General features: G+C 35.6%; 1 protein-coding gene across 1 annotated transcript; it reads right to left on the bottom strand.

Annotated features, from left to right (window-relative positions):
• Positions 1-23860: 23860 nt before the first annotated feature.
• On the bottom strand, positions 23861-55424 carry LOC133329384 (solute carrier family 53 member 1). Its single transcript, XM_061537858.1, has 6 exons — positions 55340-55424; positions 51738-52926; positions 51341-51538; positions 33009-33178; positions 29619-29861; positions 23861-23995 (listed from the first exon to the last, which is right to left on the bottom strand). The coding sequence occupies exons 1-6, from the start codon at positions 55406-55408 to the stop codon at positions 23861-23863; spliced, it is 2004 nt and encodes a 667-aa protein (XP_061393842.1). The 5' UTR covers positions 55409-55424.
• Positions 55425-55857: the final 433 nt, after the last annotated feature.

Raw genomic sequence — 55857 nt, 5'->3', positions numbered from 1 at the left:
GGAACCGATATATCACATTTGATATTGATCATTTTGGTAGTGAGATTTGACACCCAATGTGAATCCAAAATATATAACTACAATCAATTTGGCCGAAAAATGTACCCAAAAATCTCGAAATTGTTAATGTAGTCCCCACTTTAAAAAGTTTTAATAGTTTTGGGTCGAAAGACTTACTATCCAATTAGGACCCAAAATGCAAAATTACAGAAAATTTGGTTGAAAACGTTTACCGTTATATTAGGGCTAACCGCATATTCCTTCAGGAACATTAAAGTTCATCGCGCCTTAACTCAACAATTTGACCTATGGCGAATTTGTTCTTCTGGATTTTTAATACACTGACCAGAGTGTTATTAGCTGTACGTTTTTCATCAGGGTCCCTCAATATAAATTTCAGATTTATAGGACTATCCCTAACTCGAGCTTTAGATGTAAAACCTTTGGACACAAGTTAGAATGCGAAAAAAAATCATTGCGAAATAGTGTTCGGAATAAGTTATATGCCACATAAATCCTCATACAGTACGTTAACCCGTTAAAAAGTTATAATATAAAGCCGTTTAAAGTTTCGGACCGATTATAGGTATTTTGCATTGCGGAATGACGTAGGTATACGAAGTGTTGCAGTCGGCTCGAAGATACTCGATTAGCTGATTTCGGCTCATTGCTAACCGAAGATAATCGTTTAGCAGATGTCGGCTCGTTAGTGATCGGCTGGTTAGGGTTCGGTTAGTAGTTAGAGGTTATGAGTATGGAGCTGGCTATGAGCGTGGCAAAAAGCGTTGTGCTGGCTATGAACAAGGTGCTGTCGAAGAGCGAGGCCGAATTGTTGTTAAGATTTACCAGTATACGAGACTGTGGACGTCACTCAAAGTTCGTTAACTCGGACGGCAATGAGCTACCCCTTCGGCATGGAAAAGTGAAACATATATATTCGTATGGTACTACGAAATGAATGAGAATTATTGTATGCTTCACGAAAAGTGTTTTCCGATAAATGCATTGAAGATGAAGAAGACAGGTAGTGATGCCGAGTTTAGTTCTACTGTGAGACGTTACTCATCGATATTAATTTGGGTAGGGCACAATTCATGAAACGGTCACAAAAAAGATTCCCTTTAGTTATCAGATCTGTCTACGAAAAATTAACAATATTGGCCAATATTTCGGGGTAGCCCCATATAACGATACACCTAGTATTCCATATTTCGATGGTTTTTGGCACATATTGCTACCTAAGGGGTTGTTGTATGGTAGTAAATGTTCCTAGTAAAAATTGTTCCAGCATTTAGGAAAGCCCCCATGAAACGCTACAATTTAATATTTTGGATTTTCATTTTAAAAAATTATCAATATTGGCCAATGGATAGTAGCCATATAATGGTAACCCCATTAATTGGTATTTTTAGGTTTTGGGCACGTTTTTTAATCTAATTTGATTTTTCAGTTTCTCTTCGTACTAAAAATGACTATATAATACCCTCCACCACTTTGAGTATATTCTATATATGTCTCCTAACAGACTCCGCCTTTTCGAAAGAACATTGGCATTTCATTCAACCAATGTTCACGGACGAAATGATGTGTTCAAATTTAGATAGAGTTCCCATATATATTTTTGTTCGATTTTACATATATTTTGCACAGAAGTCCATATATATCATTCGATTTGCAGGAAATTTGCCATAGCTTAGAATGATGTGCGATAAGCTTTGTGAAAATCGTTGCAGATTTAGAAATATCTCTCATATATCTAAATTGGTGTACCATTGGAAAATTGCACAGCACGCTGTGCCAAATTTCGTGTAAGTCGAAAATCGGACCAAATATATATGGGAGCTATATCGAAATCTGAACGGATTTCAGGAAACTTTGCACACATCATTCTGGACCTATTTCAGTACTCTATGCCAAATTTCGTGGAAATCCAATGATATATGGGGACATGGGTGCACCATTTACATAAAATCGGACGAAAATATATATGGGAGCTATATCTAAATCCAGACTGATTTTCATGAAACTTAGCACACATCATTCTGGACCTAATTTTGTACTCTCTGCCAAATTTCATGCAAATCTAAAGATATGTAGGGATTTTGGTGCCTATATAGGACGAAAATATATATGAGAGCTTATCTAAATCCAGACTGATTTTCTCCAATTTCAATTGGGTTCGTCCTTGGACCCAATAGGTGACTTGTGCCAAATTTCATCCAATTCGGATCATAAATGTGACCTGTACTTTGTTTACAATTTAGCATCTACAGACGGACGGACATTCATAAATCGACTCAGAAAGTGATTCTATGCATATTCTCAAAAGGAACAATGTGTCTATCTCGTTTACATTTGACTTTTACAAGCATATGCACAAAGACATAATACCCTGTACCACAGTGTGGTGGCTCAGTGTGGCTCGGCAGAACCTAACGATGTTTTTACTTGTTCTATCCTAATTATTTCCTAGATATTCAATCAGTGTATACGATTTTTCTTCAACTTTGAATTAAGGGTTCATGGAATTTAGGGTTCATAGAAACAGGTTCTCTATATAAAAGTCCTGGTCATTTTCATTATTCTGGAACTCTTAGGCGCAGTTCTAAACTGAATTGTCTTCAATTAGACATTTCGGATTTAGGGTGATTATGCATTTTATTCCCACAAAATGGTCTATACAGGTCAATGTTAATTTATTGATTAAAGTTCCTATTCCAAAATGAGTGTTTTCACTTAGTTTTTAATAAATCATTTTATATTTATTCATTTTTTCCGTTTTTTTTTCTTTTTTGTTTTATACAGTTTGTCTCTTTTATCATGCAAAGTTGATGAAAATTTGGAGAAGTAAGTTTAATAAATTACAATAATATTGTTCATATAATTTCTAAGGATTAATAATTTAAAGCATTATTAAATTGTCCTGCTACTTGGGAACACTAATCATCTACAGATTATGCCTGCAGTATTATGTACACATTGTTCGCCTTTCTTTTTCGATTGGAATTTCATTATGTCTCGCGTATTAAAAAATATTGAGAAAATTCAGTTTGTTGTATATACATTTTACTATGTACATTCTAAATAGGCGGATAATTAAAATCATAATTAAGTCCTGTTGATAATTTATAAACAGTATAAGGGATATTGTGGAACATTTATCAACGCTTTAGAAAAAATCCCAGGAACAAGTAAAGCACGTTTCTGCAGACGGCAATGATGATAGGAGCTACTTGCTATACCCTTCACCGCACTGTGGTACAGGGTATTATATCTTTGTGCATATGTTTGTAACAGACAAAAGGAAACGAGATAGACACATGGTTCCATTTGAGCATATGCATAGAATCATTTTTATGCATAGAATCAAAGTACAGGTCGCATTTTTGATTCGAATTGGACGAAATTTGGCACAGCTCATTTATTTGGCCCAAACCCTATTGAAATTGTGAAAAATCGGTTCAGATTTAGATATAGCTCCCATATAAATTTTCGTCCTATTTAAGGTAAATGGTGCACCAATGAACCTATATATATTTCAATTTCCACGAACTTTGGCATATAGTACTAAATTAAGTCTAGAGTGATGTGTGTTAAGTTTCGTGAAAATCGGTACAGATTTAAATATAGCTCCCATGTATATTTTCGTCCGATTTAAGGTAAATAGTGCACCAAAGTCCCTACATATCCTTCGATTTGCACCACATTTAACACAGTATACTTAATTAAGTCTAGAATGATATGTATTAAATTTCGTGAAAATCGGTCACATTTAGATATAGCTCCCATATATATTTTCGTCCGATTTTATGCAAATAGTGGACCAAATCCCCTTAGTAGCCTTTGACTTGCACGATATTTAGCATATCGTAATGAATTGAGTCTAGAATGATGAGTAGTAAGTTTCGGAAAATCGGTTCAGATTTAGATATAGCTCCCATATATATTTTCGAACGATTTAATGATTTCCACGAAAGATATATAGGGATTTAGCGTACTGAATTGAGACTAGAATGATGTGTGTGAATTTTCTTGAAAATCGGTAAAGATTTAAATATAGCTCACATATATATTTTCGTCCGATTTTATTTAAATGGAGCACCATAGTCCCAATGTATTCTTCGATTTGCACGTAATTTGGTATAGCGCACTGAATTTAATCTAGAATGATGTGTGGTAGGTTTCGAAAAAATACAACTTTTTAAAACATAACTCTTCACATTTGATATGTCCAAAGTACTTGCCTAATCTGATTGACTTTGGTATCTATTTCGTTTTCTCCTGAAAGTCCTGATTTTTTTTCGTTTTTTCTTGTTCCATTTTTCTTTTATGCACACAAAAATACTGAAAATACAAAAAACAGATTGTTTTTACAAATATGAAAAATATTTATTCAAAGAAAATTTGATTGTGATTACCATACTTTATTTCAACATTTCATATGTGTCACTGAAATACCTACCACCCACCACAAGGAATTTACCGCAATTATGTAAATGATATTTTTTAAAAATCCAAACACACACACACCGAAACATTTCAAGTGGGCTGAACAATGCTGCCATGTCATTGCTCTACACATAACCTGCTCATTGACACCAATTGCAGTATTAAATCATCCATTATGCCAATGTAATAGAACCACTGGTACCTAAGCCACAAATTCGTAATAACAGAATGATGCAAAGCATTCATGCGAAATTGTATTAAAATAAAACCATTTATTCTGTATGAGAGTTGTAAGTGTTCTTCCATTTGCGTATTCACGAAATCTGAAATATAAGAGTATCATATTCACGACAGATGGGCTATGTATAAGCCTATTGGTGAGCCTTAAATTGTGTTGCAAAATTTAATGATGACAAATAAAATTTCATGGGGCAATGATTTTTTGAAACGTGCAGGAGAAATTGTTATTTACTACGTCGCTTATGCGGTAATTAATTTTAACACACCACACACCGGATATAAGAATTTTTAATTTTAGTTCAAAGTACAACATGGACCTTAGCTGGATATATGGACCTTATCTTTAATTATAAACTTTTTAAGTGGAATAAAGAGATTCGTAATTTGAATTCCTACGAGAAAGTTTAAAGTCATTAAAATATATTAAATTAGAATCAATGTTTTAGGATTATTTTGAAAATTATAGTCCATTCAGTATTTTGATTGTCTAGACCAATGAGAACAGAAAATATCAAATCAAAGTCAATGCTGTTGAATAACGTACACAAAATATCGATTAATGAGGCATCGTTACATGGGACATACCCCGAAACTTAAGCCAATGTTGATTGTAGGGAGATTTTCTACCCACAAATTTGAAATTTTGCATAAGGGGTTGTCTTTTGTCTGCCAGCAGGTCAAGTTCAAAGATGAGCTATATCGGTCCACGTTTAGGTATAGCCCCCATATAAGGTACGATGAAATTTGGTAATTTGGGTTCTTATTGGGTACCAAATCTTTCCACCCGTTTATACCCAATAAAGTATGTAATTCTAATTCGATTTAGTCAATTTAGCTATCTGTTGCAATCATTCTACCTTTGGAGAATAATATATATATATATATATACTAGCGGGAACGGCAAACTTTGTCTTGCCTAGAAATATTTATACCCTACACCATAAGTTGGGATGTGCTGATCTTTGTAATACCGTGGCATTTAATACGAAGGATTCGCCTAATACAAAGGGTACCATATTTAGTACATTTTAGTACTTTTCGTACCCTTCTAGTTCGAATTTCCAAAAACCCAGCCTTATCTCACGCCTAACGAAAACAACCAACACTGAAAATTTCAAGCTTCTAGCTATAGCCGTTTCGTCTGGGCGATGGTCTGTCAGTCACTCACTCACTTGCTTAACACTAAGCTCTTATATATATATATATATATATATATAGAGATGATTATTGAGTAAAAAATTGCCTCACCAAAATTGTCAATATTTGTCCAAGTTTTAGGATTGCTCCCATATAATGGTATCCCTCATTACCAAAAGTTAATATATCTCCATTCCCTGTAATTCGTCATTTCGGGATATTGGGGATCAAAGTTTTGATATAGCTTCTATATACAGATCGAGTCCCATTTTCGGTATTATAAAGACTTTGGCCGAATTTTCTCATATAGTTGGCTATAATTTGTCATAATGAATTACTGTAAATAAAAAACGTATTCCCAACTTTAAACATATAGTTTACATATTTTCCGTTTAATTTTCGGTATGTTGAAGTTCTTAAGGCGAGTTTGCATTCTAAACTCACATGATTTAAAACGTAAATTCCATACCATATACGTGACGTTAATCCTGTTCACAAATCCTGTGGAATAAATTTCTTAAATCTAAACGCAGTTCAATCCCCTACACATGAGTGTCTGTAATTTTGAATTTTTTTTCAGAGTCTACATATTGGAAGTTAAATAAAATTTCGATCCTAACGATGTCCTCATTTAATATATCGGTAGTTGACATATTGCGGTATTTGAGGTATATGCAACATCAGGAAACTCTTTGTTATAATAAATGTGGATAGCAACATTTTAGGTACTTTGAGGAACAACATGTTCCTACGGAACTATTATTTTCAAAAGAAATTATCTAAGACATGTATCTTAGAATAAAAATGCCCTGAATGGTAACGAACTCGATTCAGAATGTCTTATGATTCCATGCTGGCATTTGTCCCAAAATGTAGGTACATTCCACTCAATGATCGCGATTAGATTCAATGGTATACTTCTCAATTAATTTTTGTATTCTCACACAAAATGGTTTGAATACAATGTCAGTCCAATAAAAAAAAATAAAATAAAATATTTTGAATTGACAAATAACGGCTTAAAGGAATGATACGCTACCAATTCGAACCCAAAATATCTCAAAATTACAACTACGACGTGGTGCAATCTAAATAGCTCGATACCAAATTCGTGGAAATGCAAATATGCTTCATATTACATTTTTGCAAAATTTTCGCGGGTTTCGATTTTTTTCTCACCTTCTTCCCTGAAGCTCCACGAACACTTCAAGACTAAGATTATAAAAATCCGCTCAGCCGTTCTCGAGTTTTAGCGAGACTAACGAACAGCAATTCATTTATATATATATATATATATATATATATATATGTATATATCGGTCCGCATTTAGGCCTAGACCCTATATATAAATACATACCGATTTAATAATTAGTGTGAAGGAAGGTATTGTAATAGAAAAGGAAAATGTTAAGTTCGAAATTGAGCTATATCGGTCCTGAATTAGGCATAGCCCCTCATATAATGATAACTCTAAATGTTCGGTAATTCCTATACAATGTAATCAATATTGATCACCCTTTAGATATAGCCCTACATATAACTTTGTGCTGTAGATTGCACTGTTTTGATAATTTTATACGCATTCTCCACCCTAATTCTAATATAATATTCGATATCAATATCGGTCCACGTTTTGGGGTTTTTACAGTTTATTAAAAATCATCATTAAACATTGGTGAAATATCTATTTAGTGTACATTATGGTTTACAAAAATCGATGGGCAGAGTTGTCGTTATATGCCCACATTTTGATATTTTTTAATTTCACGTAACTAACTGTTGGTGCTTATGGTGGAGGGTATCAAACACTTTAAGGCCTTTTTCACCTGTTTCATTTAAACTCAAACTTTTTCCGAAATCGATTTCAAAATAACTGGAACATGTATTAGAAACCTTTCCTACACTTTTTTCGATATCAATCATCACAAACCAATAAAGTAGAAACCAATAATTGAAAAAAGGCGGAATCGTCTTTATCAATTTACCGATACCGAAAGACCCAACACCGAATAAATCACTTCAAGTGCTCACCGTTTTCTTCGACTGCAATGACGTGGTGCAACAAACCTTGTAAATAAACCTTGCTATTAAATCAAAAATATTTCTCCTATTTGAATTAGAAAATATTAAAATTTAATTATAGAAAAACTGAAATTTGAGTATTTCAGCTCTGGCATCACAAGGAATTATTATGGGTTGCGACAAAAAATATTTATACAATTTAACCCGTTAAACCCTAACATTGTCCACCGATAACAGAAATGTTTAGGAGCATATACATATATGATGCCATAAATTAGTAATACATGCATACATACGTTGATTTTATGTATGAGAATATTGGTCGACGCACATTCCAATAATAATAATTTTTTTTTCAAAATTTATGATTTCTACAAATTTCTACAATGAGCAATGAGCATTTCTACAATCGGCTAACAAAGGATTAATATTGTTACCATATGCAACACTAACAAACTCAAAATGTTTTAAATAGTTCAATGCTTCAGTTGGGGTGTGGGAAATTCCTTTTGAGGTTAAAAGTCCTAGAGGCCACAGAAAAAAATTATTTACGCATAACAAAAAATACCTTGACCTATGGTAAATTTGAATCTCTGCTTTACACATGCCAAGGGTTTTCATAATCTCTGGAAACCCATATAAAAACCTCATTGTCAATGAATTCCAAATTCATTAACTAAAAAAAAATCACCTATGACGAATTTGCCCTTCTGTTTTCGTAATAAACTCACCAAAAGCTTTCATCTCCAAAAGATATTTTGCACCCCACAAAATGTCTGTTGTACAATGTAATGAGCAAATAAATATTCTTGTCTATGCAGATACATTTGTTGATAGCTCTTTAGCATTTTTTTTTTTTTTTTTTTTTTGGAAAATATCTCTGTACAAACAGTTTTTTATTATGAATCTACGTAATCGGCAACCAGAAATTTAACAAAAATCAACTGAAAAATATCTTGATATCTTTTGCTTGCATCAAAGTCAAATAAAACAATTTATAAATTAATTAATATAGGTTTATCCATTCGTTTCGTAAAAAACACATACACTGGTGGGCAAAACTAAAACCACTGGAATTGTTGTGAAAATTTTTTTTTCAGAAATATATAGACTATATATTCATTAAAAAAAGCAAACTAGGTGAAATGAAAATATAGGGAACATTCCAAAATGAGGACATATAACGACAATTCTACCAATCGGCATTCTTCAACCTGACGTTCTAGATTATTATAACGAAGTTAGCATAATTATAACAAGATGTCTAAATTGACTAATTCGTCATAGAAATCCACATTTTGTAGGGTATGAACTGAAAATTTCGATTATAGAATAACCCCCATACCATGTTGGAATGCAGCTATACGGATAAAGCCCAAAACGCGGTAAAAATCAGTTAACAATTTAAATATAAAAAGGGGATTATATATGGACTGCCCCTAAAAAGAGGCGAATATAAATAATTTGTGAAAGGGAGATATGTTATCAAATACGACTATAAAATGCGAAATTACAGCGAATTCGGTTGAAAAACACGCTGAAAACCTTGCCGATATCTATAGTTGTTGAGGGAAAGATTTGGTACCCAAAGTGCCGAATTTCAGAGAATTCAGTTTAAAACCAGTAAGGAAAGTAGTAAAGTCGGACGGGGCCGACTATATGATACCCTTCACCACTATGGGTATATTAAACAGGACTATTAACATGTAATTGGATGAAAAAAAGTAATATTTATCTAAATGTGAATCTACCTAGATCTATCCATAAAGTATGTTAATCGACTTCAAACAAATATAAATAAGTCCGTTGGGCTATGTCTGTACTTCTAGAAAACGCAACTACGTAATTGTATGCTCAATTTTGTGCGTTGTGCACAATTTGATGTCAATCTGACTAACATGAGGAGTCTGATGCCCAATTTACTTGAAATCGGTCGAAAATATATATGGAAGCTCTATCCAAATATTAAGCGATTTCAAACAAACTTGTCACAGGTTAGGTTATACTAATTTCAGAACGTTTTGTTTCTATTGGTTCCTTAGTACGTCAATTACTTAAAATCAATCTATAATAAAAGGGAGCTATATCTAAATCTGGACCGATTTTCACGAAACTTGGCAGACATCATTCTAGGCTCAATTCAGTACGTTATGACAAATTTCGTGCAAATCGAAAGTTATGTAGGGACTTTGGGGCACCATTTACATGAAATCGTACGAAACTATATGTGGGAGCTATATCTAAATCTGGGCCGATTTTCTCGAAACTTGGTAGACATCATTCTAGGCTCAATTCAGTGCGTTATGCCAAATTTCGTGCAAATCGAAAGTTATATAGGGACTTTGAGGCACCATTTACATGAAATCGGACGAAACTATATATGGGAGCTATATCTAAATCTGGACCGATTTTCTCCAAACTTGGCAGACATCACTCTAGGCTTAATTCAGTACGTTATGCCAAATTTCGTGCAAATCAAAAGATATATACGGACTTTGGGGCACCATTTACATGAAATCGTACGAAACTATATATGGGAGCTATATCTAAATCTGGACCGATTTTCTCGAAACTTGGTAGACATCATTCCAGGCTCAATTCAGTACGTTATGCCAAATTTCGTGCAAATCGAAAGTTATATAGGGACTTTGAGGCACCATTTACATGAAATCGGACGAAACTATATATGGGAGCTATATCTAAATTTGGACCGATTTTCTCCAAACTTGGCAGACATCACTCTAGGCTTAATTCAGTACGTTATGCCAAATTTCGTGCAAATCGAAAGTTATATAGGGACTTTGAGGCACCATTTACATGAAATCGGACGAAACTATATATGGGAGCTATATCTAAATCTGGACCGATTTTCTCCAAACTTGGCAGACATCACTCTAGGCTTGATTCAGTACGTTATGCAAAATTTCGTGCAAATCAAAAGATATATACGGACTTTGGGGCACCATTTACATGAAATCGTACGAAACTATATATGGGAGCTAAATCTAAATCTGGACCGATTTTCTCCAAACTTGTTAGACATCATTCTAAGCTCAATTCAGTACGTTATGCCAAATTTCGCGCAAATCGAAAGATATATAGGGACTTTGGGGCACCTTTTACATGAAATCGGACGAAACTATATATGGGAGCTATATCTAAATCTGGACCGATTTTCTCCAAACTTGGCAGACATCACTCTAGGCTTAATTCAGTACGTTATACCAAATTTCGTGCAAATCAAAAGATATATAGGAACTTTGGGGCACCATATACATGAAATCGGACGAAACTATATATGGGAGCTATATCTAAATCTGGACCGATTTTCACGAAACTTGGCAGACATCATTCTAGACCTAAATGATTAAGCTGTACCAAATTTCGTGCAAATCGAAAGATATATAGGGGCCGTTTACATTAAATCGGTTAAATATATATATGGGAGCTATATCTAAATCTGAACCGATTTTTCCCAATTTCAATAGGGTTCGTCCTTGGGCCGAATAAGTGACCTATGCCAAATTTCATTCAATTCGGATCATAAATGCGACCTGTACTTTGTTTACAATTTAACATGGACAGACAGACAGACAGACGGACAGACGGACGGACGGACGGACATGCATAAATCGACTTAGAAAGTGATTCTATGCATATTCTCAAAAGGAACCATGTGTCTATCTCGTTTCCTTTTGCCTGTTACAAACATATGCACAAAGACATAATACCCTGTACCACAGTGTGGTGAAGGGTATAAACACGCTTAAGAACCACAAAATACCAAACGTTAGGGGGTACCGTTATATGGGGGCTGCCGGAAAAAGTGGACCATTATTTTTAGTTTTTAGTGGAGACATTTGGTACCCAATAAGAACCAGAACCCTACAATACACAAAATATGGTGGGGGGTGTACCCTTATATGGGTGATCTGCCCACACACAAAAGACAGTTCTATGCAAAATTTCAGAAATTTCTTCAGAAGATAGTGTGATTACAATAGATGGACCGAGGGACGGGCATGGCTAGATGTATGAAAAATTACAAAAATCTGTATTCTGTGGCGTATATATTTACTCATGAAGGACCCGGCATGTTGATAGTATATCCAAGGGATGTAGTGATCCTTGAATTGATACCAACTATATTGTTATATGTACTCGGATGTGGGAGTTGTACGTAAAAACTAACGGGGATCTACATATTTTGATATTGGTTAATATTAGCATAACCACGCAGAAGGCAAAAATGTGGCACGGTTATGTTTAAGGACGACATTTACAAATTTCGTTGATGATCAGATTATATTTAGAGGATGGAATGGACTAAAAACTGTTTTCTGTATGGTTTCTAGTCGTTCTAGAGGCCACTATTATAATCCGAACATTACAAACTTTACAGGGGAAAGATCTGGCCATTAGTTATTTATTGGGGTGTAAAATAACCAAATATGGCGTAAATGTTTACTAAGGGAAAAATGATTTAGAAAATTGCAAGTGTAAGAAAGAGTAAGTTGATGACCTCTAGTCGATTAAGAGGGTGCAAATATCGCGAAGTATCGCCCAGGCACGGAATCTGCAGAAAGCTGAATAAAAAATCCTTTCCAAAAAGTTTTCGATTTAGGTTTATGATTTTTAATCGATCCCATACAAATGCCCTCTTAATATGGTTTTTCATTTTACCAAATAAACAGGCTACTAGCAGACGATGTTATAGCAACCGTAGGAAGTACCCGATCATTTTTTGAGAAAAATTTAATACACTCCACATTATGCAGGATATAAAAAGTTCTGACCGGCCGTACTTAAAGACTTTTTGAACGCTTCGAAAGAAATTTCTTGTGATCAAAATCGTTGACCTCGCATTTTTTAAGTGCGGGAATAAAAAAGCAAAGTCAAGGATGTGCGGCGAATTACCCATCAAATAACGTTGTGGCAGATAAAAACGTGGCATGGTTTCCCCCCATAAATTAAAATTAGAATCAAATTATATTTATGTAATTGCAATCTTGCTACTTGCCATTTACTACAAACGCCACATCACAGACAAAGTATTTATGAATACTATACCGAAAACCACTATTGTGAGCGTAACATTTCTATGCTTTGGAATAGTAATCAGCTCGGCTTAATTTCTATTAATCTGATATTTGTTAGATAGAAATAATATTTATTGCTATTTGATTTGTCACGTATCGAACGTATTGCCTTTACTAAAGTGATAACTATTAGTCCCAAGAAGTGTTCCTATTTCATTAATAAATTGCAGGCACGTATTTATGACCTTACCCTACTGTCAACAATAAATACAAGGACAAGCTAAACACGAAGGATCCCTCTAAAATTACTAACAGTGGTATATATCTATATATAAAATACAAAAAAAATGTTTGTTTGTATGTACAAATTTCCAAAAATGCACTCGATATTGTTAATTTAAAATTTCAGGATTCCAGCTTTATCCGTTTCTCTAAATTCAAATTAAACCAAAGTACTTTTCCTATACATGAGTACACGCTTTCAAAACTATCTTCTTAAATCTACCATACATCTCAATCTTGATTCGCATTCGCAATTTTTAGCTCTTTACGTTCGGATACTATATTAGTACAAATTAACACAATCTGAGCATTAACACCATAATTGGGCTGACTTGCACACCAGCGTTGATGCGTTCTCTTTACATTTTATGATGTCAAAACAAAACTAAACCTTATTATGAAAAATTGTCTTAAAAATTTTTTTAATGAATTTATTTTATTTTTTTTTTATCTTCCTGGGATGTTATTTATGTTTTAAAAATATGAAATTAATTAAATTCCGCATAATAATCATTATTTTCATTTTCTCTTAACAATTTTTTAAGATAAATTTTGCCCACCATTGATTATCACATACCTAAGCTCCACAACACCAAATTTCAGGTTTCTAGCTTCAGCCACTTCAACCACCTTCGCTTTTATCTTCAGTTTAGTACGAATTTTCTCAAACCCAGCCTTTACAGACATCTACATCCCAATACTTACCTTCTGGTTGTTGACTATCAGCCATTCAGTACATTTAAAAATGTTACCTTTTTTATAAAGAATTTCTTATTTCCTCGAATTCCAATTTGTTGCATGGAAAACAGTTAACTTCCAACTAACAGGTAAACTTAAGTTCATGGAAATTATCGATTGTTTAAATATCCCGCGGCATTTTTTATTTCAGTTTACTTTTATTATCACACCATCCTATCGTTTTTGGTTGGAATTGGAGAATTCGAAATATTTTCAAGGTTGCCCCAGAGGCTAATAAACGAAACAGAGTGAATTTTTATCACCTACAAGGGTCATCGATTACAAAAATAATACCCAGCAATAATGCCTACTCATGATAAACCATGAACATTCATAATCATTTATTAAGGATGTTTAGCTGAAAATGTTTATGGAACGCATTTGTCATATCACATAATGGCAACAACAAAGCCTCTAACATAAAGCTGGTCAGTACAACCACTTACTTCAGGCTTTACGTACTTTTACACAATATTTAACATTGAAATGCACACATACACATAAATCTTGGGTCACGTACTTCAATTTTTTTCTTCTACTCAAATAAAATCTGTATTCTTTTTGTATTTTCTTTGGGGATTTATTTACAAACATGTTCCCAAATTTTTAAACGTACAAAAGTTGCCAAGACAAAAGTGTCTGCAAGTTAAGGACAAGAGTTCGGGCACAGTTTGTGTACCATGTCATTAATACAAGTTTTATACAGGTTTATTTGTATACCCTTCACCACACTGTGGTACAGGGTATTATGTTTATGTGCATATGTTTGTAGCAGGCAAAAATAATCGAGATAGACCCATGGTTCTGACAAAAGTTGTTCTAATATAAATGTATTCTGAACTTTAAAAAAAGTGTTAAACATATATCTTTTTTGCATTTATTTCGACTTCACATACATAACTCTCCGAACAGAAAAAAACAACAACATTTCTAACGATAACTGTAAATATTAGTAGAATAACAGAAATAACTCAACGCTCAACGCATAATCGTACAAAGCAATATATCAACGCTAAAAGTCCCGTTATTATGCAAATATGCACTTCAAATCTGTAGTTTCTTTGTCATATTCATTCGTAAATTGCATTTGGATCAAGAAAGTGGTAATACTAAATAAAAACCAGTAAGGAAAGTAGTAAAGTCGGACGGGGCCGACTATATGATACCCTTCACCACTATGGGTATATTAAACAGGACTATTAACATGTAATTGGATGAAAAAAAGTAATATTTATCTAAATGTGAATCTACCTAGATCTATCCATAAAGTATGTTAATCGACTTCAAACAAATATAAATAAGTCCGTTGGGCTATGTCTGTACTTCTAGAAAACGCAACTACGTAATTGTATGCTCAATTTTGTGCGTTGTGCACAATTTGATGTCAATCTGACTAACATGAGGAGTCTGATGCCCAATTTACTTGAAATCGGTCGAAAATATATATGGAAGCTCTATCCAAATATTAAGCGATTTCAAACAAACTTGTCACAGGTTAGGTTATACTAATTTCAGAACGTTTTGTTTCTATTGGTTCCTTAGTACGTCAATTACTTAAAATCAATCTATAATAAAAGGGAGCTATATCTAAATCTGGACCGATTTTCACGAAACTTGGCAGACATCATTCTAGGCTCAATTCAGTACGTTATGACAAATTTCGTGCAAATCGAAAGTTATGTAGGGACTTTGGGGCACCATTTACATGAAATCGTACGAAACTATATGTGGGAGCTATATCTAAATCTGGGCCGATTTTCTCGAAACTTGGTAGACATCATTCTAGGCTCAATTCAGTGCGTTATGCCAAATTTCGTGCAAATCGAAAGTTATATAGGGACTTTGAGGCACCATTTACATGAAATCGGACGAAACTATATATGGGAGCTATATCTAAATCTGGACCGATTTTCTCCAAACTTGGCAGACATCACTCTAGGCTTAATTCAGTACGTTATGCCAAATTTCGTGCAAATCAAAAGATATATAGGGACTTTGGGGCACCATTTACATGAAATCGTACGAAACTATATATGGGAGCTATATCTAAATCTGGACCGATTTTCTCCAAACTTGGCAGACATCACTCTAGGCTTAATTCAGTACGTTATGCCAAATTTCGTGCAAATCAAAAGATATATACGGACTTTGGGGCACCATTTACATGAAATCGTACGAAACTATATATGGGAGCTATATCTAAATCTGGACCGATTTTCTCGAAACTTGGTAGACATCATTCCAGGCTCAATTCAGTACGTTATGCCAAATTTCGTGCAAATCGAAAGTTATATAGGGACTTTGAGGCACCATTTACATGAAATCGGACGAAACTATATATGGGAGCTATATCTAAATTTGGACCGATTTTCTCCAAACTTGGCAGACATCACTCTAGGCTTAATTCAGTACGTTATGCCAAATTTCGTGCAAATCGAAAGTTATATAGGGACTTTGAGGCACCATTTACATGAAATCGGACGAAACTATATATGGGAGCTATATCTAAATCTGGACCGATTTTCTCCAAACTTGGCAGACATCACTCTAGGCTTGATTCAGTACGTTATGCCAAATTTCGTGCAAATCAAAAGATATATACGGACTTTGGGGCACCATTTACATGAAATCGTACGAAACTATATATGGGAGCTAAATCTAAATCTGGACCGATTTTCTCCAAACTTGTTAGACATCATTCTAAGCTCAATTCAGTACGTTATGCCAAATTTCGCGCAAATCGAAAGATATATAGGGACTTTGGGGCACCTTTTACATGAAATCGGACGAAACTATATATGGGAGCTATATCTAAATCTGGACCGATTTTCTCCAAACTTGGCAGACATCACTCTAGGCTTAATTCAGTACGTTATACCAAATTTCGTGCAAATCAAAAGATATATAGGAACTTTGGGGCACCATATACATGAAATCGGACGAAACTATATATGGGAGCTATATCTAAATCTGGACCGATTTTCACGAAACTTGGCAGACATCATTCTAGACCTAAATGATTAAGCTGTACCAAATTTCGTGCAAATCGAAAGATATATAGGGGCCGTTTACATTAAATCGGTTAAATATATATATGGGAGCTATATCTAAATCTGAACCGATTTTTCCCAATTTCAATAGGGTTCGTCCTTGGGCCGAATAAGTGACCTATGCCAAATTTCATTCAATTCGGATCATAAATGCGACCTGTACTTTGTTTACAATTTAACATGGACAGACAGACAGACAGACGGACAGACGGACGGACGGACGGACATGCATAAATCGACTTAGAAAGTGATTCTATGCATATTCTCAAAAGGAACCATGTGTCTATTTCGTTTCCTTTTGCCTGTTACAAACATATGCACAAAGACATAATACCCTGTACCACAGTGTGGTGAAGGGTATAATAAATTTAAATGGCTCCAAAAGGGAAACAATCCAGTGTGAAAATCAGGCAATTAATAGTTAAATTGAATTTTGAAGGTAAAACAGTAAGAGAAATTGCCGAATTGGTAGGAATGAGTAAATCTACTGTCCACGACATTATAAAGATGTTCCGTGATGAGTTCAGATTGACAAATAAAAGCAGAGAAGGTCAAGGGAAGATATTAAATGAGCGAGAAGAGCGTTCGATATTAAAAAAAACAATATCAATTTAAAACCGCAAAAGATCTTAAAATAAATTTAAAAACTCGCATTGGAAAAAATGTTTGCCTAAATACTGTTCGCAATACATTACATAAATATGATTTTTAGGGGAGAGTTGCAAGAAAAAACCTTTCATAAGCCTAAAAATAAAAGCAGTAGAATAAAATATACCAAGGAGTATTTACTAAAACCAGAAGATTTTTGGAAGCAGGTAATTTGATGATAGATCATCTTGAGATACATTTCTATTGATAGTTTTCATTATATTAAAGTTCTGCTTACTGAGGAAAGCAAATTTAATTTGCTCGGATCAGATAGAAAGATGTATGTGTGGCGTAAGCCAAATGCTGAATTTAATCATAAGAATACTAAAGCCACAGTTAAGCACGGAGGAGGTTCTGTTATGGTTTGGGGCTGCATGTCGAGTTCGGGAGTAGGCAAATTTCATTCTATTGATGGTAAAATGGAAAAATTTGTCTACCTCAACATTTTAAAACAAAATGTAAAGCAAAGTGCAGACAAATTGAGTATCGCGAACAACTTTGCCTTTTATCAAGACAATGATCCCAAGCACACATCAGGTGTTGCAAAGCTTTGGTTGATCCATAACTGCCCCAAACTTATACAAACACCTGCACAGAGCGCAGACCTTAACGCAATTGAGCATCTTTGGGAAGAATTAGCTAGGAGAGTGTATGAAAAAAAAAATTAACTCCTTAGGAGTTAAGGAGGCTTTACTGGAATCGTGGAACTCCATAGAGCCGGACGTATGCCAGACTTTGGTCAAATCAATACCGAAGCGTTTACAGGCCGTTCTGGACAACTAAGGATATGCAATTAAATATTAATTTCTCGAATTTTTGCATTTTTTAATATTGATACTTTGCTTTGTACGATTTTGCGTTGAACACAATAAATTAAGTTAATTTTGTTTTTCTGACGAAATTTATTGTTTTTGTATTGTTCAGAAATATAAGTATGTAATCTGTAAATAAAAGCGAAAAAACTACACATTTAGACAATTTTTTTTGAAATGCATAGCATTATTATATCTGACAACCACTTGTCCGATTATTCGATGGAGCCACTGTATATCTTTCGATTTGCACGAAATTTGGTATAGCCTACTGAATTAGTTCTAGAATGATGTGTTCTAAGTTTCGTGAAAATCGGTTCAGATTTAGATATAGCTCCCATATATAGTTTCGCCCGATTTTAGGTAAATGGTGCACCAAAGTCCCTGAAAATCATTTGCTTTCCACGAATTTTGGCATAGCGTATTGAATTAAGTCTAGAATGGTGTGTATATCTCCCATTTATATATATATATATATATACATATATATATATATATATATATATACATATATTCGTCCGATTTTAAGCAAATTGTGCACTAAAGATCCACGGCTAGGCCGATTGACACAACGTACTGAAATTAATATAAATTAACCTCTGGCAAGTTTGCTTAAAATCGGTTCATATATAGATATATCGTAGCTTCCATATATAATTTGGACTTATTTATGTTACTTGTAACCAAATAATTAATAGCTTTCTGTTCCAGAAAGACATAAAAATCATATATTTAAGTTCGTTCAATTTCATGTCAAAATTCCTTCAAAAAGACGACGTCTTTTCGTCACTCTACATATGTAGAATATACCCAAAGTGGTGAAGGGTATCATATAGTCGGCCCAGTCTGACTTTACTACTTTCCTTACTGCTTATATTTTGAGTTACTAACTTTGATTCTATAGCCTTAACCTCTGCCGTTATAGCCTTAACGTCTGCCAGCACGATCGTATTGTAAGCTGGTAGGCGAAGGGAAATTTTGATTTTGGGTTCTTCAATGGAAAACCCCATTCCCTGCTAGCTGGGAGTCATCTGTGTAGCAGCAGTTCGCAGGGAGCATGTTAACAAGTGTTCCGCTATCCCATGATTCCCTGTCTGGTATCATAGTTTCCCATGTATCTACTAGAGTTGGGTAGTTCCGGAATCAACTAGTTCATTGGAACTATTCTAAGAAAGGAACGATCGGAACTAGTTCCAACTCTTTAATTAATATAGTTCCTTTTTCTGATCTCGTTCCTTTTTGGTCTCGTTCATTTTTCTGATCTCGTTCATTTTTCTGATCTTCGTTCGTTTTTCAAATGGTGTCACATCGTTAACAATATGTAAAAATACGCTCACCAATTTATTATTGTGTAAAGAGTTAAATTTTATTTTTATACCCTACACAACTATGTTGTCAGGGTATTATAGCTTTGTGCAGCCCCAAATGTTTGTAACGCCGCGAAATATTGGTCCTAGACCCACCTTTAGTATACCGATATCTCGATTAGCTGAGTCGATCTAGACATGTGTGTCCGTCAGTCTGTCCATTATAATTTGTAAACACGATACAGGCCACAGTTATGGACCAATCTTCACGAAATTTTGCATGTAGGATGGGTTCTGGCCCCTATTGTTTTTGGAAAAATCGGTTAATATTTAGGGGATGAAATAGACCAAATACTAAATTTTTATCGGTTTTTTTTGGTCGCTCCAGAGGCCGCAGTTACGGTCCAAACATCGCGAATTTTTACAGGGAGAAGGGTGTCGGGCCAAAGAATAAGCTTGTCTGTTTTGATAAAAATCGGTCAATATTTAGCGGGTCAAATGGACCCTTACTTTTGTGTGAAAATACAAAATTTGTATGACGTATATATTTACTGCTGAAGGATAAAGACCCGAGAAGTTGAAGTTGGCTTGGAATATACATCCGCAGAATGTTACAGTTCCGTGGTAGTTGTGTAGGGTATCATATGGCCCCATCCGACTATACAGCTCCGTTCACTGGTTTTGAGTATGAATGAAGTTAGGCTGATTGGCAAACCGCAAGCTAGGAAGACATTTAATGCATCACAAACCATTTCTCTATCAATCTTAGGTTCGTCGTAGCTTTCCTCCCTTAGCACCGTTATATCATCACATGTCGATGTGTTCTGTTGAAAGTAAGCTGTCATGAGAAGTCTTTTTGTTTCATAGATAGAAACTTCTTTATTTTTGTTTCTATCTACGCTACGCTATCTACCGGTTCACATAAACTTTTCCAGGAGTTGTGTTTAGCTGTTATTGTCGTTTTGTTATATTCTTTCCTCTTAGTATGAAAGTTGTCTCCATATACTGCAGATCTCTTGAGCTTTATTGAATTTAGCTCTATTGTAAAGTCTTCGGAGCTCTTCTCCTTTGTTTCGAATCTCCCCGGGCATCCGGGATTTTTCTATGTCGCCTGTATTTAGGCTATCATAATTGGGTTGAACTGAACTATATACCAAATTTTACCCAGTTAATCTTAGACTTGATACGATAGAATATTGGTTTTGGCGGAGGCCGTGAAATTTTAAACCTAATATATTTATAGTGTTGTGAGACTCTCTCCGCCGTTGGTGGTGGTATCGGCGAGTCGAACAGAAAGTAGACTGATACTTTCCTTCAGTATAGTCGCGTCCGATATTGACGAAAAGAAAAAATTTAAATTTGTATGGCATTTTATACAAGTTCTTGGTCGGGAACCTGTGTTTGCATAAAATAATTGGTTTCGTATGTGGCATAATACAAGGGCCTTGTGTTTTATTGTCCAAAGCTCTCATATTAACCCGATGTGTATTTACCTTTAATATTTTTTTTCCATCAGCGCCACTGTTGCCGTTTCACTCAGATAGAGGTTTATCGGAATAAATTCTCTCAGTGCTCGGTTGGTACAGCCTAATGATTTAGGTCTAGAATGATGCATGTTAAGTTTCCTAAAAATCGGTTCAGATTTAGATATAGCTCCCATATATATTTTTGTGCGATTTAATGTAAATGGTCCACCAAAGTCCCTAAATATCTCTCGATTTGCACGAAATTTGGCACAGCGTAATGAATTAGGCCTTGAATGATGTGTGTTAAGTTTCCTGAAAATAGGTTCAGATTTAGATATAGCTCCCATATATATCTTCGTCCTATTAAATGTAAATGATGCACCACAGTCCCTATATATCCTTCGATTTGCACGAAATTTGGCACAGCCTAATGAATTAGGTCTAGAATGATGTGTGTTAGGTTTCCTGAAAATCGGTTCTCTTGGGAGTCGATTATCTTCTCCTCGGCTCCCACCCTTTTGTTTCTAGATTTTTCTACCTCGCTACCCCTCTTGGCCTACTTTTCTCCAATCCTTGCCTTCCCAATTTTAAAGTAGACTGCGTTGGACACGTTGTGCACCTTGCACTTAGTCCTGATCAGACTTTCCATTGTAGATTTGTCTAGGTCCACCACAAGTAGAGTTCCAACTTCTTTCTCCTCCCTGTGGAAGACTTCCCCGAGATTTCCTCCCATTATTCGTTGTTTTGCCATTCACATTTTTACATAACAACGAAAAACTTTAAAAAATAAACATTTTAATTTAAATATTTATTGAAATTCTTGTTGCTTTGTTTATACCTCGCCAAATTACTAAACATTTTTCGTTGGTATCATAGTTGTCTGTAAATAGAAAATATAGTGAAATACAATTGCTGCGTAATTATACAGGCAATTATGCCTTAGTAAGCAACTGTGTACTTGACACATAGATGGAAATTTAAAATCATCAATAATGAAGTTTCCGCTGATACGACATAGGTAGAGATGGGCAGTGGGTAAATACCCGGTAAATTGGGTAAATACCCGGTAAATTGGGTAAATACCCATTTGTGGGTATTTATTTGGGTATTTACTATATGAATCGGTAATACAACATCTTGCACCCTATTTCCGGGTTTCTGTTATCAAATCGATTTAGAATGAATAGTTTTACGATACTTTAAAGACGTGGGTAAAAACTTGGGTAAATACCCGAGTTTTTACCCAAAAATTGGGTATAAACTCATTAACTGCCGAACCAATTGACATAGGCGGCCAAAATTTTGCGCACGTGTTTCTAATGTCAAAGCAATTATAGAAATTTAACATGGGGTCCCTGGGTCCAAGTTTTGATATAGCCCCCATATAACCGTATCTCCCGATTTAAGGTATTTTTTGCCTATTAGACACATTTTGAGGCCAAATTGGCTGTAATTTGGCACAGAGTGTTTTTTTGAATACCAAATGTCCATGCAAAATTTTATGTATGTAGGTCCACGTTTACTGGTAGCCCCCATACAAAGGTACCCCTATTTTGAGTATTTACCCAAAAATTGTTGGATTTCTATATTTGCTTTGTCATTAGAAACATGTGTGCAAAATTTTGGCCGCCTATGTCAAGTGGTTCGGCAGTTAATGAGTTTTTACCCATTTTTCGGGTAAAAACTCGGGTATTTACCCAAGTATTTACCCACGTCTTTAAAGTATCGTAAAACTATCTATTCTAAATCGATTTGATAACAGAAACCCGGAAATAGGGTGTATGATGTTGTATTACCGAGTCGATATAGTAAATACCCAAATAAATACCCGCAAATGGGTATTTACCCGGTATTTACCCACCCCTTGGGTATTTACCCGGTAAATACCATCTCTAGACATAGGATATAGCGATGTAGTCAATAATGTAGTTTAACACATCAATGGATTTTCTGCGATATTATATATAATATATTAATAATATTATAATATTATAAATAATAATAATAATATTATATATAATATATTATAATATATTAATATATTAATAATTCGCTAAAGCTATTGGGGTACACAAATTCAACTAATAACATAAGTGGGAAGTGGAAAATTCCTTATGGGTATGAGAGACCTTGGCCAGCATATTATAAGAACACAAGGACAAATTCGCCATAAGTCAAGTTTTTGAGTTAAGGCGTTGTGAATTTTTTCGTGGTAACTCCAAAGTTCAAAGAAACATAACGAATAACTGTCGGATTCGTCTGAAATATTTCCCAAATATATTTCTCATTATTCTAAACACCACCCGGTCCAGTAAACTATATTGAGGTCAACAGACGGACGGACGGACATGGTTAAATCCACATAATATTTTATTCTGATCAAAGATATATATACTTTAATAATAAAAAAAGACATGTTATATTTTTTTTAATATTAATTTATTTTTAATGGCATTCATTTAAACACATTTAAAATGTTTTAGACTATAAATTTTTAACGACTTTTTCTACGCTTTTGCTTTTCAACCAAAGATAATCCACATTTAATTTTTCAGATATGTTAAAAAAATATTATTTTCTTCTCATTTTCGCGATAATTTCATACTTAATATTGCTTTATTTTAATATCATTTAAATTATTTATATTTATTTTTAATTTCTTCTGAACTTTAGGAACACAAATCATCCACAGATTCCGCTTGCAGGAGTACACGATGTTCACCTTTTTTCTTCGATGGTAGTTTCATTTTACCCCGCCTATTTACCACACCATCTTCCTCATCCATCATTCGTAGAATGGTAGTCTGTAAATAGAAACAAATTAGAGAAATACAAACGTATGTATGTACAATTAGCTAGTTACTACATAGGTATTTGTGCGTAAGTAAAAGTCTATGTACTTTGTACATAGATGCATAATTAAAAGCATAATTAGTGCTATTCCTTTTGAACATTAATAAACACTAGTTACAAACTAATATTGTAGAGTATTTTGGAATGCTGAACAGACAAAAACCTCAAAATATTCTTTTAAGTTACCAATAATGGCAATTGGCAATTATTTTGATTAGATCAAAGAGTTTGCAATTACAATATGTAAATAAATTGCTGAAGCCAAATTGGAAGGAGAATATCGGCCAATAGGAACAAGCAATTACTTAATAAAAATGTTACAGGAAGCGGATAAATTTTAGAATTGGTTTTAAAATATTCCATTTACTTTTAAATTAATATTGGTCAGTTGAAAATTATACTTGTTTAACGCGTTATTTGAGAAAATTTTTGGAAAAATATAATCTAAATTTAGAGGTCGCACATGTATTACCCTTGAGGAATTTTCATACCAAAAATTTTAGTTCATGACACGGAATACATAAAGTGCAGTACATTACCTTTGCAGTGACTTTTACAAGTTGCTATCAAGTCATGCCACAAAATAATTAAGGGCAACGCGAATATTTGGCAGAGAAAAATCAAATTAGGATTTTATTCATTTTTTTATTATAATAGCATATGCCCGCTACTTCGTTGGCGAATGTGGGATTTATATAAAAATAAATATAACATAAAACCAGTGAGCGGAGCAGTATAGTCGGACAACTACAAAGGAACTGTAACTTTCTGCGGATGTTCATTCCAAGCCTGGGCAATATTTCATGATATTTGCACCCTTTTGCCCAATTAGAGGTCAACAGCACCTCTTGCTTACACTAAAATATTTTCCGAATACTAATATTAAGTAAAGCCCTTCTAATTACTTGTCCAGATTCCCTTCTCCGTGGGTTGTGTTGTGATGTTCGGCTTATAATTGTGGCATATAGATCGATTCTAAAAAACACAAAAAATTATGTTTTTCGGTCCACTTCATACGAACATTTTTATCTGATCATCACCGAAAATTATAGGCGTTGTCTTTGACCGTAACTGGAACCTCAAGGAACATTTCCAAGCCGATATCGATATATTTCCGTCATCTAATGTGGTAATGGGTTACTAAATGATATCTCAATGCGTAAGCACCAGTAAATATTTGAGTGTAACTCCCACATCAGAGTACATACGACAATATAATTAGTATCAATTTAAAGGTCAACCACTTCTGTTGTATATACAATCAACTTCTCGGGTATATGTCCTTCAGGAGTAAATATATACGCCATAGAACACAAATTTTGTCATTTTTCACACAAAAGTCAGGGTACATTTGACCCGCTAAATATTAATCGATCTTTATCAAAACCGGCATGTTTATGCTTTGGCCCGATCCCCTTCACCTTGTAAAATTTCTCGATGTTCGGTAATTGCGGCCTCTGGAGCGACCAGAAAATCAGACAAAAATTAAGTATTTGGACCATTCCATCCCCTAAATATTAACCGATCTTTTCCAAAACAATAGGGGTCTTCATTGGCCAGAACCCATGCTACATGCAAAATTTCGTGAAGATTGGTCCACAACTGTGACCTGTATCGCATTTACAAATTATAATGGACAGACGGACGGACGGACTCACATGTCTAGATCGACTCAGCTAGTCGAGATATGACCTTAAAGGTGGGTCTAGGACCAATATTTCGCGGCGTTACAAACTCTTGGGGCTGCACAAAGCTATAATACCCTGACAACATAGTTGTGTAGAGTATAAAGAACATAATTAAAATTTAAGTACCATTTAATCTAGCTCTATACTAAATTTTGTATCATTTATTACCATTTGTACTCCTGTAATACTTATTTAAAAAAAATTAATATAGGTTCACCCAAATCAAAAATTGAGTACCAGGTAGTTCACATTAATATAATAATATAAGTACAAATTTCCATTGTACCTGGAAATCCTATTACCCAATTTCAGAGTTCCCAATTCAGAGTTCACTCTAAATCCAAATTTAGTGGCATTCAGTACATATTTCGAAAACTTCCTACATACCTCAATCCAATAACCCAACAGCGATGCATACTCCAAATTTGTGGTTTATACACTCTAAGTAATCTTAATTCCAAATTTTAGGATTAGGATGTTTCACCTAAATCCAAATTGTATCAAAATTTAGTACCATTTAGTACCCAAAAGTACAAATTACCAAAAAGTACACTCATACCCCGATCCTACACTTCAACCGTAATTTTATTTCCATATTTCATGATTCCATATCTATCGGATCACCTAAATCCAAATTATATCAAATTTAATAATATTGTATCAAATTCAGTACCATTTAGTATTCATATTTAGTACACTTGACTACCAATTTTCATACACTATCATCATACCTCAATTCTACAATGCAATAGTAATCTTATTTCAAAATTTCAGTGTTCCAGCTCTATCGGTTTACCTAAAATCAAAATTGTACCAAAAATAGTGCCATGAACTGCCTACAAAACTGGCAACATATCCCAATCCTACACTTCGATGGCAATTTTACTTTCAATTTTAAGTATTCCAGCTCGATTTGTACCTCCAAATAAAAGATGCCCATATTTCCTGAGATATAGGACTCCAAAATTTCTCGGGAGCCCTTTTATGATTCTTAAAAAAAATATATGAGTATCAACTAAAAGCGGCTGAAATGCAGGTTGTAAAAATTTAATTATCGTATCAAAAGATGTCATACTTCCTGATCCTTTCTTTCAAGTATTTTTTTTTTTATAAAAAATACATTTATTTAATTTTTTTATTTAGGGGAGAGTGGGGCACCTTTGAACACTTTTTTCCGACAAGCTTCATAAAACTTTTTATTTTATAATTTTTGTTTCCTCTAAATTTTAACTAATAGGTACATACATTACCTTTACTACCTTTGAACAAGGCTTGGTATTTTTGAACGGCATTTTTTACAGTGATTATTTTCAAATATGTATGTATTTTATTCATACATATCACAAATGCATTTATTTATTAAAAAATACATAACAAAATGTTCGAAAATGTAAAAAAATTAGATCAAAATGTATTAAAATATAAAATGACATAAAAACAAAAATTAATATGATGAAAAATGCCGTTAATTTCGTAGTGTTATTAGCTCATTTGAAATTTTGAGAAATCGAAGCCAAAAGTTAACCAAGTGAGCGGAGCAGTATAGTCGGGCGGGGCCGACCATATGATACCCTAAACAACTTTAACGAAAATCTAACTTTCGTTGGTTCTATATTCTGAGCATGAAAAATATTTTGCGATATTTGCACCCTCTTGACCGACTAGAGGTTAACAAATATTACTTATATTCAGTGCAGCCCTTCTAATTACTTGTCCGGATTCTCTTCACCGTGGGTTGTGTTGTGATATTCGGCATATAATTGTGGCCTTTTGATCGACTTAAAAAACACAAAAAAAAATTAAATTCTTCGATCCACTTCATTCCAAAATTATTATCTGATCATCACCGAAAATTATATTCGATGTCCTTGACCATAACTTTAACCTCGTGGAACATTTCAATGCGATCAGCGCTGTATTTCGGCCCTCTAGTCGGCCGACTATATGATACCCTTCACCACTTTGGGGATATTCTACATATGTATCTTTACAGATGTCGTCTTTTCGATGGAACATTGATTTCATACTTTTTAAATAGACTTTAAGCTAACTTTACGCACGCTATTTGGTATGCTTCACTGTTTAAAATATAACATCAATCAAGCAACCATTGATTATTTGGTTTACAATCAACATAGATTTATACTAATTTCAGTAAGTTTTGCCAATCGGCCTAGCTATTTTTACATTTACTTAAAATCGGACGAAAGTATATATAGGAGCTATATGCAAATCTGAACCAATTTCAAGAAAACTTGACACACACAAGGTTATAGTAACTTCAGTACATTGTACAAAATTTACATTAAATCGGACGAAAATATATATATTGGAGCTATATCTAAATCTGAACCGTTTTTCATGAAACTTAGCACACATCATTTTGGACCCAATTCAATGCCCTATGAAAAATTTCGTGCAAATCGAAAGATATATAGGGACTTTGGAGACCCATTTATTTTAAATCGGACGAAAATATATATGGGAGCTATATATAAACCTGGCCAAATTTTCTCGAAACTTGGCACACGTCATTATTGACCTAATTCATTACTTTATGCCAAATTTCGTGAAAATCGAAAGATATGTAGGCCCCATTTACATTAAATCGGACGAAAATATACACGGGAGCTATATATAAATCTAGACCGATTTTCGCGAAACTTAGCACAAATCGAAATGTCGTGCAAATTGAAAGATATTTATGGACTTTGGTGCACCATTTACTTTAAATCGGACGAAACTATATATAGGAGATATATCTCGAAACTCGGCACACATCATTCTGGACCTAATTCAGTATTCTGTGCCAAATTTCATGCAAATCGAATGATATATAGGGACGTTGGTGCACCATTTACCCTTAATCGGACGAAAATATATATGGGAGATATATCTAATCTGAACCGATTTTCTCGAAACTTGGCACACATCATTCTGTACCTAATTCAGTACTCTGTGCTAAATTTCATGCAAATCGAAAGATATAGATGGATTTTGGTGCCCCATTTACCTTAGATCGGACGATACTATATATGGGAGCTATATCTAAATCTGAACCGATTTTCTCGAAACTTGGCACACATCATTCTGGGCCTAAACGACAAAAATTTAGTATTTGGTCCATTTCATCCCCTAAATATTCACCGACCTTTACCAAAAACAATAGTGGTCTTCATTGGCCAGAGCCCATCCTACATGCAAAATCTCGTGAAGATTGGTTCCTAACTGTGGCCTGTATCGTTTTTACAAATTATAATGGACAGACGGACGGACGGACGTACACACATATCTAGATCGACTCAGCTAGTCGAGATATGACGATCGGTTTACTTAAAAGTATACTTTCGCGGCGTTACAAACTCTTGGGGTTGCACAAAGCTATAATACCCTGACAACATAGTTGTGTAGGGTATTTTTAATGGAGTTTACTGGGCATTTTATAATAACCTATTTTATAGGAAATATAAATGAAAGAAAATTAATTAGTAATGTTTGAAATGATTGTTGGAATGCAAAAAAATTGTTTAACGAAAGAAAACTATGACTGAATTCTTCCTGATCCCTTACAACCAAAAGAATAAAAGTTTACAATGACACTGCGAAAACATGGTCACCCGCGCACCATTTGTCGACAACTGAAAAAGCTAGCCAAAGTGGTTACGCAGATAGAGAACAAGATTGCCATATACGAAAATGTGGTTGCGGGTCGGAAAAATTTTAAACCGAGATTTTATGAGCCCTGTTCAAAGGTGACCAACGTTGAAAGGTGCCCCCTCTCCCCTATTTATTACTGTATTTATTTTTTTAATTTTTTATATAGCACTTAAAACTCATAAAAAAATTCTGCACTAGGAGATACATTGAAATAATATTCAATACATACCTGATCTGAACAATCCATTGGCGCCACCGAAATATCACGCACAGCACGAAATTTACCACAATTATTTAAATGTTCATTTTCGAGTCGAAAGTAATTCCAAATAAACCGCCGAAACACTTCCAATGGACTGAGCAGTGTTACCATAACATCGCCTTCCATGTAACCTGCCTCGATTAAGCTCATCGACACCGTCCAGGCGAATCGCAATATTAAATCCTCAATTATGCCAAAGTAATAGAACCACTGATTGGCACGAGTACAGGATAACAGGATGATACCGCAATGAAATAAGAAAATAAAGAATTGCAATAAGTTAAAATCAATTAATTGGTAAAAGGTTTTCAACTGTAACCTTACACGCAAATTCACACAAAGTGAAATATGCGAGTATATATATATATATGTATATATAGATGATGGCAGTAAATTCATTGGAAAAATTTAAGGCTATCATCTACAGTTTGTCAGTTATATGAATATGTGCGTGTTTATGCAGACATTTAATATGTATTGGTGTATGTATTTAATGACGAGCAATAAATTACCATTTAACAATGGTTCCTAGAAGAATATGCTGAATGCTGAAACTGTTGCTCATTTACTTTGCGGTTTCATTTTGATTGCTTCAAAATTATGTAAATTTTAAGAAATTTAATGTAGTCCAAGTATAACGATATATATATATATATATATACTACAAAAGCATACCCGCCATATATTAGGTCGCAGAAAAAGAAATCCATTATTTTTTTCGGCAGATGGCTGTACTGATAGATGTCTCGTAAAGTATTGATCAAACAATTTAAGATTTATGCTCGTTGGAAGGGTGATTTTTTTTTTTTTTTTTTTTTGCATTCAGTTGTGAGTTACAGGGTGTAAAAATGGAAGTGAACAAAAATAAAATTTAGCACATTTTACAGTATTTCTTTGACCAAGGCGAAAATGCAAGTCCAGCGGCTAAAATTGTAAATGGTGGTTTGTTTCCGATACCGTAACATCCAATTATGAGCAATATTGGTTTCATAGATTCCGTTCAGGAATTTATGATGTTAAGATGCACCTCACACGGGAAGACCGTTTGTCGAAAAATCGCAGAAATGATCGAAGTGGCACGGCATGTTAGCAGTCGTAACATCGCCCAAGAGCTAAAAATCGACCATAACTGTTGTAAACCATTTACAGCGAAAAAAGATAATCGCCCATGTGACATGTTCCGAGAGTTTTTGAATTCCCATACTTTTTTAAATTTTGTAAATGGTGTGCTCAATTTCGAGCGAAAGTGCGCTCGAAAGCATAGCTGTGTTCAATATGTTACGAAATGTGTTCAATAAAAAAACATATGTTTCATTAGAATTTGCAATTTGTTTAACAACAAAATTAAGAAAAAAATGCCTGCTGGCTTATTATTTGCCATGGTTTATACCAGAAAAAGTCTAATGATACTGGAACGTGTTAAACGACTCAACGGATATGCCTGAATCTGTGTAAGTATTTTTGATCATTATCTCCAAGGCCCTACCAATAATTTTTATAGCTTTGTATCTCTTTTCAGGATAAATAAAGAAGCATTTATGGATATTTTTAAGAGAAGTTGGTCATTTCATACACAAGGGCAGCCTGCAGTTAGCAGCTACCTTAAGATTTCTGGCTGTTGGTGGATTTCAGAGGGTAGTTGCAAATGATTTAAATATAAATATATATATATATATATATATATTTTATTAACATTTCTAATTTCCAGGGGTTATAGGCTGTGTAGATGGAACACACATGTGGTTGAACTAACCACATGAAAACTCATCTTATACTACAATAGAAAAGGATTCTTCAGTATAAATGCAATGATTGTAAGGAAAACAATGTAGATAATCGTAAAACTAATTTTTATTTTTCTGTTAGGTGTGTGAGAATTCGAGCTGTGGACAGCTGCAGACCTGGATCCAGCCATGATGGTTTTATTTGGCATATGAGTGCAGCTAGGCAGCATTAACAAAAGAGCGAATGTTATGCAAAATTGTTGGCTTCTAAGAGACAGTGGTTACGCTTTAGAAACATTTTTGATGACGCCCTATAAACGAGTGGAGCATGGAATCTGTCAACATCGATATAATAAAGTGCACACATCTGCAAGAAACACTATTAAAAGGACTATTGGAAATCTTAAAAGTAGATTTTTTATAGATTGTATTTTTATTTTGATATGGTGGTTGAGTTGCCAGATTGATCTCAAAAATGTTACGCGTTATTTTTGATAAAAGGAGCCCTTTTTTATGTTCTTTCATTTTACTATAAAAAATAATTTAAATACTGTATTTTTAAATAAACATTGTAAAAACACGTTAAATATTACTTCATCGTTCTTTTTCAACTTGTACGTGCTCAGAAAAATACGTACGATCTCATTTCATTTTCAATCCACAAGGCTATACGTGCTCGAATTATATTCCCAATATTTTTTTGGGAATTCGGAATGGAGCACACCAAATTTGGGAAAATGTTTCCCATTCGAGCAAACTCGAAATGCAGCACATGTGCGATTAATGTATTTCTTTTTCCCCAACCAATATTAAGTTTTTCCATATTCTTGACCGACAAATGGTCAATATTTTTTAAACTTATACATTTAATTTGAAGTGAATTGAAATGCCGATTTGATCAACATTAAATACGAAACCTCGTTGATAAAAACATATATCTATATAAACCTAATTATAAAATTTGTGAGTAGTTTCGAACACCTCCGCAAACCATAGGCTGAGGGTACATAGGGTATATACATGATTTACTAGATTTCCTTGAAATATTAATATTTCATGAAAATCGGATCATAATTGTGGCATATAGTGGGACTAGAAATAAACCTTTAAAGAAAAGAATTAAAGAAATTGTCCTTTTGCACCCCAACTAATTAACCGATTACTACCGCAAATTATAGATTTGGTCAGAACCCGAGTCGAAATGCAAAATTTCATGACGACCAATACTACGATGCATATTCGTTTAGTTGATTGGCTTGCTGGTTTAATATTTCGTGATAATCGAGTGAGCAAAACCATTACATTTGACCACTATTGACTACGGCCACAGGCAACATTTCAAATGTCCTTGCACATTTTAATTTATTTTTAAATATATAACTTTATACAGTTTCTTTAATCTTTTTTTCGAAATATAATAATGAAAAACGTTTATCATAATTTAACTATCAGTAGGGAGTAATTAAAATATTCAAATACTATTTGCTTCTATTTATATTTAGATTTCAAACAATCGATTTAATTCAATAACCAACCAACCACATTTTATTTAATTTAAAATTCAATTTAAGTATTGCATACTGCTGTGATTTGTCTTAATGCGATAACAAATAAATTGAATATTAACACTTACCGTTGACGAATAGACAATCTCCTCTCTTAGAAAGGTGTTATCACCAGCTTTAGCATCGAACAGACCCCAATCGAATTTTATGTCCCACGTGTAAGCATAGCAGGATGATACGATGGCAGCAAAAATCCAACAATAAAACCAAGGATTATCCCTTGAATTTGTGTATTCGGCTAGAATACAATAAATACAAAAAAATGTGTGTATTCAACTTTGCGGACCATATATGTATGTGTATATGTGCACGTTTATAGATTTTATATAACCAATAAATTATTGATAAGTTCGTATTGCAATAAATTGATAATATTAATATTAAATAAAATAAGAATATAAGATACATTATTGTTATTATTATTCGTGGCATAGAAAATCTTCTAATGGGATCCATTACCAAGAAAGCAAATTTAACGTTAACGTTATAAATGGGTTCTACAAAAACCAGTAATGAAAGATCGGTACGTTGCTAATGATATTGTCATATGAGTTTGTACTGTTTATACCCTACACAACTATGTTGTCAGGGTATTATAGCTTTGTGCAGCCCCAAAAGTTTGTAACGCCGCGAAATATTGGTCCTAGACCGACCTTTAAGTATACCGATCGTCATATCTCGACTAGCTGAGTCGATCTAGACATGTGTGTCCGTCCGTCCGTCCGTCTGTCCATTATAATTTGTAAACACGATACAGGCCACAGTTATGGACCAATCTTCACGAAATTTTGCATGTAGGTTGGGTTCTGGCCAATGAAGACCCCTATTGTTTTTGGAAAAGATCGGTTAATATTTAGGGGATGAAATGGACCAAATACTAAATTTTTGTCGGTTTTTCTGGTCGCTCCAGAGGCCGCAATAATGGCCCGAACATCGTGAAATTTTCTATGGAGAAGGGGATCGGGCCAAAGAATAAGCATGCCTGTTTTTATAGAGATCGGTCAATATTTAGCGGGTCAAATGGACCCTGACTTTTGTGTGAAAAATGACAAAATTTGTATTCTATAAGGTATATATTTACCCCTGAAGGACATACACCCGAGAAGTTTATATTATATCCAAGAGGAGTGGTTGACCTTTAAATTAAGACCAATTATATTGTTGTATGTGCTCGGATGTGGGAGTTACACCTACATATGTACAGGTATCTCCGTATTCCTATATTATTTAGTAACCCATTATCACTCTAGAGAGCGGAACTATAGAGCTGATCGCTTTGAAATGTTCCATGAGGTTCCAGTTATGGTCAAGGACAACGCCTATAATTTTTGGTGATGATCAGATAATAATTTTGGAATGAAGTGGACCGAAAACTTAATTTTTTGTGCTATTTGCCTCTAATCGGGCAAGAGGGTGCAAATATCACGAAATATTGCCCAGGCTCGGAATAAACATCCGCAGAAAATTTGAGTTCCGTGGTAGTTGTGTAGGGTATCGTATGGTCGGCCCCGTCCGACTATACTGCTCCGCTCACTGGTTTTTAGATAGCTTATTTTTATTCTTCCAAAATTGTAGACATAAACATCAAAATAAAAGTCGTTCAAAGGTGCAGCTTTTGCTCACTGTTTTCTTCGACTTCAATAATGAATTCTAGTAAGCTTTTGAACGGAGGAATTTGCCAACATTCGTACACTCGCCATAAGGATGAAACTTGTCATCAATCATTCAAAATACCAAAATTCGAGGATAATTTAATCCTCCATAAGATGGAGTGTATATTAAATTTGTCATTCCGTTGGCAACACCCCGAAATATTCAAGGGAGATTTAATAAAGTATACATATTTTCTAGATCCGAAGAAAATTCTATCTCGATTTATGTATGTCCGTCTGTTGTATTCACTATAGAGCTCGCAATATTAAAAATATAATACAGTATTTTTCGGTTAATTGACCCTACGGTTAATTGATTTCCACGCTTAATTGAACCACATGATGGGGCAACAAATATTTCATAGGAAAATACATGTAAATTTTCTCGGATAATTAAACCCTGTTAATTGATTTACCCGCTTAATTGGTTCAAAATTCATGTCATCAAAAATAAATTTCCTTTTACTTTTCACCGGTTAATTGCACAATAATAATTGAAAAATAATCTGCCATATTTTTACATACATATTAGACATAAATTGTGAAAAAGACTAGGTGGCATCTTTACTAATTCAAAACATATGTTTATTGCTAAGGAAAAACTTCGAGAAAGCGTAATTTGTATTTGACATTGGATTTTTTTAAATCATTACCAGTTTCAATTATACGCGATTGTGCCAATTTTGATGTGCAATTAACCGAAAAAATACTGTATTTGCATTAAGTTCAGCGTAAAGAGATTGAACACTTAAAAATAGGAATTAGGATTACTATTGGAGTACAGGATTGAGGTACTTATGTGTACTAAATGGCCATCATTTAACCCGAATTAAAGGTCATTGACCCCGAATTAAGGGTAGACAAAGGGGAAAAGCTAGAATTCTAAAATTCCGGATTAAAGGACACTTAATCCGGAGTAAGGGTCATAGACCCAGGATTAAGGCTTAATCCGGATTAAGGGTTCTTGACCCAGGATTAAGGGACATTTAATCCGGATTAAGCGTTAAGGCTTAATTCGGATTAAGGGCAACTTATTCCGGATTAAGGAACACTTAATCCGGATTTAGGGTTGTTGACCTAGGTTCTTAGGCTTAATCCGGATTAAGACTTAATCCGGATTAAGGGTCCTTGACCCAGGATTAAGGCTACTACGGATTAAGGGTCCTTGACCCTGGATTAAGGCTCAATCCGGGTAAAGGGTCATTTAATCCTATATTAAAGCTTACTCCAAATTTAGGGTCATTGACCCCGGATTAAAGGCCGTCATTTAACCCGAGTTAAAGGTCATTGACCCCGAATTAAGGGTAGACAAAGGGGAAGTGCTAGAATTCTGAACTTTTGGATGTGGTTCACTGATGGAAAGTTAGAAGGATGTAGATGCTCCATTTTAGATTGAGATTGAATACTTAAAAATAGGAATTAGGATTACTATTAAATGTCCTTAATCCGGATTAAGCCTCAATCCGGGGTCAAGGACCCTCAATCCGGGGTCAAGGACCCAAATATCACCAAATTTAGTACTTTTCATAAACATAAGTACGAATTTCTAAGTATCTACATCCTTCTAACTTTCCATCAGTGAACCACATCCAAAATTTCAGAATTCTAGCACTTCCCCTTTGTCTACCCTTCATTCGGGGTCAATGACCGTTAATTCGGGTTAAATGATGGCCTTTAATCCGGGGTCAATAACCTAAATTTGGAGTAAGCCTTAATAGGGATTAAATGTCCCTTAATCCGGATTAAGCCTTAATCCTGGGTCAAGGACCCTTAATCCGGGTTCAAGGACCCTTAATCCGAGTTCAAGGACCCTTAATCCGTAGTAGCCTTAATCCTGGGTCAAGGACCCTTAATCCGGATTAAGCCTTAATCCTGGGTCAAGGAACCTTTATCTGGATTAAGAGGCCCTTAATCCGGATTAAACCTTAATCCTTGGTCAAGGGCCCTTAATCCGGATTAAGCCTTAATCCTGTGTCAAGGTCCCTAAACCGGATTAAGTGTCCCTTAACCGGATTAAGTGTCTCTTAATCCGGTTTAGGGTCCTTGACCCAAGATTAAGGCTTAATCCGGATTAAGTGTCCCTTACTTGAGTACTTGACCCCGGATTAAGAGACACTTAACCCGGACTAAAGTTCCTTGACCCAGGATTAAGGCTTAATCCGGTTTAGGGACACTTAATCCGGTTTAGGGACCTTGAACCAGGATTAAGGCTTAATCCGGATTAAGGGCCCTTGACCCAGGATTAAGGTTTAATCCGGATTAAGGGCCTCTTAATCCGGATTAAGGTTCCTTGACCCAGGATTAAGGCTTAATCCGGATTAAGGGACACTTAATCCGGATTAAGCCTTAATCCTGGGTCAAGGTCCCTAAACCGGATTAAGTGTCCCTAAACCGGATTAAGTGTCGCTTAATCCGGTTTAGGGTCCTTGACCCAAGATTAAGGCTTAATCCGGATTAAGGGTCCTTGACCCAGAATTAAGGGAATTTAATCCTGATTAAGGGACACTTAATCCGGATTAAGGGTACTTGACCCCGGCTTAATCCGGATTAAGAGACACTTAACCCGGACTAAGGTTCCTTGACCCAGGATTAAGGCTTAATCCGATTTAAGGGTCCTTGACCCCGGCTTAATCCGGATTAAGCCTTAATCCTGGGTCAAGGACCCTAAACCGGATTAAGTGTCCCTTAATCCGGATTAAGTGTCTCTTAATCTGGTTTAGGGTCCTTGACCCAAGATTAAGGCTTAATCCAGGATTAAGGCTTAATCCGGATTAAGGGTCCTTGACCCAGGATTAAGGGAATTTAATCCGGATTAAGGGACACTTAATCCGGATTAAGGGTACTTGACCCAAGGTCCCTAAACCGGATTAAGTGTCCCTAAACCGGATTAAGCCTTAATCCTGGGTCAAGGAACTTTAGTGCGGGTTAAGTGTCTCTTAATCCGGGGTCAAGTACCTTTAATCCGGATTAAGTGTCCCTAAACCGGATTAAGGGTACTTGACCCCAGCTTAATCCGGATTAAGAGACACTTAACCCGGACTAAGGTTCCTTGACCCAGGATTAAGGCTTAATCCGATTTAAGGGTCCTTGACCCCGGCTTAATCCGGATTAAGCCTTAATCCTGGGTCAAGGACCCTAAACCGGATTAAGTGTCCCTTAATCCGGATTAAGTGTCTCTTAATCCGGTTTAGGGTCCTTGACCCAAGATTAAGGCTTAATCCGGATTAAGGGTCCTTGACCCAGGATTAAGGCTTAATCCGGATTAAGGGTCCTTGACCCAGGATTAAGGGAATTTAATCCGGATTAAGGGACACTTAATCCGGATTAAGGGTACTTGACCCCGGCTTAATCCGGATTAAGAGACACTTAACCCGGACTAAGGTTCCTTGGCCCCGAATTAAGGCTTAACCCGTATTAAGGGTCCTTGACCCCGGATTGAGGGTCCTTGACCCTGGATTAAGGCTCAATCCGGGTTAAGGGTCATTTAATCCCGTATTAAGGCTTACTCCAAATTTAGGTTATTGACCCCGGATTACAGGCCATAATTTAACCCGAATTAAAGGTCATTGACCCCGAATTAAGGGAAGAGAAAGGGGAGGAGCTAGAATTCTGAAATTTTGGATGTGGTTCACTGATGGAATGTTAGAAGGATGTAGATACTTAGAAATTCGTACTTATGTGTATGAAAAGTACTAAATTTGGTACTATTTGCATTAAGTTCAGCGTAAAGAGATTGAATACTTAAAAATAGGAATTAGGATTACTATTGGAGTACAGGATTGAGGTACTTATGTGTACTAAATGACCATCATTTAACCCGAATTAAAGGTCATTGACCCCGAAATAAGGGTAGACAAAGCGGAAGAGCTAGAATTCTAAAATTCCGGATTAAAGGACACTTAATCCGGAGTAAGGGTCATAGATCTTTAATTCGGGTTAAATGATGGCCATTTAGAACACATAAGTACCTCAATCCTGTACTCCAATAGTAATCCTAATTCCTATTTTTAAGTATTCAATCTCTTTACGCTGAACTTAATGCAAATGCAGTATTTTTCGGTTAATTGCACATCAAAATTTGCACAAATTTTCGTTCAATTATCCGAGGAACCAATTATCCAAACCCGCTTAATTGAATAGTTTGTTCAATTACAGTATTCGCGTACAATTGGAACTGCTTGTCTATGCAGGAAAACGCTAATTGGGCAGCACTTGCATAGCCATCGTCCACTCCTCATCAATAGCGGCGATAAACTTGAGTATGCCGGCTTAGTTTAATATTTTTCTAATTCTTGCTCTTTCTCCCATTCTTGCTCTCTCTTCCATTTTTACCCAGTATTTTGTAAGATCAAAACCGGTATTTGACAAATGGTTGAGCACGGTCGCAAAACCATCTGCATTGTTAAAACTGAGCGACACCATAACTAAAGTGCAAGAAGAGCAGAAGTTTTTTTGTATACCTTAAATTATCTGATTGCAGTAATTAATAAAAACTTGTCTCCTTTGGAGTTTCAATCAATATTAAAGTGTATTATTGTGGAGCATTGGTTGCCTCAAAAGGCAGTAACAAAAGCAGGTACGAGCGAGTGTATTGAAAATTGGCCCAGAAGGTGCAGGCAAATCAGGTTGACCAGGGACCCGATATCCGTGGTGGTCAGCCTTAGTGAGCTGGGTGAGTGGCTCCAACACTGCTAATGATTTAAAAAAAACCAATGTCAAATACAAATTACGCTTTCTCGAAGTTTTTCCTTAGCAATAAGCATATGTTTTGAATTAGTAAAGATGCCACCTAGCCTTTTTCACAAATTATGTCAAATATGTATGTAAAAAAATGGCAGATTACTTTTTTGAAAAGTAAAAGGAAATTTATTTTTGATTACATCAATTAATTGAAATCAATTAACAGGGTTTAATTATCCGATAAAATTTACATGTATTTTCCTATGAAATATTTTTTGCCCCATCATGAGGTTCAATTAAGCGTGGAAATCAATTAACCGAAAAATACTGTAGTACCAAATTTAGTACTTTTCATACACATAAGTACGAATTTCTAAAATGGAGCATCTACATCCTTCTAACTTTCCATCAGTGAACCACACCCAAAATTTCAAAATTCTAGCTCTTCCCCTTTGTCTACCCTTAATTCGGGGTCAATGACCTTTAATTCAGGTTAAATGATGGCCTTTAATCCGGGGTCAATGACCCTAAATTTGGAGTAAGTCTTAATACGGGATTAAATGACCCTTAACCCGGATTAAACCTTAATCCAGGGTCAAGGACACTTAATCCGTATTAAGAGTTCCGGATTAAGGGCCTCTTAATCCGGATTAAGGTTCATTGACCCAGGATTAAGGCATAATCCGGATTAAGGCTTAATCCGATTTAAGGGTCCTTGACCCCGGCTTAATCCGGATTAAGTGTCCCTTAATCCGGATTAAATCTTAAAGGGGAAGACAAAGGGGAAGAGCTAGAATTCTGAACTTTTGGTTGTGGTTCACTGATGGAAAGTTAGAAGGATGTAGATTTTAGATTGAGATTTTAGATTGAGATTAAATAATTAAAAAATAGGATTTAGGATTACTATTAAATGTCCCTTAATTCGGATTAAGCCTTAATCCCGGGTCAAGGATCCTCTATTAATCGGATTAGTACTATTTGCAATAAGTTCAGCGTAAAAAGATTGAATTCTTAAAAATAGGATAAGGATTACTATTGGAGTACAGGATTGAGGTACTTATGTGTACTAAAATGGCCATCCTTTAACCCGAATTAAAGGTCATTGACCCCTAATTAAGCGTAGACAAAGGGGAAGAGCTAGAATTCTAAAATTCCGGATTAAAGGACACTTAATCCGGAGTAAGGGTCATAGACCCAGGATTAAGGCTTAATCCGGATTAAGGGTTCTTGACCCAGGATTAAGGGACATTTAATCCGGATTAAGGACCCTTAATCCGGATTAAGCCTTAATCCTGGGTTAAGGGTCCTTCACCGCGGATTAAGGCTTAATCCGGATTAAGATACACATAATCCGGATTAAGGGCCAATTAATCCGGATTAAGGGACATTAAGTGGACATTAAGTAATCCGGAATTTTAGAATTCTAGCTCTTCCCCTTTGTCTACCCTTAATTCGGGGTCAATGACCTTTAATTCGGGTTAAATGATGGCCTTCAATCCGGGATCAATGACCCTAAATTTGGAGTAAGCCTTAACACGGGATTAAATGACCCTTAACCCGGATTAAGCCTTAATCCAGGGTCAAGGACCCTCAATCCGGGGTCAAGGACCCTTAATACGGGTTGAGCCTTAATTAGGGGCCAAGGACTCTTAATCCGGATAAAGTGGGCCTTAATCCGGATTAAGGCTTAATCCGGTTTAAGGGTCCTTGACCCCGGATTGAGGGTCCTTGACCCGGGATTAAGACTTAATCCGAATTAAGGGACATTTAATAGTAATCCTAAATCCTATTTTTTAATTATTTAATCTCAATCTAAATGGAGCATCTACATCCTTCTAACTTTCCATCAGTGAACCACATCCAAAAGTTCAGAATTCTAGCTCTTCCCCTTTGTCTACCCTTAATTCGGGGTCAATGACCTTTAACTCGGGTTAAATGACGGCCTTTAATCCGGGGTCAATGTCCCTAAATTTGGAGTAAGCTTTAATACGGGAGTAAATGGCCCTTTACCCGGATTAAGCCTTAATCCAGGGTCAAGGACCCTCAATCCGGGTTTAAGGACCCTTAATCCGGAGTAGCCTTAATCCTGGGTCAAGGACCCTTTATCCGGATTAAGCCTTAATCCTGGGTCAAGGACCCCAAAACGGATTAAGGGACACTTAATCCGGATTAAGGATTAGGAGGTTAAGGCTTAATCCGGTTTAAGGGTCCTTGACCCAGGATTAATGCTTAATCCGGATTAAGGGTCCTTGACCCAGGATTAAGGCTTAATCGGGATTAAGGGTCCTTGACCCAGGATTAAGGTTACTCCGGATTAAGGGTCCTTAATCCGGGTAAGGGGCCATTTAATCCCGTATTAAAGCTTACTCCAAATTTAGGGACATTAACCCCGGTTTAAGGGCCGTCATTTAACCCGAGTTAAAGATCATTGACCCCGAATTAAAGGTCATTGACCCCGAATTAAGGGTAGACAAAGGGGAAGAGCTAGAATTCTAAAATTCCGGATTAAAGGACACTTAATCCGGAGTAACGGTCATAGACCCAGGATTAAGGCTTAATCCCGATTAAGGGCCACTTAATCCGGATTAAGGGTCCTTCACCGCGGATTAAGGCTTAATCCGGATTAAGAGACACTTAATCCGGATTAAATGTCCCTTAATCCGGATTAAATGTCCCTTAATCCTGGGTCAAGGACCCTTAATCCGGATTAGGCCTTAATCCTGGGTCTATGACCCTTACTTCGGATTAAGTGTCCTTTTATCCGGAATTTTAGGATTCTAGCTCTTCCCCTTTGTCTACCCTTAATTCGGGGTCAATGACCTTTAATTCGGGTTAAATGATGGCCATTTAGTACACATAAGTACCTCAATCCTGTACTCCAATAGTAATCCTAATTCCTATTTTTAAGTATTCAATCTCTTTACGGTGAACTTAATGCAAATAGTACCAAATTTAGTACTTTTCATACACATAAGTACGAATTTCTAAAATGGAGCATCTACATCCTTCTAACTTTCCATCAGTGAACCACATCCAAAAGTTCAGAATTCTAGCTCTTCCCCTTTGTCTACCCTTAATTCGGGGTCAATGACCTTTAATTCGGGTTAAATGACGGCCTTTAATCCGGGGTCAATGACCATAAATTTGGAGTAAGCTTTAATACGGGATTAAATGACCCTTAACCCGGATTAAGCCTTAATCCAGGGATTAAGCCTTAATCCAGGGATTAAGCCTTAACGCTTAATCCGGATTAAGGGTACTAGACTCCGGTTTATCCGGATTAAGGACACTTAATCTGGATTAAGAGACTCTTAATTCGGTTTAAGGCTTAATCCGGTTGAAGGGTCCTTGACCCGGCTTAATCCGGATTAAGTGTCTCTTAATCCGGATTAAGCCGGGGTCAAGTACCCTTAGCCGGCTTAAGGCTTAATCCGGATTAAGCGCTAAGGCTTAATGAAAAGTACTACGCGATTACTGTAATTGAACAAACTATTCAATAAAGCGGGTTCGGATAATTGGTTCCTCGGTTAATTGAACGAAAATTTGTGCAAATTTTGATGTGCAATTAACCGAAAAATACTGTACCAACGTATGTGAAATTTTGCACATACGTTGGTATTATTACTAGGATGTTTGGTATTAATAATGGGATATATCGGTCCACGTTTCGGTATAATCACCGTATATTCGCCATTTTTTCTAAGCTTTTTTATAGAATTGACTACCATTGGGTATGTTGAGTTTCCATTGGAAAGCAAAACTATCGATTTTTGGATAGTCCCCATAAAACGGCACTCTACATTATTTGGTATTTTGAAGGATTGGGACACCAAATTGGCTATAATTCAGTATGTTGAGTTTTCATTGGATATTGGTCAACGTTTTATGTATTTTGGAGATTATTGGCCCATTTTTTTTACCGAAGACTCACACTGCGTTCTCATTGAAAGTTCAATCTTTCTACAAAAAAAAATGTCATGGTATATCTCTAAGGTCCCAAACAATTACTGGTTTTAATGTACTCCACGTGGTGAAGGGTCTACAACGTTCGATCCAGCCGATATGAACGAGGTTTTTATATCCTCCACCATAGTATGGAGGGTATATTAATTTTGTTTTTTCCTTTTGTAACTCATCGAAATAATAATGTCCGACCCTATAAAATATATATATTCTTGATCAACGATATAGCCATGTCCGTCTGTCTGTTGTAATCACTCTAGCCTCTAAACGAATTGAGATATATCGCCAAAATTTTGCATAGAGTCGTCTACTGTCTGCAGGCAGGTCAAGTTCAAAGATGGGCTTTATCTGTCCACGTTTAGGCATTGTGGAGCGTGTTTTTTAACCTTATTGGGTACAAAATATCTCCACTCAAAATTATAAGGGTACCCCCAATTTTCGGTATTTTGGTATTTCAACCGAAAATTGAAGCGCGTTTTTCGCTGTAAATTGGTATTTGGTAGTCGTATATAGTAACAAATCTCCCTACCAAATATTTTTAATATTCACCCCATTTTAGGGATATAACCAACCCCCTTTTTATACCCTTCACAACACTGTGGTACAGGGTATTATGTCTTTGTGCATATGTTTGTAACAGGCAAAAGGAAACGAGATAGACACATGGTTCCTTTTGAGAATATGCATAGAATCACTTTCTAAGTCGATTTATGCATGTCCGTCCGTCCATCCGTCTGTCCATGTATTTTTGTGAGCAAAGTACAGGTCGCATTTATGATCCGAATTAGATGAAATTTGGCACAGCTCATTTGTTTGGCCCAAGGACGAACCCTATTGAAATTGGGAAAAATCGGTTCAGATTTAGATATAGCTCCCATATATATATTTAACCGATTTAATGTAAACGGTCCCTATATATCTTTCGATTTGCACGAAATTTGGTACAGCCTAATCATTTAGGTCTAGAATGATGTCTGCCAAGTTTCGTGAAAATCGGTCAAGATTTATATATAGCTCCCATATATAGTTTCGTCCGATTTCATGTAAATGGGGCCTAAAGTCCCTATATATCTTTCGATTTGCACGAAATTTGGCATAACGTATTGAATTAAGCCTAGAGTGATGTCTGCCAAGTTTCGAGAATATCGGTCCAGATTTAGATATAGCTCCCATATATAGTTTCGCCCGATTTCATGTAAATGGTGCACCAAAGTCCCTATATATCCTTCGATTTGCACGAAATTTGGCATAACGTACTGAATTGAGCCTAGAGTGATGTCTGCCAAGCTTCGAGAAAATCGGTCCTAATTTAGATATAGCTCCCATATATAGTTTCGTTCGATTTTATGTAAATGGTGCACCAAAATCCCTATATATCTTTCGATTTGCACGAAATTCGGCATAACGTACTGACTTGAGCCTAGAATGATGTCTGCCAAGCTTCGAGAAAATCGGTCCAGATTTAGATATAGCTCCCATATATAGTTTCGTCCGATTTTATGTAAATGGTGAACCAAAGTCCCTATATATCCTTCGATTTGCACTAAATTTGGCACAACGTACTGAATTGAGCCTAGAGTGATGTCTGTCTTGTTTCGTGAAAATCGGTTCTGATTTAGATATAACTCCCATATATAGTTTCGTCCGATTTCATGTAAATGGTGCACCAAAGTCCATATATATCCATCGATTTGCAGGAAATTTGGCATGACGTACTGAATTGAGCCTAGAGTGATGTCCGCCAAGTTTCATGAAAATCGGTCCTGATTTAGATAAAGCCCGTCCGATTTCATGTAAATTGTGCACCAACGTCCCTATATATCCTTCGATTTGCACGAAATTTGGCATAACGTACTGAATTGAGCCTAGAGTGATGTCAGCCTTGTTTCGTGAAAATCGGCCTAGATTTAGATATAGCTCTCTTTTATTATAGATTGATTTTAAGTAATTGACGCACCAAGGAACCAATAGGAACAAAATGTTCTGAAATTAGTATAACCTAACCTATGACAAGTTTGTTTGAAATCGCTTAATATTTTGATAAAGCTTCCATATATATTTTCGCCCGATTTCAAGTAAATTGGACATCAAACTGCTCATGTTAGTCAGATTGACATCAAATTTTGCACAACTTACAAAATTGAGCATAGAATTACGTAGTTGCGTTTTCTAGAAGTACAGATATAGCCCAACGGATGACCTATTTATATTTGTTTGAAGTCGATTTACATACTTTTGTCCCATTGTAACAAACGAATGACATGTTTATGGATAGATCTAGGTAGATTCACATTTAGATAAATATCACATATTTTATTTCATCCAATTTCATGTTAATAGTCCTGTTTAATATACCCATAGTGGTGAAGGCCCCGTCATATAGTCGGCCCCGTCCGACTTTACTACTTTCCTTACTGGTTTGTTTTAAAATAGTCATCTGATTTGTTCCGGGTTTTGTGTTTGATTCTAAGACTCTGTTGTAATCATTTCACCTGCAGAGGATATGGAGAACGTAAGGTTAGAGGTTAAGGTTAGGCCTAGCCCCCATATAATGATACCAACCGATTTCGGTATTTTTAATATTTAACGTAAAAAATGTATTCTGATGCAAAAATGTTAGTTTCGAAATAGAGCTATATCAGTCCTCTATCAAGCATAGCACCTCATATAATTATAACTATAAATGTTCGGTAATTCCATCCTCATATAACTGTGCCCTCTAAAATGCAGTATTGTGGGGATTTTCCCCCTACCATGCATCACCTACATTGGTCCACTTTTTGGTGTTTTTAGGAAATCAAGGAAAAAGTATCAGTCAGCCGTGCCGACATATATATATATATATATATATATACTCTCACCCTAAGGTTTATGGAGAAGGTCTTCGGAGTTACACACATATAAAATATATGGAGCTACCAGAGATGGGTAAACACACACCACACAACAGCTATGGACTAATCGTTACAAAATTTTACACTTAGGATGGGTTCTGGAAATAACCAAAGAAGATCCCTATTTTTTTGGTAATGATCCATTGATATTTAGGGGATGAAATTGACAAAAAACCTTAATTTCGCCTGTTCACTCTAAATGCCTCAATTATGACCCAAACCCCACGAAATATTACACCATGGGATGGAATGTGGCCAAAGAATAATCTAGACTTTTTGATAAAGATCGGTCAATATTTAGCGGTTCAGCTAGATCCAGAGTTTTGTGTAAAAAATGACAATATTTGTATTCTGGGCGTATATTTTTACTCTTGATGGTCATAGGCCCGATAAGTTGATAGTATATCCAAGTGGAGTTCTTGACCCTTATTGATGCCAATTATATTGTTGTATGTGGGAGTTATAGGTAAATATTAAGTTGGGGAAAAATAAATCCATTTTTTGTGTAAATAGTTTAAAACAGTTATGGGCGATTTTTAGCTCCTCGGCGATGTTACGACTGCTAACATGCCAGTGAACTTCTACAATTTCTCCGATTTTATGGACGGCGACAGGTAGGCCTGTGTGAGGTGCATCTTTAACATCTAAAATTCCTGGACGGAATCTACGAAACCGTAACAGTATCGGAACCATGAACCCCATTCACAACTTCAGCCGATTGGCTTACATTTTCGCCTTTTTCAATGAAAAACTGTACAATGTACTGATTTTTCTCTTTGTTCACTTCTATTTCCAATACCCTGTAACTCACAACTGAATGCACCAAACAAAAAACAGCAAAATAAGTTTTTTACTCCAACAAGCAAAAAACTGAAATTGTGTAATCGATATTTACGAGAAATCTATCAGTACAGCCATATGCCGAAAAAAATAATGGATTCCTTTTTCCCCAACATAATATTGAATGTGCCTATGTGTTATAACATTGTTTTGCTGTACTATTACCCAGACGAAAATGCCGTGCTGATCCCTTTAAAGTTTTACATGAAGTTACAATTATGGACAATGACAACGCCTATAATTGTCGGTGATACCGAAAATTTTATTTTTATCTTTGAATTGCTAGTCACTCTAGAGACCATTATAATACGCGGCGTAGGGGATCTGGCCAAATACTTAGAACGGCTGTTTAGATGATGATCGGTCAATATTACGAGGGTCAAATCAACCAAAACCTAAAATGATAAAAAATTGTATTTTATGGCGTAAATATTTACCTGGGAAAATAAGATTTGGAAAATATACCAGGGTTAGAAAGTAGAGCTGTTGACCTATAATCAGTCAAGAGGTTGCAAAAATACTGAAAGTTAGATTTTCGTGGTTCGGTATGCCCCTCTCATTAGTCGGTATTTTGGTTATTTTCCATTTGCTTACTTATTGTCCCATTTAAGAATTGTTTACACATTTTACACACCAATGACTCAACATTTCGCTATCCTCCACGAAGGAGAATGAAAACTGTTATTATGTAATAAAATGTTTGCAAACATCGTTTTAGTGAAACATTTCTCAGCTGGGCACCTTTAAGTCTTTTTTCCACCTTCAAGGTCATGTGTTTTTACACGAGGGAAAAATGTATGTATGTACACATAAAAAATTGTTACCATCATTTCATTTAATACTCATAGACGAATTAAGCAAAAGTTCTGAAAATTAAACATGTGCAACATGTTTTGTATTTTAATGAGCAGTTAGTCTGGTTACAGCAAATTTCATAGCAATTGAGGTAAAAGTAGTAAATGAACTCAATTTTTCTTTCATTATAATATTGTTATCTGCAGGATGCTACATACATATAACAGTCAAGGATAACGGACAATGTTTTACGCCATAAATAATTCGAACAATTTTATATAATAAATGAGCAGTCTACCTAACATTCAGAGGATCTAGTACGGTATACCGCAGTAAGTGTTAGGTATAATTAGCGTATGAACCACATACAGTGGAGTACATAAAAAGTATTATATGTTTGTTCTTTGGGCACTTTTTATGTGTTAGAAATAAAAGTACAAAGAGGAAAAGATGTTATAACCCACCACTATAAACATGAAATGTGGTTTCCAAAGCCGCATGGAACTATACATCAGCGAATGTTGTTGGGTAGTGGGCTTTTAAACTTCCGATCTGTGGTCTGTATATCTATCTATACTAATAAAAGAGTAAAGTGATTGACTGACTGACTTACTGATTGATTGACTTAACGATTCATCAACGCCCAGACGAAACGGCTGAAGCTAAAATCTTGAAATTTGGGGTGAGGGTCGCTCTTGGTCCAAAGGTGAAAGATAAGGCTGGGTTTTTGGAAATTCAAACTAGAACGTTACGAATATTACTAAATGTGGTACCATTTGTATTTGCGAACCGGTAGAGCAAGAACACTTAACCCTGTCAGTGTCAAAAAAAATTTTTGTCGGAATAAAAATCTAAAATTTTGTACTTAAAATCGTATGAAGGTACATAGTTTAGAAAAAAAACAATTCTTATATTAACCCTCTGACAGTTTTGTCTGTCTTTCAGCAAAAAGAAAGACATCAATTGTAACGGTACATAGGAAGAGAGTAATTTTAAATGAGCAAAGGGTTTTTGAACATTCGAACTTTAAGTATACGAAATGTACTAAAATGTACTAAGTTTGAAATATTCGAACTATAAGTATCGGATAAGTACTAAAAAGTACTAAGTTTGGTACAGTTTTGTAGAATGTGAATGGATAGAGCTAAAAAGCTTGAAATTTGGAATGCAAATATAGGTTGAGAAGCAGGGTCGATATAAGGAACTTTGCAAGCGTGTACTTATGTATACGAAAGGTACTATATGGTACTATATTCGGTACAAATGTAATTTGGGGATACAAATCGAGTTGGAATCCTGAAAATTTAAATTAACATTACTGTCGGAATATAGGATTGGGATATGTACGAGGTTTTGGATTTTTTTTACTTATGTGTACGAAAAGTACTAAATCGTACTATAATTGGTACAATTTGGATGAACCGATAGAGCTGGGATCCTGAAATTTAGAGTTAGGGTCACTGTTGTGGTTTTGGATTGGACTATGTAGAAAGTTTTGGAAATTTGTACTAATGTATACAAAATGGTACCACATGTGGATTTGGGTGAACCGATAGAGCTGGAACACTGAAAATTTAAAACTGGATGTAGTTTGGCAAATTCATAATTATCGGTATTAAATTGTACTAAATTTGTTTATAATTTGAATTTTTCGGTGAACTGATAGAGCTGGGATACTGAAATTTGGAGTAAGGATCATTGATCCTTACTGATCCTGATTGTATTAGTTTTGTTTGTGGCAGTACCGAGGTATATAGAATCGTTCGCTACCTCCAAGCTGTAGTTTTCAAGTTTCACAGTTGGCCCGAGTCTAATGGACTTCTTGCGCGTTGATAACATCAGCATGGTCTTTTTGTCATTTACTGCCAGTCCCACTTTGGCAGGCTCCTTCCCAATTCGTTCAAAGGTGGCTGTTACCGATCGCAATGATCGACCCATTATGTCGATGTCGTCAGCGTAGGCGATTAACATATGCTGTTTGGTGTACTGTTCTGTTCACATTTGAATCTCGTATGACCTTTTCAAGCATAATGCTGAACAGGTCGCACGACATTGTCATCTTGTCTTAATCCTCGTTCGGTATTGAAAGGCTCCGAGAGGTCCTTTCCCACTTTAACTGCTCACATTGTACCAGTTAAAGTTATCCTGCATAGCCGTATTAATTTTGCAGGAAATGCAAACGCAGACATGGCTTTAAACACCTCTCAACGGCTCTAAACCTTAAAAGAACGCAAATAAGATGGAACCTTTATACCTATGTAGAGAATGGGTCTAAAATCTTCAAAGTAAAGAAAATAGAGCAGTACTTTAATATGAGGACTTTGTATAAACCTTCGCCTTGACAGTTTACTGCATATATGCCATTCTCGAAAACCCCACAAAACTGGTATTAAATTTGACACACTATTAAAATAAAAAGTTTCAAATTATAGTACGTTTACCTTAAACCGGATTTGGTTAACCTAGTGGGTTTCAATTGTCAATTCCTTTGCATATATGTCAAATAAATCCTCATAAAGAAGGTTAACCCGGTAAAAAGTTCTAATGTATATACCGTTTTATAGTCGGTTTGATGGATAAACGTGACCGAAGTCCACAAAATTCGTTCTCTAGGGCCTATCCCGGAACATAGACCCACATTTATAATTTTTGGTGGGGAAATTTATACCCAACGAGAATCCAAAATATCAAATTACAGCCGATTCTAATTTCGATTATACAATTTTTAGCACTTTTATTTGGCACTTTTTTAAATTATTTAGCACTTTCTGCACTTTTTTGAACAAAATCTAGCATTTTTTATTAACAATGTTTTGGTAATACTGACCCCACGAAGTATATATATTCTTGATCAGAATAAACTTATTTTATTGTCGATTTTGAATGTCCGCCTGTTGACATACCTTCCTTGAGATACAAAGGCTAAAAACCAAAATTTAACCCTTAATTACCAATGTTGTCATAGGGGCGGTGAACTTAACTCCACTCATGAAAAATGTCAAAAGATTCTAATATACAATTTTTTTGTTTTGATTGTATTATGGAAATCTAGGGGTTTGGTAATGGTTGCCAGCGAAACGATAAAGAAAATTGTATTAGTCAGCTTACATTTTATTGTCTGTCTATCTTCTTCTAATCTTCGAACATAACCCATCAATCAAACCCCCTCCCGCTCATTTAAATGTATATGCATATATTCCAAAGACCACCTCAACATTCCCTTTCCTGGGCTACCACATAAAAATGATTCATTAAGTATCCTAAAACCAACAATGATTAGCCAATATTTTTCTATTTGTTTTCGGCTAGGAAACCCAAAAAGAAGACAAAATAACCAACAACAACAAATGCCGAGAAATAAAACAATATAAATCTTTTTTTTTCGCCAGCATAAAATATTTAAAGACAAATTCGCCACAATTAATCAATCCCTTAAGGAGAATATTTTTTTTTTGCCCCAAATTGAAACTTCGACAATGAAAAAAAAACACTTCGTTGACCCCATGCGTTCCACCCACTACATTAGGCAGGTTCACCCCTGTCCCAATAGACTACGTTTCATTAAATTCTACTCACCATTTGTGGTCTGATATAGGTAGGAGAAAATTACCACAAAAAATGATGTAGCATATTTTGCAGCATTCACCAAATGTGGGAAGGTCTCTTTAGTATCACGAAAACGCCGTATACATTGAGCAAAACGGAAATAGGCAGGTAACAGGGCAACGATAGGTCGTACAATGGAGACATCCTCAATGCAATAACGGCCACCTTCTGTAAAGAAGCAAAAAAGAGAAAAGTAAAATAAATTGGCAAAGTAAATATTTTATGTTAAACAAGGTGAAATTTGTTGTCGAATCTCTTCATTAGGGTGGGAAAATGGTGTTATCCATTTTATTATCATATCATTTTTTTTTATCATATATGTATATACATATAACAAAACCTCCTTTAAGGTGATTCTCCTACTTACCTAAACCCATTTTATTCCACGACGGATTCTGTCGGAAGTAACATATCACAAATGGTATATCCAAAAAGGCCGGCACAATACTATTCAATTGATCGGCCAGCCAGAAATCCGCAAAATTTACGAAGAAAAATGGTGCCATAATCACACGACTCAACACACGTACCGACCAATAGCGAGCTTCATGATAGAATGTTTTTGTTGGATTGAGCAGAAATGCCGCCATGAGCGTGTACAGGAATATAGGCGGAGCATATTGTGGTATACCCAGGAGATCACAATAGATATAAAATAATACAGAAATTGCCCATAGAACACCAAATACAGATGCAATTTCCATTATATTCTGTTCGGATAAATGATTTCGGGGATCTAATTCGAATATTAGAACGTGATTAACACCCGACGAACGCCATCCATACACATTGACACCCCACAAAAAGAGACATTCAATAATTAGGAAGGGTCCACGAAACATACGTAACCCCACCCGCCAATCCTCTCCAAATCCATAGAATGTGGCCGAAAGTATGACCGTGATGAATAGGACCACAAAGGCACCCGAAAATAATCCCACTTTAAATGTGGTCCAAGGACTTTGTGCCTCGCCCAGCGGTGGTACTCTTAAACGTTTCATGGCCTTCTGACGATCACCGCCCTCTATGTCATGAGTAAAGGCGGTTTCTGTTTCCTGTATCAAACGATCGATATCTTTATTAACATAGAAATGGGCCGCTTCCACGTGCTCCTTACGCCACGTCGCTCCGAAATCAACATTCAACAATTTGTCATGTTTCTTGAGTATTTTCCGAAAGCCAGTAAAATTAAGATTCTGATAATTTTGCAGCAATATCAATCCCAAATAGAATTCACTAAATGCCAATTTTAAATCTTGTAATTTACGCGCCGGTACATTTCGTTTGCCCAGTGGGGTTTTCGATTTCCATTTCGGCTGTTTTTTCACGGTGCCCATTTCCAGAGTTTCGGTTAGTTCACTGCGTAGATTGCCATATTTGCGAGTTGCCTCTGCCATTTTCTCTGAATAGAAGGTGTTGATTTTTGCCAATTCCTTATCGCAATAATGAAAAAATTGCTCATCGAATTTGGCAAAATAACGTGTTAGAACTTCGGGATCTACCAATTCGGCCGACGGTGCCTGTTCAACGGCTGCATACAGCATTGCCTTCATTTCCTATAAAATAAAGAGAAGGAAAGGGATTATTAAAAGAAAAAAACTATAGTTAAGCATATCGAGCTAAATTATAGTTTTTATATCCTACACAACTACGTTGTCAGGGGATTATAACTTTGTGCAGCCCCAGGAGGACCTTTAGTCGAGTCCGTCTTTCCATTATAATTTGTAAACACGATACAGGCCACAGTTATGGACCCATCTTCACGAAATTTCGCATGTAGGATGGTTTTTGGCCAATGAAGACCCCTATTGTTTTTGGTAAAAGATTAATATTAAGGGAATGAAACTTTATTTTTGGCTCAAACATCCAGAATAGTCTTCCTCTGGGAGAGCTAGAGGTCTTCTTCTTCCTATGGATGAGCTGCAGTTATTTTTCTTACTATGGAAGAACTGGAGGTATTCTTCTTCCTATAGGAGAGCTGCAGGTATTCTTCTTCCTATAGAAGATCTGGAGGTATTTTTCTTCCTCTGGGAGAGCTGTAGGTATTATTTTGTCCTGCAGGTCTTCTATAGGAGGTAGCATAACGACAGCTCTTCCACAGGAAGGGGAATACCTACAGAATAAGCATGCCTGTTTTGATAAAGATCGGTCAATATTTAGCGGGTCAAATGGACCCTGATTTTTTGTGAAAAAATTACAAAATGTGTATTCTATTCAGGTATTCTTCTTCCTATAGAAGATCTGGAGGTATTTTTCTTCCTCTGGGAGAGCTGTAGGTATTATTTTGTCCTGCAGGTCTTCTATAGGAGGTAGCATAACGACAGCTCTTCCACAGGAAGGGGAATACCTACAGAATAAGCATGCCTGTTTTGATAAAGATCGGTCAATATTTAGCGGTTCAAATGGACCCTGATTTTTTGTGAAAAAATTACAAATTACATAGATTTTCACCTGAAGGACATAGAACCGAGGATAGATAATATATCCAAAAGGAGTGGTTGACCTTTAAATTGATACAATTATATTGTCGTATGTACTCGGATGTGGAAGTTACACTCAAATACTTAGTAACACTTAGTAACCCATTAGCACACTAGAGAGCGGAATGAGGATCCAGGTATGGTCAATGACAACGCCCATAATTTTCGGTGATGATCAGATAATAATTTTGGGACGAAGTGGACCGAAAAATTATTTTTTTCTATAGGCCACAATTGAAAGCCGAACATCACAACACAATCCAGGGTGAAGGGAATCTGGACAAGTAATTAGAAGGGATGTACTGAATATTAATTACATTCGGAAAATATGTCAGTGTAAATAGAGGTGCTGTTGATATCTAATCGGGCAAGAGGGTGCAACTATCACGAAATATTGCCCAGACTCGGAATACAAATTCGCAGAAAGTTAGATTTTCGTGGTAGTTGAGTAGGGTATCGTATGTTCGGCCCCGTCCGACTGTACAACGCGGCCCACTGGTTTTCTTATAAACATACTGATAGGTCAAACAAAATACATGGGGCTATTCCGATACATGGCACTACTCCGAGCAATTAGCTCGCCAAAACTTTTTATGCACTCCACCATAGGAAAATTTCAATTTTGAAAATATACCGAAATGAGAGCTGCATATAACGAAGTAAAATTTAGCAAAAATGGGAACAGTTCAGGCTCAGTGGACTTAAACATAATTCAAAAATCTGATTGAAGCTGACATAAGCCAACCAAAGGGATTAACAAATATTTGTCGTCTTAAGGATACCCTGCTCTATAAATTTTATATTGGATATATATGCGTGGACTGAAACACTTCCTTATTATGAAGTGTGCCTTGTCATGTTAAGAACTTGAAATATATGTTCCCATCCAGCTCTTACATTTTCACATCAGCTGAGTAAATCATTAAACGAAAATACATATTGCTGATATTATTTTACGGCAATTTAAAGAAATGGCGCCCAATGTTTTGACTAAAAAAAATGTAACAGTTTTATTTAATATACTTTCACTTTCGTATGTCTAGCAGGTTTGCCGTTCAATATTGATGACGTATGACTATTGCACCCCCACAAAAAACACAGCCCCATATGACCCACCTCATTTATACCTGTTGACCTACTGTTTGTAAACAAAATAGTTTGTATAGCACGTGTTTTTCAATGTATTTGTTTATGTTTAACCAAAAGCACATTTTCCCGGCAAACAGCTGAGCGGTGCTTACTGCGCCGGCGCCGAAAAATTTCCCAAAAACATTTTCACGCTGTCGAAGGAACAGTGACGTCATCGTTTATTTTGTACTCTTTGTTGTTGTGTTCGCGACTTATTATACAGCTGAACAATCAGATGGATGTTTATATGTATATACATACATATGTATGTATAGATACAAGAAAATTTTCATTCACTTTCACTTGAAAAACTTTTTGTGGAAAACACTTGAATTTTTAAGGTATTTAGCTATTTGCCTACCTCATAGTTGATGTATTGTTTACGCCATTCCGGCGTAATGTGTGCCGTAAGGTGCTCGGCAAATTTCATTTTAATTTAAATTGAAATTGAATTTGGCATTAAATGAAATTTCAAAACATTTGTTTATAAAACAGAACACTGATGCACACACGACGAACGCACTCCCGAACACTCCAAAACACTGTGATTTTCCTCTTGATGAGGTGGTGTACGTTGATACCAACGCGTTGTTGACGACTGAATATTTCCCAAAACAATGAGAGAGATTTTCTTCAAGTGAAAATGCTACAGAGCTTTATTTTGGGTATTTTTAAGAAAATGAAAGCGCCTTAAAAGCTTTTTTTTATTTATAAAGCAACAGTTCGTTATACGTTAAAAAGCTGGTATTTCGAAAGGAAAAACAAATTAAATTTACAATGCATTTAGATTTACGACAATCGCCGTGATAAAGTCTTTATTGCGATCTATTAAATATATATCTCTATACAATGTACGTCAAATTAATAGGTTTCGTATTC

This window comes from Musca vetustissima, unplaced genomic scaffold (genome assembly GCF_032173495.1).
Source record: "Musca vetustissima isolate MV318-11 ecotype Yass unplaced genomic scaffold, APGP_CSIRO_Mvet_v1 utg2026, whole genome shotgun sequence".
NCBI classification, from domain to species: Eukaryota; Metazoa; Arthropoda; class Insecta; order Diptera; family Muscidae; genus Musca; species Musca vetustissima.
Note: the sequence above shows the minus strand (reverse complement) of the source record. Positions and strands in the feature narration are given on the sequence as shown.

Coding starts and splice junctions, on each gene's coding strand:
- LOC133329384 (XM_061537858.1), bottom strand. CDS start 55,408: ATGAAATTTGCCGAGCACCTTACGGCACACATTACGCCGGAATGGCGT. Junction 33,179..51,340: donor CCTATATCAGACCACAAATG/GTGAGTAGAATT, acceptor ATTGTATTCTAG/CCGAATACACAAATTCAAGG. Junction 29,862..33,008: donor AGATTGTCTATTCGTCAACG/GTAAGTGTTAAT, acceptor CGTGCCAATCAG/TGGTTCTATTACTTTGGCAT.